Source organism: Dermacentor silvarum, chromosome 2 (assembly GCF_013339745.2).
Source record: "Dermacentor silvarum isolate Dsil-2018 chromosome 2, BIME_Dsil_1.4, whole genome shotgun sequence".
NCBI classification, from domain to species: domain Eukaryota; kingdom Metazoa; phylum Arthropoda; class Arachnida; order Ixodida; family Ixodidae; genus Dermacentor; species Dermacentor silvarum.
In genome coordinates, this window is record NC_051155.1 from 93,360,396 (window position 1) to 93,432,484 (window position 72,089).

Consider the following 72,089-nt stretch of genomic DNA (forward strand, 5'->3'; position numbering starts at 1 on the left):
TACTGATTCATCAATCTTTTCCACGTTATAATTTTAAATAACCCTTACTTTCATCTTGTTGGTGAGTTTTGACATTTCAGCGAATTCTATCTGATCTCTCCAGTTTGCTACTTTCATGCTTTGCCGTTTCTTTACTAGGTCCTTTGTTACTTGAGAGAGCTTACCTACTGGTTGCCTTGGTGCCTTACCTCCTACTTAAATTGCTGCTTCTGAAATCAGCTTAGATAGGTTTTATTTATTACACCTATGTCATATTCATCTTTCTGTTATAAAGCTGCATAATTGTTTGCCAGCACCAGCCTGAATTCGTCTGCTTTTACCCCTACTTCGTCTAGGTTGGCCTGTTTCGTCATGACTAAGTTTACTCTTTTTCTTTTCAAATTTAGGAAAATCCTAGACCTCACTAACCTAGTACGGGCACTGCACTTTACCCTACCTAACACTTCTACATCCTGCATTATGCTTGGATCTGCAGAGTATGAAACCTACTTCATTTCTTCTTTCTCCATTAGGACTTTTTCAAGTCCACTTCCTGTTAATGCGCTTCCTGAAGAATATATTCATTATTCGGAGTCTATTTCTTACCGCGAATTCTACCAACATCTCTCCTCTAGTGCATTCCTAGAATCGATGCGTAGTTGCCAATTGCTTGCTCAACAGCCTGCTTTTTCCCCACTTTTGCATTGAAATCGCCCATGACTACAGTATAACGAGTTTGCACCTTTCGCATTGCTAATTCAACATCTTCATCAAACTATTATATTTCATCATCATCATGACTGGAGGTTGGAGCGTAGGCTTGCGCTACCTTTATTCTATACCTCCTATTCAGCTTTATGACGACGATTGCTACCCTCTCATTTACTTTATTTATTTATTGCTGCAGAATTTATTTTATTTATTTTATTTTATTTGCATATGCTGCAGTGCAATATAGGGCTATAGCAAGAGTGGTGACATTATACATTACTATATGTTACACATTAAAAACACACACATATACACAAGAAAAATGGAAAAAGGAAGTCGCTTTACATCTTAGCGAGGTGCCAACCGGTGGTAGCTATAAAATCTTTTAGTGATAGTGAACGAATGTTGCCGGGTAGAGAATTACATAGCTCTATCATACGTGGAAAAATACTGTATTTGAATGTGTTAGTACGAACAAAGTAGGTGTTTTATTTAAGGCGATGGGAGTTACGAGCACAACTTCCGTTAGTAATGTGATACAGTTACAGTCAGAAATACCAGAGGTGCAGTTATTATTTGCATATAAATGGTTTAAGGCTTCGAAGCGATAACGTGAAAGTAATGGCTCTATGCTCAGAGATTGTTGAGGCTGTGTTGGTGAGAAACTGCGGCTGTAATTTTGGCAAATGAAACGAATAAATTTTCATTGAAGCTTATTGGGCGAAATTATTTCATTGTTTGTAGGGAAACCGAACAACAGATGCATATGCTAGAACAGGGCAAATTAACGTTTTATATAATAGCAGTTTAGTATCGCGAGAGGCCTTACATAAAGTGCGGGGCAAATAACCTAATTTTTAGGGCTTTCCCGTTTATATATTCGATGTGTTTAGACCAAGAAACATTTTGTGTTAGAATTATTCCCAAGTATTTATATTGAGCCACGGTTTAAGTGCTATGCCATTCAGAGACTAATCGAACGATAGGGGGCTTTGTCTATTGACAAAAGGCATCACAACTGTTTTCATACAGTTGATGTTCATTTGCCACGTTTTGCACCAAGCGCAGAAATACATAAAGGATTGTGCAAGACGGTGATGGTTATCAATGGAGTTAATAAATTTGTATATTACACAGCTATCTGCCTAAAATATTATTTTAGTTGAGGTGCTACGAGGTAAACCATTATTATATATTAGAAATAATAGAGGACCTAATGCGGATCCCTGAGGAATGCCTGACGTGTGGTCAACAGGAGTTGATTCCATTGAGTTACAATAACCAAATTGTGAGCGACAATGAAGAAAACTGGCTATCCAAGAAACGAGACAGGGATTATTGAATATAGCGTTTAGTGTTACCTAAAATTTAAAATGAATCACACAGTCAAAAGCTTTAGAGAAGTCAATAAGGATGGCATCCACTTGTTTACCTATATCTAGGTTACAAGCGACATCATGAACAACAGAGGTGGTTATAGCGCTAGAAGACACGGACGAGAACGAGAGTACAGGATGAGCGCTCGTCCTGTTCTCTCGTTCTCGTCCGTGTCTTCTAGCGCTATGACCACCTCTGATGTATCTAACCAACTAGCCCAAAAAGCCATACTTGTAGACATCATGAACAAAATCGACTAATGGCGTTACAGGGATATAGCCACGACGGAAACCATGCTGAATGTTCTTCATCAATGTTTCCCCCTACGTCCTTAGGGATTAGAAATCCTATACTGCATTCTCTCTTATCTGGAAGACTTCTGGAACAGAGGACGTGGCCGTTAGTCAGCACTCTATAAGCATGACCAGTTTATCTAACCTCACTAAGGCCAATAATATCCCAAGCAATGCCTGATAATTCCTCAAATACTGCTGCTAAGCTAGCCTCACTCGAGAGGGTTCGCATGTTAAATGTTGCCAGGTTCAGTTTCCAGTGGTGGCCTATCCGGATCCAGAGATTCTTGGCACCGTCTGCCGCGTCGCAGGTCTCACGACCGTCTTCGTCAGGTGCTCCACAGCCGCTGGGGACTGACGGCCGTGGGTTAAGTGCAGGGGTCATGAGTAAGGTAGCGGCCGAATACTGCACCAGGGAGGCCATTTCCTGTTCCGATGAAGGAATCTCCTTGTTGAAGCTTAATGGACTTGCCTAATTTGGTTTCACCCGGACTAGTAAGACCCAGTGGCGCTAGGAAATTTTTGCAGGTGTCAGACGCCACTCTAAGCATGAAAATGTAGTGGACTGGATAAGAATTCGAACTTACGACCTTCAGAATAGAGTCCCGGTGTATTGCCTCTGGTCCACGCCACCACTCATTGTGTAAATTATGGGTTAAATAAAAACTGCTACACCCTCGTTTTCGGCGCGTTAAGACGCGTTAAGACGCGTTATATGAAATACTTCAAAAGCGTAACCTCTTGCCTGACAGGGCTAAGAACAGCGGATATTTTTATTTTGAGCAAATATAGCCCAATGGGGGACACGTAACAAACATTTGAAGTGTGTATCTTAATTATGTACTTTGAAGATATTTACCCGATTATCGTTTCCACCCATATTTTATGCATTGACAATAGCATGTAGTTGCTTTATTCCCGGTCTCCTCGGTTGACTATGCGAAGAACAGTGTTTGTATTTCGTTAAAGTAGGAAACATGTGGTCAGGTACTAGTGTGAAATGTTTAGTCTGTGTAGATTACTGATAGCCTTTGCAGAAAGTTACTTATTCAAGCATTCCAGAGTGTCATACCCCCGTTATCTACAATGTTTCCGAAAATTAATAAAGTGAGCAGCAAAGGATACCAACTTCTGAATCATAGAAAATATGGGGAATGTTCATTGTACTGTGTGGCAAAATCTTTGTTTCTGCTCTGACAAATAAATATGGAACCCTGGCTCGGACGTTTTTCATGCGTAATAACGCGGAATGTACTTCCTTTCTCATGTGTCCTCGATAAACTATACAAGTCACCTCGTTAATATTCGCAGAAACTAAGGTAAATGTGCTAGGTGATGCGTACACAAAATTCAACTTGTGCGGGTTAACTACAGCCTCTAGCAATAAATTGTCTATGCAAGCGCTCCGGAGCTTTGAGTATGTTTCACCAGCAGAGCAACATTTGGCCATTTGTACTGGCTAAACTACAAGTGCCAGAAAAACGAACTTTGTTGCAAAGCCATAGCAAATTTGTATGCCAAGTTAAACCAATGTGCTATAACTACTGCCGTCTGTAAGAACATTGCCGTTAGTAAGTCCTCAAAAGTGCGACGCTGCCGTTGTCAGCTACGTTTTCTTTTGTCTGTAAAGAAATCTGCGTTAGAAAAAAAATATCATTTCCAGGAATGCTGGACATATTCTGTATTGCGTCGCGGAAATTTTAACCTTCCTGGCCTAAGTAGGAGCATTACAAATCATTACTGAACCCTCGTATTTTTTTTCTGTTTTTATGCGTGATAACGCGTATTTACTCTGGTGCGCTCAACTAATCAAACAACGCACCTTGCTGGTATTCGAAGAAATTTAGGGTGACGTGAAGGGTAATGTGTACGCAAAATTCAAATGGTGCGGGTAATTAGAGCTATCGCAATAAATTATGTATGCAAAAGCTCCGGAGCATTAGGGGTATGTTTTTCGGGCAGGGAAAAAGGTTGCCAGTTGCTCTGACGTACCTACATGTGCCAGCAAGAGCAAGCTCGACGAACTTAGTGAAAACTTTATTTCTAATTCTTGTGTTAGGTTAAACGTATCTGCAATTATTATTGTATTTGTATAACATTTCTTTACCTGCTCTGCGCCACGTCCATGTGTTTCCTGACGAGGAGCACGGTCTCGCACCTCTCTCAAAGCAACGAATTCCCGAACGCCGAGAGGCCTACGTATACAAGCACCCCCTCAACGATATCACGAAGCACCCGGAGTCACATCGGATCCCGTTCATGCGAGTGAGACGTCTCATGCACGATGGCAAGTGTGGAATCGTCGACCAAATCGTCGACCACATCGTCGACGTTCCGGCCGACGAGGAGAATACGGCTTTGCTCACTGCCCCGCAAGGTGTCACCACTTCCTCTGATGCTAACAACAACAGCAATGGCAGGAGGTAAATGAGAAGATGGAGGGCAGTGAAAGTGACTCGGCAGCAGGGCAGCATGAACTTGAAAACGCAAAACAAGAACATTCTCAGAAATACATGTACAGTTGGATTGTCGACTTTCCAAGATGCTTCAGCGGAAATGTTTTTTTTTTTTTCTTATTCCCGTAAAGCTAGAACAGCGGAAGTGCATGTTGCTGGGCCAATGCTTCTTGGCTTTTTGGGCTGTATAAAGTTTTGCAAGTACGGATGTTACGATGCTCATGTGACGCGTGCCTCTAGGTGAAGTGCTCGTGTGCCTGATCGCGTTACCTAGTATATGTATGATGTGCATGCTTATGTGCCTGTTCAGTGTAATTTGTATGTAGGGCATATTCGCATCTGAAAATAAGGATGCCGTGCGCATTCTTAGCATTCTCCAATAATCTGAAGACAACGCGCGTCTGGCTTCTGTAAGAACTGTGCACGCTGTCTATACCTTACAATAAACTTATCATTAGAATTCGCTGTAATATATCAGTGTCACGTTATTTCCAGTCTTTTACCTGTTTCTACGTAACCTGTTTCCCGTTTCTGCAGTAAGAAGCTGCAGACAAGCTCTCCTGGTAGGCCTTTTCACTTGTCCTATCAATAAACATTTGTGTGTACCTATGTTGTACTTATTGTTTCCGCTTTACAGAATGATATAAACATAGAAACGAGATCATTGTCTCACATGACGTTGGGCGGAAGACGATAATTTTTCGTTCGCAGGCTCATTCCACGGCCAGTATCGAACGAAGGGTCGGCTCCTGCTCCCAATAGGACCGCTTTTGCTTCCGAGGCGAAGTGTGCTCAACTTGTCGCGAACGGGTGACGACAGCACGATGGAAGCCCTGCAAATATAGATTAGCCGTTCGGTTTTATGGAACAGCGGTGGCATTCTTGCGAAAAAAAGGAAAACGAAGTCACAGTTTCGCCAGAAAGATGACGCATCGATTGCGATAGCATACTATTAGACAGCTGTAAGAAGTAAGAATAGCAGTTTAATTGGCTGTATGAACATTCGCTAACTAACTGAATTCCCAACCATGGTATCCCGCACGCACAGGCAAAAATAAACACATTTGACTCGATGACCACGGACGCTCGCTGTCAAAACGCTGGCGTGAGTAAGAGCGCTTGCAGCAGCGAGTGAATTGACCAATTAACCGCGTTGCCTCTCGTTTCAATGCGAACTAAGCGGCGAGAACACGAGGCTATCATCCCTCCTCACCCTTACACTCTGTGCCCATCCCTAGTCATATTCAAGATAGGGCCCATGCGGCCGCGCTCAGCCGTGCCACACGCCGCCGCCACCGGAGTAGAACCAACGCCTCCTTGATATCAGGACTGTGCAATATGGTTTATGGCGTCATGCAACTTGAACTGAAATTTTGTTGCGAAGCCAGGCGCGATGAAATCGATTTCGAACTGCATCTATAGCGAACAACACAAGACAAGGATAAAGTGATTTCGAGTAATGAAATCGGTTACTTCAAAATCACCATGGCTTACAAGGGAGCATCCCCATTAGATTCAATGGCAGTCGCGCAAGCTAGCATAACGTCATGGCTCTAAGTGCACAGGCTTTGTGCTATCTAGCAGGCGTTGGTCGACACCTCCTCCCCCCTCCCTCCAGCGCTTTGCCCGCCATGGAAGACGGCGCGCTTCCTTGCCGCATTCTTTCCTTGTGCGCACGAGATCGATCCACCATCCTCGGCTCACCCTCACACGCTTTCCCTCGGATCCACAGCATACGGAGGGCGGCCACGATGCTATCGTACTTGAACTTTATACGGAACGTCATGGCGGCGACAACGGCCGCAATGCGCCATGGAGTCTCCATATAATTGCTATAGCAATAAAACGCAGCTCCCCAGCATTGTGGTAATTTGCATTGATGCGAGGGATCTACCGCACACCGCTTGTGATGAAGTGTTGTAACGTATAAGTTTGTATGTATTTCACTCCCCCTGTGATGGGCTAGCTGGCGACTGAGGGACTCTCTGAGCACGCGCTTTTGTACAGCGCAGAACCTGTGCCACCTAATTCGGAGTGCCACACGTAAGGCCACTTCGAGTACAACACGTGACACCACGTGACACTCCAGCTCAATGATAACAATGAAAATGCCCCACGCAAGAGGACTGCGTTGAACTAGATGCATTACCTGCTCCGCATGAGAGAGAACGAGAGAGAGAACGCTCGATGCCGCACTCAAACACCGGCTTACCAATAGTTTTGTATAGAGGCGCGTCGCGGTAGCTGTGATTGGAGGAACGCCTGATGCCATCCGACGAGTACAAAGCACGATATATCAGAGTAGAGAAGAAGTCGGGAAGCACTCGTAAGCTCAAGGTGCCAGTGAAGTATAAGACGATTGGGTTGACCAATAGTGAGGTGACCATTATGCGCTGCCATAAAACATAGTACCTATATCCTCAAAAAAACGTTAAGTAGTCACTCGCTTTTAAACGAATCTCCCAACAGATACACCCGTTACTCTTGTCGCACTTGCCCAAACATTGGCGCTCAGGCGATATCTTGCGTGGTGGCTGCGCCTCAAGTTCGTCGGAGCGTCAGTTTGTTAACCTACTAAAACGTCAGCTACATAGCACTTAGGCCTGTGAGACAAATCGATGTATTTTATGATTTCACATCTCTTTGGGCACACAACAGACAGACAAGATGGGGTAACACAACTTCAACAAACTCAATTTCAATTTTTCAGAAAAAAAAAAGCCGTTCAAACACGCATTCGACCTATGCACCGCCAAATAGCCAGCGAGGTGCTGTGACTGCTGCGCCACGAGTAGTGAGCGCTTATTCCGGAGTATTTATCAGCGGTCGCGTAGTGCAGCTCAGCTAGGGACAAATAGGCTAAAGCTACCAGCGTCCGTAGTACCTAGGCACTTTCTCCACAGTTTTATCTCGCAACTCACGCATGCGCACAAGTGTCAGGCAAAACGCGGCCTGTACCTCGCGCGTCTGCGCCGTTGCCAAAACAGGAAGACTCAATAACGCCAGTAGCGTCATATGAAAAGCGACGTGCAGGCGTCGCTTAGAGTTGTTGTTGTTTATGCGATCGTTATAAAAACACTAACCTTGGCTGCTTATAAGCAAAAGCATCGGGAGGGAACGGAGATTGTACACCCAACCCTCGCTCGTCGCCCGCTTTCCTAAAGGATCTGGGGTGTAGCACGGGGCACAGAAGAAGAATAACGTGTTCGCAATGAACGTGCAGCTAGGCATGCCCTAGCTCTTTCTGGCCCTCACACAGCAAGTTCGAGTTACACAATGAGCGTCTGCTCAAACTCATCGAAAGAGTGAATGAGCTGGTCAAGACGCACAGTCAAAGAAAGGGTGCATGGACTTCATAGCCAGCTACCTGCAAAATCCTTCGCACAACTTGGACTCTATTCTACTAGAGGCCTACTGGTCGGCGCTCGACTCACTGGAATCTACGGAAAGGATTTTCCGATTGTCTGAAACCTTTCAAGATTATTTCTAGACAAGCTTTTTATAATGTCTCAATGTCGTTTAGACATCTAATATTGATAGATAAGGCAAACGCATTCTTTCAGTCAATACCAATCCTCTTTCTAGACCAGCTTGTTGAAAATATTTTGAAGACCTGTTCTACATGGTCTCACAAAAATAATTAAGCCGGACATTAGCCAGCGTATGCGACGTTTCGACATAGCGCGTCTTGTTCGCGTCTTCCTTAAGCCTTTTTTATCTTCTGGGATAAACGGTGTAAAAACGTTATGTATCTATTTTGTGCTAGATGGGACAATACGCATGGAGCCTATTTATTCTCAAATGCGTTAATTTTGTACTATAGAAACATACTCCCACTACAGTTACCCGCTACGGCGTGCCTCATATGATAATCATATCGTGGTTTTAGCACGTAAACCCAGAATTTCTTTTGCCGCGATCGCCACAGTAACGCTTCGTCATGCTAAGTGACAGCTATGATGAAGCTTTGAGTTTTGAGCCCCGTTTTCTGACAGCATCATCAGTGTTGCGTGCATTGAGATGTATCAGTTCACAGGCAAGGGCATTTACATTTATTATACACGAGTACAGGATAAAAAAATGCATATGCTCGTCTACCTGTCCAGTACTGGTTACGGCTTTTTCAGGAAACGGAAAAACCTAACTCGCAAGAATCAGTAAGCCACATCACAGGCAAATATTCCAGGTGAAGAGTCACTGATCTCTGCAAACGCACAAAGAATGTTGAAACGGGCTTGTTATAACTCAGAAAGTATCCCTGCTCGTGTCTTTCCACCTCATCAATATATGTGTGCGATCAAATCATAAGATGTGTCACAGGAAGATGACCACAGAATTAATTGACTACAAGTAGCCCAAGTTCCATCCACACATTCCTTGCGCCAAGAAGGGCGCCAGAAGAACACCCTATTGTTCGCCACATCAGTATATTTTGCTTTGCGAAGTAGCGGAGAAGAATAAAATAATGTAATTCTAACACAAACAAAAAGCTCTGTCCTTACAGTGAGCCCTGTTCGGAAAACTGAGCAGTCGCCGTGCCTTCCGTCGCAGATTGAGCCAAAACAAATGCAGTAAATAAAAAAAATTCCTTCGGAGCATTTCGAAGATTGGACAGGTGTTCCTTCACCTTGGCTTTGAAATTCTTCCGCAGCACGTGAATAAAGTGGCAATGCGCACGTTGAGATCGCGCGTGATATGCTTTCGACAGCCCCCTCCGCAGGCGCCTAGCGCTAGAGTGATGATGATGACGATAATTATAATTTAATGGCATCCCCTTTGAAACGGGGCAGTGACGAATAGTCACCCGGCCTGCTTTATTTACTCAGGTATGCCATACATGTTTTTTATCTATCATTTTTTATACATTTCATCAGTTTTTTTTTAGCTTTTTCCTCAAAATTTATCTTGTACAGCTACCTATGACTCCAAGAGATCAGATGAGGTCGTATGAATTTTTTCCCTGCCTTCTTTCCACCATTACTCTAAACGTCTCTTGCTTATATTGATTGCTGACCGGTTGATGTTTCCGTCCACTTTAAATCTAAGCGCTTATGGAGAGTGCACGTTACCTTCCGTTCACATCGGGTGAAGCCCTGGACTAGCGGCGCCACCTCGGAGCAGCCTAGTTCGCGCGGGGCATTGCATTTTTTTGCTGGAGAGCGTGCCGAGTTGGGCGGCCGGAGGGAAACCTGCCAACGCGCGCAATCTAGGAGGCCATGGATGGCAATAGGTAAGTGCATGACAGAGGGTGCCAGCGAGAAAGAGGCTCACATCCCTCCCTGTCTATGGCTAATTACACTCGTTTATTTAGTATACCCAGAGTTTCTGACTATTGCTACGTGTTCTCGGCATGCCGAGGTATCATTTAATACCATTGTCACGTTCACACGCCACCTGCAAGTCTAAACCGACCGTTCCTTCTTAGAAGTGGTTACAAGGTACCCAGATTCCAGACAGGCCAAATCCGTGTGAAGTCGGCTAAAAAGATTCAAAAAAGTTCCCTAATGCGAAATTTGAGTGCAGCTCTATGCATGTTTTCATTTCGCGATATATTGGCCGGCGCCGACAATCTCTACCTCGTGCGACACGTTGCAAATGGAGCGAATTGCGGCGCGATTGTCTCGCTAACCTGGAGATCGTGAGAGGCAGCGCGCGGGTGACGCGTGTGCGCGATTCACAGCAGCCGCCGCAGACAGACCTCGAAGACGACGCGCGCTAATCTGGCGCCATCTCGTAGCGATCGTCCCCGCACTACGCTTCTCACGCTTTCGCCATCCCCTCCTCCTCCGCCTACCGCCTCATTGTTCCACTGCACCCTCCTTGTCTACTTTCCTCCTCGCGTCCTTCATCCCTCGCTGCGCTCCGCGTTCGCTCGTTCATCCATCGATGTGATCGTTCGCTCGGTTATGCGCACGCCGGCGCGTAACCGAGCGGGCTCACAAGAGCCGCACTCTAAAACTGTAGAATTATTGTGAACTTGCTACCTCAAAATGAACGAACATAATTCACAAAGGGATGCTGCATCAGTCAACAGAGGTTGAATAGTTATTGTTAGTGTTCCTTTAAAGTATATACCATGCATCAAAATATATCATGCCGACATCACCTCTGCGAAATCACGGGTGAGGCAGCTCCTGAGCGCCTCCTTCCAAATCCCCCAGTGGAGCGGTTCACTTGGGATGTGCCGAGCTCCAGGATGGTGTTGTCATCCTCCGCAGCATTAGACGGGGCTGCCGAAGGAGATACCCTTCCGTTCGGCGACGAAGTGCCACTATGACCTTCTGCTGCACGACGTCCTCGATGAGCCATCAAGGCGCGAGCAAAGTAGCGGAATCGCGGGTCCTTCAAGGATATCGTGGGCCTACGTCGAGCAGCGGCAGCACGCGTCGTTGATGGTACTTTGGCGGTGGGCGTGGCGGCGACTTCGTTTTTCGCAGACCTGGGCTCGAGTGCCGCTGGTACTCCTGAAAACAAGAGACGAAGGTGCGCATGAGTCCGAATGGCTAACCCCGTCGCAAAATGGACAAGAATTTTTTGTCGGGCCGACAGAGATTATTGCCATGCGCTGGGGCCGTATTACTGTCTTCAGGAGTAACGTTTATGAGGAACTTCAGGCACGTGTGCTGTAGTCAAGGCCATCGGGATCTGTCAGCACGACGATGGTCTCTGTTATAAAGTAGAAGCGTTGTAGTTGCGCCAGCGCCACGTCGACAGTTCTTGTTTCGTCGCGAAACATCGTACATACCTGACAAAATTTTTTACCGCACCTATATGCGCTATCTGTTGTCGTTTTCAAAGGTAGTATAGATAAGATAATAATTAAGTGGCATAATTCCTTGTTGTAACTGAAGCGGAACAACAGAGGCGTAGCTCTTCAAGTCAATCTGAGAAGTACTTTAACCAAATCGCTTACGCAGATATTAGAATTCACATTCTTGCATGTTGCGTGCGGCATACGGTGCTATGTTATCCCGTAGCACTTTATTAAAACCTGCCGCAACAATACGCAAACCATTCTAGAAGATGCTGTCGTCGTGACAACACCACTGCGACGTTTCAAAACGAACTATTTGTTTTCAAAACGACGCACTGGGGAGTCCTTGCTGATTAACGCGGCACATGATATATGCATGATGGATACACCCGTCTCGTTTGTATAGCGCTGGTGAGATCCAGGGGCGGATACAGGTTTTTTCTGAGGGGGGGGTCAGCTTCTGTCAATGATGATGATGATAGTAGCCTTTCTTATTTACCGAAATTTACCGTTTTTCCTGACGATAAACCCGCGTTTTATACGGCTAAAGCAATACCTGTAGCCCTTCGTGGTGGCTCAGTCAGCTCAGGCGTTGAGCACGAGATCGCGGGATCAAATCCCGGCCGCGGCGGCCACTTTTCGATGGAGGCGAAATGCAAAAACGCCCGTGTTCTTGCGTTGTAGTGCAGGTTAAAGAACCCCAGGTGGTCAAAATTAATCCGGAGCCTTCCACTACGGCGTGCCTCATAATCAGAACTGGTTTTGGCACGTAAAACCCCAGAAAGAGGAAGAAGACCTGCAGCGAAGCCAGGTATCGGTTTCTCCGAGCTTATAGGAAAAGGACGTTACCCAATACAGCCATGTGCTTGGCGGCTGCGCCTGATAATACAGGGTATTCAAAACTAAGCTTTATGGTTTTCTTAAAGTTAGGCACTGGGAGGCACGCGAAGACCACCTGTGCAAATAAGTTATGTGACTAAGGGTGCACAAAGTGAGATGATAATTATCGCTGTGAGCAGCCCAATTAACTAAAATTAAACAATTATTTTTTGTTGACTGCAGTAAGTGGGTATGTTTGTATTGAAAACTTAGAGACAGTCGAGTTTCTACACAGTATCAGTCGGAAGAGTTATTCTAGCGTGTCCGTGCTCCGAGATATCAGACTCCAAATTTCAATTGTCGTACTGCGCAGAATAATCGAGAATTAAGACGCGACAATTGTCATGAATTCCAGTGAATGATTATGAAGCTCAGTGACCACTTCTGTGGAGGGATGGCGGTGCCATCTTCTCTCTTGAGTCGTGGTGGTGTGTTGACTAGATGAACGTTCTTGAATACCGGCGTAACGCTCCGCTCAAACGCAGCAACCACTACGCTGGTTGTTTACGATATGCGAATCACCGCGTATGAAGACTCACGACACCACCTACAAGAATAACGATGTGGCGTAGTAGGCGAGAGCGCGAGCCAGCGTCTTCATGTTTTGTTTCCCACGCGACGTCATCCTTTTACACAAGGCGCGCATCTGCTCCCGTTTTTAACCACGCGACGCCATCCTAGGCCCGCGCGCTGGCGTTGGCCGCTGACGTAACGCTCCCCCACTTCGCAGCCGCGGCTCCAGGCTTCGCCCCGCTCCGCGAGAACGCCCACTCAGATAAACAGATCCGGCGGGCTTGAGCCTCCTATGCTTAATGTACGACAATAAAACTGCGAAGTTACAATGAAAAACTTGTAGCGTACGAACGGTACTGTGCTGGTACTGGATATTGTCAACGTGTAACTGTGATCACAATGAGTGCTACAGTTAAAAAAAGTTGCCTATGCGTAGTTCTTAGTTTAGCTGTTAGTTGTATTATTTATATATGAACACTTCAGCAAGAGATCTCTTTCACTAAGCAGGTAGGTCGCGGAACCGATGACAGCCAATGAGGCAACCGTTGACACCCCAAGGGGAAACTAATCAGGCGCGAAGGCGCTCAAGCGGACCTCGGCGTGCTTGGCAAAAGGGACGTCCCCTCATTCATTCGACGCCACCGACGGGACGGGTAAGGCACGGCAGGCGCCAGGAGGTCCAAGGTGTTCGTAAGAAAAAAATAACTACGGCAACTTCGCGACACCACACTCCTACGGAACACAACTAAGCTTGTGAGCGAGCTAGCTTTACTTCCACATGGCTAATACCACGGGTACTGGCGAAAAATACTTTTGAAGAATGCTGGTGGCCATATTTTTTTTTTTTTTTTTGCGACAAGACCATCCCCCTGTCAGCGAGGGGGCGATGCAAAAATCTGAGGGGGGGGGTCAGGACATCCGGACATCCCCCCTGGATCCGCGCCTGGTGAGATCAACGATCTCGCAATGAACTAGACCGCTTAACAGCACTACTCACTATCAATCATTGCACCCGAGTTAAAGTCGCATTATCAGTTCAAGAATTCATTCAGTGCCAAACCCGTTGTAACACAAATTTCAGACAACAATTATGGCTAGAGAACTACATGCATCCCCCTTGTGCGTTACACTATATTTTTTTTTCAGTGCTGTAGGCGTCATGCCATACACTCAGCAGACAACGTAGTGTTCACTAGTCGCAACACAACGTCCATGTGTATTGCTCAAACCTATTGTAGGTCAAAACGTTGATGAGCATGACAACGTGCCGATATTCATTGCAACAATATTAACTACGTGTAGTGCATGACCGAGCACAACAAACGACCAGAACAATCGGTTCTCGCTGTACGCCTATTGTATCCCACACAGCGCAAAGTAAATGTGATCGATAACTTCTCAATGGTCCTTGAAAGTGCGACCATAAAAAATCGCTCGGCAAGCTCTTTTATCGAATTATCCATCTCGGTTGTCCTTTCTTTATTGCTGTTTGAAGCCAAACTCCCAAAGCGTCCTTCCTTATATATATATATATATATATATATATATATATATATATATATTGGTACTGGGACGTGCTCTTCCAAATGGTTCTAGCGTATACCATCATTGTGAAAATACGTTGAGGCAGCAGAAACTTAGGTAATCATTACGGATTCAAACTGTTGTATTGATACGATAGAAGCGTATGGTATTAAATTATCGTATCGCATATGCTTTTACGCCACTGTTTACATAAATGAGCAGTTTCCTGTCAAGCAAATTATTGCCACCTAGTGTCATATTTGAAAGATCTCACTTCCAATAATCCTGCTTTTGCTGCTACGCTATGAAATGCGCCAAAATGCACCGACTATATTTCCGCAGGTTCCCTTTCATTAATCTGCGTGGACAACTTTACGCAACGTTTGTCTCGCGTAGCATGTCGTATTGTACCAGGATATTAAGATTTCCCATCGTGCCTGCAACTGTTGCCATACCCACTGGTAGCCGAGCTTGGCCATCTCAGATCTACCTGCTCAGAGCAGACTTGGCTGCGTTATAGCCGCGAATCATGTAACTCACCGATGTTAATGTTATTTTCTTATTTACAAATGAGACACTGTTTCAACGCGCGTTAAGTATTCAGGAGTGAAAAGAAATCGCGTGCGGCCTTCTTCGCAAGCCACCATTGTGGTTTTAATGTCCCGCAACGTCGTATGGACGCCGCCGGTTGGTTGGCCGGTACGTTGTCATCCCGGAGCGAATGCATTCCCATTATTCCTCGAACGATATTCTTCTGTTTACATGCGCTGCGGAAATGCGCATTCTCCATCTCAAGCCACTGTTGTTTGGCGCATTTGATGCGATACGTCGTCCTAGCGAATTGCCTCGTTTGCACGAGTTGCGATAACCCTGACAGTTGATGCGATACGCTTCTGTCGCATTCATGCAAACGCAGCTGATAACATTTATGATGATAATATTTCAAACCTGCGTCGTCAAGAGAAGCTCGGCGAATAGGTGTACTTCCTCCAGACGGTGTGCTTGTGACCGTCGGTGGGCTGTCGGCAATGTTGGCTGACTGTCCCTCAGGTTCCGCCACCGCACCACCAGGAGACGTTGACAACGCGCCCGCTCGCACTGGCAAAGGTCCTCGTTTGGGCGAACTTTGTCCTTTCGGTGAAGTGCTGCCGGATTTTCTCCGCTTCGCTGGGCCTCGTAGAGGAGACTCGTCTGCTTTTAGCGGCGTCATTGCTTTGTTAAGTTTTATCGAAGGACCCAGGCGTCTTGGCGAAGCATTACCAGGTTTTGAAACACCAGCTTCGCTTTGTTTTGGTAAGGACGCAGCAGGTTTTGTGGACGTGTCTCCGCGCATTGGTGATGACTTACGTATCGGCGTGTCTCCTTTTCTTGGCGAAGCTCGACCGGAAGTATTTGCTCTCGAAGACGCGGGAAAGTCATTCGTAATCGGTTTCGCGGGTAGCTTCTCCTGCAAGTTTGCCGGCGGAACTACACGTTTCGGTGAATCAGTCCCTTTTTGCGAGCTTTGCTCGCCTACCTTACGCAGTTCGCCGTCTTGTTCCGGTGGTGAAATGACCGAAGTCGTAGGATAGTGTTGACTACTAGGTGAATCGCTGCCGCCACCTCTTGCAGACTTGGGGGATCCGGTACCTTTCGGAGATCCCCTCACCTTCTCTGGGCTCTTTTCGCCAGGTATCTTGCCCTTCAAGCGTTTTGGGAAGCTAGGACCAGAGCGTTCACCGTCCGCCATTACTCTGCTTCCTTGTTCTTTTTTTTTTATCCCTTCGGCACGTTGAGGTCGAAAGTGATGATGATAACCTAAGGAACTGCGGCACATACCTGCAATGTGGGAACGACGAAGAATCGGGCAGCGGGAAAAAAGTTTAAAGCGCCTTCAATGCAAATTGTATCGCTGAACCATTTAAAAAAAAGTCATGAATGCAGAGCAGTCAATCTTACATCACCCGAAGAAGGCAACGCTAATATGAATACTATTAAAGTATTTGTCACACATGCACGCAGTTGGCACCTGGCGGCGCACTCTTTGCACTCTCTCCAACCCCTTTATCCCCCACCCCAGTGTAGGGTAGCAAACCGGAAACTGACTTCTGGTTAACCTCCCTGCCTTTCCTCTCTCGCTTGCTCTCTCTCTCTCTCAGGTCGAAGGTGTAATATCCCAGGACGACAGCAGGGCCGCTTTTGCATGTGCGGTTCTTGGCAATAAATTTAGCGAGGATGGTTGGCCATTCGCCAGACATGTACCTACATATCGTAGTAACCTAGCGGGTCTTCCTGTTATCTTTATTGATTCATTTCCCTGGGTTTCATAAGCGATACTTAAAAGAAGGTACAACAAAAATAAATCACCGAAGACTCGGCACTTAATCGTAGCATATTAGATGCATGCTTCAATAAACTTCTAAACTGTGGTCAAGTCGCACTGTGTCTGTGGCTAAAAAGAACGGATCAAGAGAGAGAGAGAGAGGCAGAAAGGGAAGGAAAGGCAGGGAGGTTACCCAGTGTAAGTACCGGCTCGCTACCCTGTGCTGGGGAAAGGCGTAAAGAAAAGAAAAGGTGATAGAAAAACCAAATAAAATGTTAAAGTGAGAAAAATTCACACAATAATGCGATGCTACGCGCTGCAGCGCAATGCCCTTTTACCATTCGTCACTTTCGCCTATATTACGGCCGTGCAGCGCACAACTGGCTACTCGCCGTTTTACCTCGTTTATGGTCGCTCCGCTACTTCATTTCTGGGCGTTTCATTCTTCACCTCCAAGGCTAATTCATCTCCGTCATCATGCAAAGAGCACGTTTCCCGGCTCTACCATTGTCGCTAGCATGCTCGCGTGAACACAGAGGCTAGACAACAAGACCAGAAAACTCTTTACGACGAATGCCATCGCGTTGTATCTTTTCGATCTGGTGACGAGGTGCGACTCCTGACTCCTGTTCGCACCCCTGGTTCGTGCGAAAAATTCCAGCCGCGGTTCATCGCGCCGTACATAGTCCTTGAACAGACTTCGCCTGTCAACTATCGCCTGACTCCTCTCGACGCCTCAACAGACCACCGTTGCCGCAATACCGAAGTTGTCCACGTCTCCCGCATGAAGTTCTTCACGCCGCGTGCCTCGACACCTTGACAGGCGCTTTCACGTTAGTGTGGGCGTTTATTACGCACATCTTCCTCATCTGTATATTATCATCAGCATCGCATATATATGCTGCGCTGGTTCGCTGACGAGTTCCCAGACCTACTAAACGTTGTTGCAGCCGAGACGTCATAATATTTACAAAGTTTCGTTAAGGCTTGCGGTCCGCAAGAGCGTCAGCAGCGCTTTCATGAGGCGTAACGCGCTGGCGGTGCTATGGGCCGAGAATGTGCCGTAGTTCCAAGCTCGAGTCCCGCTCCAGGCGTAGTGCCACCTTCAAAAAGTGTCGCTTTGAGATGTAGCGGCAGCAGTGAAAAACACATCGTACGCATAGCATACTCTGCTGTGCGCATGTGGACCAAATTTTGGCACTCGTGCGCGTCACGTGGGGGTCGCAAGCGGAGCGCGAAGTCACTTTTTTCTCAAACGCTCTCTTTCCGACAGAGGCCTTCTCCTCACCCTTTTCGGTGCGGTCGGCGGCTGCCCCTGACGTCAGCGGGTACATTCCCTATAGAGCGTTGCCATTAGCTGATAGCTGACATCAATAAAAATTTTCGTAGGGCCCATCTCACAACGACCGTCGGTAACGCGTGAGCGTTGAATCCGCATCACGACACAATGCATTGCCATCGTCTAAACGAGGTATGTGTAATACCCCTGTCACACGGCGGTACGTGTAATGTCATTCGCAGCGAATGAGATTACGTGTTAATGCCATTTTTGTCGCTTCTACACGGGCATAATGAATGACATTCACAGCTAATGGCATTCGCCCATTGAATGAGTTTCCCGAACTCATTCACGCACGACTTGTGTAATCTCGACGACAGGGGCGTCGCAAAAAATCACAAAATCGATAAGTTGAAACGAAATGTAATATATTTTCAAATAACCATCCAATGTTTACTATTGTATTGCTAACAATAGAGTGAAAATATGCAAACAGGAAGCACGATTTGTGAGGTTTCGTTATCAAAGCAGCCTGCCGATAAACATTGCCATCATTTGCGAATGACATTTTCTTTAGCTGTGTAGACTGGGAACGCGAGACCGCAATGACATTCGGCATGAACGTCGTTCACTGCAAATGACAATACATGTGCCGTGTGACAGTAGTATTAGACGTGTACCGCAATGGGACTGATCTTTCGCGCTTCCCTAAGAGCGTTCGCCGGCATCTATTGACCGTTTTCGCGGAGCAGTTTGTTTTAGAGAAACGAGATGGCGCTCACGGCAGCGCGCCATTCGTCTCCTCGGCGACCGCGCACGAATACGAAACCATTAATGCTTCTACCTTGCTTCTGTGCGATCAGCTCTCGGAAATGCAACTGAGTTTTCGCTAACACACTGTGATCCAATCATGTTAGATTGAATCATGTGGATTGAAGACGTGTGCATAGTTGGCTGCAAAAATAGTGACTGGCATGTTAAGGAATGGAATGAATCTGTGTGGCCAAGTTCGCGGACCGCTGCTGCAACTGTCCGAACGTATTACTGGCACTTCGAGATGTACGGCTTTCCTCGAGGATACAGAAATTTGCTCATCCGCCAGCCTTGTATCGCTCACCTTCAAAGAAAGGGCTTCATACCCAGAACGTCGGCAAGAGTGAGTAGTACCACTCGTTAAATAATGACAAAGGGAGTAGCGCCGCTTCCTGTCATAGTAAGTTTCGTGCACGTTCACATCTGTCTCAAATGGCAGGAAAGCTTACGCCCACTCTATCGCCGACGTATCAAGAATAAGTGAATGGGCTCATACTTCAATATGTGTGCACTGTATACGCACAATAAATGACGGACTACACCGATGGCGCACGAATGGTCGAAGGCTGAATGTTTCGCGACGGTTCACAAGCGTAAGCGAGTTACTACCTGTAATATATATTTGCTACAAGGTATTAGAATGTAAAAAACAGCTACGTTTCAAGCTTCGTGCGCAGAAAGAACAAATCTATCGGAACTGAGCACACGCGCGAGCGATTAGGCGGAAAATAATCAGATAGTAGCCAGACCGAGGAACTTCAATGAGTCAGAAACTGACAAGCCACTGCATCAAAATATTTGCCGAATAAAGAACAAAGAGCAAAACACACTAATCCTGACTGAATTCATGAGCGGAACGTTTGGATAGCTTGATACATATGTAGACCCGCTTTTAGAACAAGCACCATATACGCTGCTTGCGCCGTTTGGGCATAGCTTAATCAGCTCCGAAAGCGCTTTTGCATGTTTTCTGAATCTCTGATCAAAGCTTCGTGTCATCCACCTAGTCACCGTTTACGATATCTTCGAAAACAGAGGTTTTCTAAGCCAGGCCGGCGTCATACACTTCCTTTGTAAACAAGGAGGCAACGAAGGCAGTTGAGGCAAGCAATGGACGCGTCACCACGTGATCAAACATGGCAGCGCCCACGAGGTCACCGCGAAAAGGGTCAGTAGCGCCGCCGCCGCGATGCCTGCGCCTGGCCTCCGACAGACCTGGCACGCCGGTGCACGTGAACGCTAAAAACGCCTCATGCGGCAGCCGTTCTTCTCTCGCGCGCTTCTTTCTCGACCCGGTGGGCCATCTGGTGGCAGTGCGGGGATGTCCGCACGGGGCCTCTGAAACGTCATCGACGAGAATAGTGGGGCTAGAGTAGTGGCGCGCCGACGCCTGCGAACGCTGATAAGTGCTTCCTTGCTCGCCGAACAATCCGCGGCACAGTACCCACTGGCCCAAGTTGGCGGGATGGTCATTTAAGAGCGACACATAACCCAGTGGATTCATGGCACAGCACGCAAAAGCGTTGGCTCTAAAAGATTTCATTAAAAAAGTTTTAACTTAGCTCGGCTATGCCAGGATATACGTAGCGTTAGCAAAGGTTCAGCTGATTATTCTTAGCTTTCCTGGTTGTCTCCTACGCTCAACCGCTAATTGCCAGGCAACTACTTCGGGATCCGATGAGTCAAGCTTCTCCGTTCTTCTGCGCTGTTGAGCAGCATTTGCGCTCTCCTTCGCCATGGCTATACCACACTGGCAAACGTCAGTCAGAAGCGCAGCGGCTCCAGCGCAGTGTCAGACGGCGACTGCACAGCGAGCGCGCGCCGGCGCCAGTGCGTCTACCACGGCTACGACGTCACTCCTCTGGAATGCGCAGACCGGCGGCGGTGAGTCGCGCGCGGCGGCGGCGGAGTGCGCGAGAGGTGCCGGCTCCGGTGTGGCCCATACCCAGCGCACTTCTGGCACAGCCTGCTAATGCGTCGGGTGGTTGTCCTTGAGGAACCGTTGTGACGTGGCCTGGATTCCATTCGCCATCAGGGAATCTTTTTCGTCATTGTATAGCGGCACATTCCCAGTTGCACATACCTAGTTACGCATGTTGGCATCAAAAACGTTCATTGAAGAGCGGCACGCAGATGATAGTACATAACCAGTGGCCTAATATTGTCACGTAGTAGTGAGGATGAGGAAAACAGCAGCAAAACCGTGAATGAAGAAGATGGATTTTATTGATAGGAAAGACAGAGAGGTCGACCTGAGCTAGTGTGCTCTATACTGCTACTCTGTACTGGGTGAAGAGGAAAGGGGAGTGAGAGTACTGGGATGGATGAAGATGATAACAGGAGCTTGTGCTTGTGTGCAAAAAACAAATATACCTGTAGTAAAGAAGCAACAAAATAACAAAGTTAGTCAGAGGGCGTAAAAAAGGCTTAAGACGCACCCCGTGGACCACTTCAGCTCGTGCGCGGCGCCGCTGTGCGAAATGAAGTCTGGCACGACCGCATAGTTAAGTGCGCCAATGCGTCGGAGGATCTTGTAGGGTCCGAAATAGAGCGTGGTAACAGTTTCTCATCAAATTCTCGTCAGCGTATCGGAGTCTAAACCCAAACACGGTCGCCGGGCTGGTACTCCACGTAGCGTCGTCGAAAATTGTAGTGTCGGCTGTCGGTCCTCTGCTGGTTCTTGATGCGCAGGCGGGCGAGCTGCCGGGCTTCTTCGGCGCGCTGCATATAGGCGGTGACGTCGACATTCTCTTCATCGGTGACGTGCGGCAGCACGGCGTCGAAAGTCGTCGTCCGGTTCCTGACGTAAACCTGCTTGAACGACGTGATCTGCGTTGTTTCTTGCATCGCCGTGTTGTAAGCGAAGATTACGTATAGCAGGATGGCATCCCACTTCTTGTGCTCGACGTCGACGTACATTGCAAGCATGTCGGCGAGGGTCTTGCTCAGTCCATTCGTCTGCAACCATTCGTCTGCAGGAGGTGGGCAGTTGTCCTCTTGTCTGACTGTATTGCAATATGGCTTGGGTGAGCTCTGCAGTGAAGGTCGTTCCTCTGTCCGTGATAAGGACTTCTGGGGCACCATGTCACAGCAGGAGGTTCTCGGCGAAGAATTTAGCAACTTTGACCACACTACCTTTAGGCAGAGCTTTCGTTTCGGCATAGCGGGGAAGGTAGGCAGTAGCTAAGACGAGCCGCTTGTTTCCAGATGTTACGTCGAAAAGGGCCCCAACAAATCCATCCCGATCTGCTAAAACGGTCGGCAAGAAGGCTCCATCGGCTGCAGAAATCCCGCCGGCCTTTTCGGTGGTGTCTTGCGTCGTTAGTGGCAGTCTCGACATGTCTTGACGTAACGGGCGACGTCGGCGGTCAGGTGCGGCCAGCGATACCTTTACTGTATTCTCGATAGCGTCCGGGAAAATCCGAGGTGCCCGGTGAGTGCCACACATGAGTTTTTGCCTGACTGCAACGCCACCTATATTTGTGAGCCAATACAAGCTTCGCTTGAAAAACGCGAATGACATTATCTGGCCTCAATGAGCTGTGCGGCATATTGAAGCCAGAGACTGACGTCCGTCGGATGCGCTTTATTGATGGAACTAAGAAGATAGCGCTAGCGCGAGTCTTCGCCTCCCGCGTTCTTTACCTCTTCTTTCTCTGCAGTTTTCAGCACACCCCCGCGGCCGCGTTGCACGTGTGTGCTTCCAGGAGGTAGAGACACTGCACGGGACGTCGGACCTGCTGATCGACAGTACTATTATGAAGGACCGCGCAATACCGTCTCGTCCTGGAAACGCCTTAAAGACAGGTCCCAACTTCCATGTTTGAGGCGGTGCGTTTATGTCCTCGACGACAACATTGCTGGTCTGTTAGTTTGAAGACAGCATCGGCTTGCTGTGTTGAGTAGAGCGTAGGAACAGGAAGTATCCCTTCTTCCTCTGTTTTCGAAGCCGCCAAAGACGCTTTCCCCGGTATCAGGCTTATCGATGTTAAGTTTCCCACCCTTGCTCGAAGCCGTCGAGATTTTGAAGTCGGGACTGCGGATCCGAGCAATGCCTTCGGTGGTGTTCCGTCTCCTCACTGCGGTGGTGGTATATAGAGTGGGGATGATTGATTCGTGGCAAATTTTGTGTCCCGCATTATGTTCGCGATGTAACTGGGAGAAATGTACGACTCATTGCAGAGATCAGCTTGAATTCGGCGACTGGTCCTTGAGGTCAGATGGGCACGCGTTGAGCTTTGACTGCTTTGGCCTTTCGGAAGACTGCATGCGTAGAGTGGCGGCTTGAGCACTGGCTTCCAGGGTGCCTTCGTCGACTGAGCCCTCTGTATGAATCGCGATTCATGTGATTTCGCTCTCTGCAGACGCTGTTTTTTTACTTTTCTCTCACAATCACTCGTCACTCGCCTGCTTTCGTTGAGCCTGCTTTCTTGCTCAGTGAAAACGCTGTTTCCAATGATGGTAATTTTCACCAAAGGCTGTTGTAGCTGTTTCTCACACCTTTGTAAGAGCTGTGACTGGGTTCGTCGAAGTTGTCTTCCCGGCGGTAGGAGGCTGGCTTCTGTCGGGGCTTTGACTGTCGGTGCCAGTTGAGTCTGGAAAAGAATGGAGATAAAACTGGGCGACTCCCTTGCTGGTTTGGCAAACGTCGTTGGCGTCTTCTCGGTGTCGGTAAATGCCTATTGCACCAAGTCGCCACCTCTCCGTCGAGTCAATTTTGTGTGCGCCTTGCCTCTTCTGTTGGCACGCAAGAGATAGGGCAGACGTGTTGGGTTTCGAAGCAGTTAAACCATTGGCGGGCCTTTATGGGTAAACGCCTTGCACTATCCAACCAAAGACCGTCTCAACTGTGCATAGGTCGGTGCTAAGGCGTTCTATTCTTCCGGTCACTACGCGTCAATAATAATCTGATCATATAAGGACACTAATTGTCGCTTCCACTGATGGCCCAGTCGATTCTCATCTGCGACAAGCATCTTGCGTTCATGCAACTGTCTGAAGAGATCTTGTCCGATGGCGGGAGTCTTCACGGTGCAGATTTCCGGCACTTCCAACGCGTCTACCGTGACGTTGCGGGAGTCAAACAGACTATGAAGTTTGAGCTTGACGTTTCGGCATCTGTAAGGGCGCGAACACATAGAAGTGCCAAACTTCAACCGAGAGAGGTCTTCTGTGCCAAGGGAAGGCAGGTCGAGCCTTTTTGACTGGTCGCGTCGAATGAACGTTCTCTGGATGCCAGTGTCAAGCAGTAATTGAACTAGCACAGCATCGTGGTTGTGGTGTCCGCACGCCCACACTGTGGCCGTTTGCATCAGGAGAGGTGCAGATGTAGAACTACTAGCTGCAGCACTTGTCACTGGTGGCTGGTCACTTTTCGTTCGGTCATGGTTGATAAGCGGATCACTGCTCTCGGCTAGACGGGCAGTTGCTGTCTTGTTTCTATATGGCGCAAAGTAGGGAAAGATGATGTTTCGAGCAGTGCTTGCACTTGAGCCACGTAGGTGTTGCGGCACTTTCGTGCGACGTGTCCCTCCCTTCCACATTTAAAACAGCTGTTCTTTCCAGTTAGTCGGCGTCTGATGTCGTGGGCTGGCAATGTGACGTGACAGTCCTTTATGGCATAGTCACGTTGATCGCACAGTACATAGCAGGGATGGTCGTTCGATGCAGATCCTGCGGTCAACTTAGCTAAGGCTGACGGTACCGGGGGGGGGGGGGGGGGGGGGGTAGACAAGGTTGGGATCGCGCGTGTCCCGCGGAGGAAATTTTCGGTAGGCACCTGGAACGGGAGGGTTGGCGCTCTTCTCTGCTCTCGACTTGGACCTGCAGGAACTTCATGACCTTTCGCACCTCCTCTTGCCGCAACCTCGGAGTAGCCGCGTCGTCGGCCTCAGTCTCCTTCATACGTTGACAGCAGAGAATGGCGATACCTTCGGGGAGCGATCGCATAAAGATGCGATGAAGTATGACCGCGTATTCTGACGCTGAAACCACGAGGCTGTCGAGGCAGCTTGTACGAAAGTTCACCTGTTCGTAGAGTTCCCGCAGCTGCGATACCTGAGAAGAGCGATCGATGGGAATGATGGCAAGCAAATTGTCAATGTGGTCAGTCAACAAGGGCGGTATGACGGCCGAATCTCTCTCGGAGCATTTTCACGCTACGGCGCAGTTCGCTTCCGCTATGCGCACACCTTCTATTGTACGCTTCGCAGTTCCAGTCAAGTACGATCTTGAATACGAAAACGTCTTGATGTCAGACAGGTCGCCGTTGTTATTGATAATGGCCTCGAAATGTTCCCAAAAGCCCTGCCGCTCGCGCAGTCCACCGGAGACAGCGGACTACTTGTAGTTTTTATAGGGAAAATCGTTGTATCTGTGCTCAGGAACTTGCTTGACTGGAAACACCTTGGGTGGTGGTTTCGCTCACAGCACTCTGGGTGGTGCTGTCTCCGGCCCTTACATGTAGCAGAATTCAGAAGGAAGCGGACATGGCTCACGGAGTTGCGGATCTTGTCGTGGTACTCCAGAGTTACGGTGGCTTCCACCTCATATTCGTCACCGTCATTCATGACGTCGGTAATATTGTCATTGTGCGCTGCTAGCACCGAGTCCTTGTCCTGCAGGTCATCCAAAATGACCTGCAGGCCGGATGGCGAAGGATGCTTGGCTTGTAGCGATTCGGTAGCAGACGAGGTGAGCCTTTTAGCAGCGGCTCGAAGTAGGCCTCTGCTGCGTCGCAGTCCATCCATCGTCGGTACAGGACGCCAGTTTTCTCCCGGGTTTTACACCAAAAGTTACACCGACGCCGTCGGATGCGGTTTATTGATAGAACTGCTAAGATGACGCTAGCGCGAACCTTCGCCTCCCGCGTTCTTTACCTCTTTTTTCTCTACAGTTTTCAACAGGCGCAACCCCGAAATCACAAAATTTAATAGCAGCGAATACGATCAATGTCCCTCTATTCTCGTATAGTTGGGGCCGCGAAATGATAGCGTCTTAAGAAAGTTCTATTTCGCGCACTCGCGCACCTCTTTAACGATGTTAATGGGGTAGCTCGCGTTCGCATAGAGCCTTGCGGTGCAAGGAACAGCCTTCTCGGGGGCCGCTCGGTCCTGCTGAAGACCCGCTCGCGTGATCAGGCTGCGTCCATCCTCGCGTGGTTGTCCAGGCGCCGTCCGCGGGCTGCGATGCGTTCTCCCCTTCCGGTGGCTGACACGCGAAGTGGACATCCTGCGCTGGAAGTCCCCAGAGCACATTCCAAACCAACAGCATTGTGGGCTTTGCATGCTTCAGCATGGTGCGACCGCAATCCTGTGCCCTCACCGACACGCCAAAGTGATGGCTCAGCATAGGTGGGTTCCACGATGCGAATTCGGCTTTCCATCCATGGAGTTTTCTTGTAACTTGGTTTACGCCAACGGCATCCGCACCCTTCTCGGCAAGATCACAGCGAGCATTGAATTACCACGCCTAGAATCGCTGTGCAAACTACGCCGCTTTCTGGGACTCTTGTATTATTACCGGCGTTTCGTACATCGATGTGCAGCCATCGTCCAAGACCTCTAGACGCTACTTCAGGCAACCAAGTCAACTTCATTTTCCCTTGCTTGGTCCGCCGCCGCCAACGACGCCTTCATTGATATCAAGGAGGCCCTCGCGTCAATTCCTCTTCTGGTGCACTCGCCGCACGAGGCCTACTCGAGTTTCCGGGCATATGCATCGGGATGCGCCATCGGTGGTCGGCTTCAGCAGTTCTTATGCGGCCAGACCACTCGGCTTTTGTCTCTAGAAAACGAACGCCAACGCAGCAACGGAACAGTGCATTTTGACGTGGACTGCAGGCCGACTACCTGACGGTGAAGCGCTTTCGGTATTTCCTCGAGGGACAGCCCTTCGTTATTATCACTGATCACAAGCCCCTAACTACAGCCTTCCTATTCGGCCGCACTACTTACATCCCACGTGAAAATCGTTAACTGACATTCCTGTCTGAGGTCACAACTAATATTCAGCACGTAAAAGGCGCAGACGCCATCCATTCCTGTCACACTCTCACTCGCAACTGCAAGCTTGGCAACGCTAACTTCGCGCTCCAGCAGCTTGCGGATTTACAAGAACGAGACGAATACCTACAGGCTCTCCTGTCATCGAATGTTTCGCATCTCCATCTGAAGAAAGTGCACTTTCCAGGCCCAGGCATACACATTTTCTGGGATGTAAATGTAGGTTCCGGCAGTCAACGTGCTTAGGTGCCTCCACCACTACGCCGACTTGTGTTCGACTAATTTCACTCGCTTTCACATCCCGGCGTTGGTGCATCACAACGCCTCGTTGCGGAGCGGTTCGTTTGGTCAGGAAAGAACAGTGACGTTCGCGATTGAGCACGCCCCTGTCTGGTTTGCCAGCAGTGCAACGTGTCACACACGGCTTTCACCCCGTTGCCAAAGTTCGCTGTTCCCAATGCACGTTTTTCACCCATCTATAGCAATATAGTAGCACCCTTGCCGCCATCCAAGGATGCGCCATCCAAGGGCTTCCATTATATTCTGACCATCGTAGATAAATTCACTTTGTGGCCTGAGGCGACGTCATTACAGGACATTACTGCAGAGACCCTCGCTTCGACCCTCGTTTCTACGTGGATTGCTCGTTTTGGCATTCCCACCGAAATAATCACCGACAGGGGCCGTAAATTTTAGTCCGAGATCTTCCGCCAGCTCCCGAGTCATCTCTGAACCCGCCATGTAAAGACCACGGCATACCATGCGCAAAGCAACGGCTTGGTAGAGCAGTTTCAGCTCCCAGTGAAGGCTGCCTTCATGGCCCAGGGCGTTCCTGATCAGTGGGTCACTACTGTACCCGTAGTTCTTCTAGGGTTCCACACAGCTATCAAAGATCTCTCCTGCACTCCTGCCCCTCTCCTGTATGGCATGTCACTGCGTCTGCCTGCTGCATTCATGTGCCCTACACCCCCGACCACGTCTAACCATCAGCAGTACGGCCAGTACTTAACCGATCGGTTCTCCAGCATTTGAGCAACACCGACCAGAGCTCGTCAATATTGAACGCCCCTTGTATTCCGTGATCTTCGAGACTCGGCTTATGCGATTCTACGGCTTGACTCCACTCGACGTTCCCTTCAGCCGCTGTACACGGGACCCCAACTCACCTTAGATCATAATGAGAAGACGCTCACAATCTCTGTTAATGGTGGCGACACTCGTGTCCAATGGCCCCATCAAGCCAACTTTCGTCAAAATACCTCTACCTGCATCGTCCTTCACCACCTCTTCTTTAGCCTGCCATCACATCATCACATGACATCACTTTATTTCGAACCTCACTAGGGGGTATCACATAAGGGGTGGGTTTACAATATAGCCAGAGAAGACATCACTAAGAAAGAAAATCAGTTACATCATTCAGAAAAGGTGATGGACAAGTGATCGCTGCGATTTGGTGGGAAAGGCCCTTCCATTCTGATGCGGCGCGCGGAAAAAATGGAGAGGAAACTTAACGGTACGAGCAGGTGTGGCGACACATGAAGTTCATGGCCAACGGCAATGGTATATATATATTCGTCAGATACGCCAAGACAGGTCACCCACAGTATAAGGTTACACCCAAGTATCTTAATGAGTTAACGGCTTGTTCGTCAACGCCAGAAATTGTGTACGGCAAATGAAGGTGGCTAGAGCGGCGCACGAAGGTTACAAATTTACATTTATTAGGATTAAGCTTCATTAGCCATTGGTTACACTAGTTTTAAGGCGTGGTTAAGACTAGTTTGCAAAGGTTCTTGGTCGAGGGCGTCATTGAGAGTGCGATAAATAACGCAATTGTCAGCAAACATACGCGGATGTTAGTTGATGCGTTTGAAGGCAATCGTTAATATAAATCAAGAACAAAATGGGCACAAGGTCGGATCCTTGTGGTACAACCGAGGTTACTGGGAGGAAATCAGAGGTTTTTCTATTAATAAGACCGGTTTGAGAGCAGTTAGACAGGAATGCCTTAAGAGGAAGAGCTCGATGCCGCATATTGCCTATGCCGATGCCGCCTATTCAAATACATGTAAAACGCCAAAACGCTTTTCTGAGAAAACCACTGGATTGATTTTAATGACATTTCTTGCATTTGAGAGAAAAAAAATTAAATTCTCGTGAATGTTGGAGGCGAATTTCGATTTAGGGCCTGAAACTGTAATGCAATTTTCCAAAATTTGTAAGTTCGAAAAAAATAGTAAAACGGAGTTGGCAAATTTGTAGCTCTGCTCCGAGAAAAGATATTGCAGTTCGGTAAAATGCATCGATTCGAGCATCCAAAGCGGACAAATTTGACATGCCAATTTATATATTACGTGAATTTGTTACATTGTTTACATAGATTTTGCAAAAGTTCTAATCAAACATTAGTGGTCTAATTGAGAGCCATGTATAATATATCAATTTTGTCCGCTTTAGGTGTACTATTAAGTGGGATATACATAATTGTGATGTCATTTTTCTTTGCTGAGTTACACAGTTGTACACGGGATGGTTTCGTTTCCTAAAAATTAGCGAATTTCGTCAATATTTATTAAAAAAATTGACGACCTGAATCAAGCATTCGCTACCTACTGCCACTAGATTTTAACGTTTTCTTTTAAATGCAACAAACCTCAACAAATTGTATGCGGTGTTTGCCGAGAAAAACGATTTCTCCTTTCCTATTTGTTAAGATAGGAAACCCAGAGATAAAGCTTTCTCTTAATCCATTCAAGAATTTAGAGATCTATGTTTAAGCGGCGAAGATTCAGCATTAGTCTCTGAGGTGCGATTTTGTCGAATGTCTTTGCAAAATGTAAGATAGCGTCTGTCTGACGCTATCGTCAAAGAAAGTGAAATCATGAAAGAAGGTGACCAGTTGGATTTCGCATGACAGGCCCTTGCAGAAACCATGCTGTGAAGGGTTAAATAACTGGATCGAGCCTAGGAAATTCATGACATGCGAGTAAATGACGTGTTCCATGACCTAGCAAGGAAGGCTAGTTAGGTAAATGGGATGTTAGTTCAATGGCGAGATTTTGTTACCGGCTTTGTAGATTGGAATGACCTTTCCCACTTTCCCGCTCTTGGGTAAGCTGGCAGTAGCAGGATACGGTGAGTATAATAAACATGGATACACATAAGAAAACATTTAGTTTTTTTGCAGGAACATTCAGGTAATATCATCGATACCAGATGATGAGGGCAGAGTAATATTTTCAATCTGAGGTGATATACCGCAGAGAATACAATAGATAGATAGATAGATAGATAGATAGATAGATAGATAGATAGATAGATAGATAGATAGATAGATAGATAGATAGATAGATAGATAGATAGATAGATAGATAGATAGATAGATAGATAGATAGATAGATAGATAGATAGATAGATAGATAGATAGATAGATAGATAGATAGATAGATAGATAGATGCTGACAACTCCACAGTTCGACAGTGAACTGTAGTAGCACCGCACTGCTTAAAATAGTCAATATCTAAAATTAAATTGTGGGCACACCAGAAAAGCATTACGAATCGGTAGTGAAATGTCACTCGCCAATATAATACGCCGAGAGTAAACACACCAACAGGACGCACTGGTTCGTAACCTACTCGAAAGAACATACCTGCTTCACTTTCCAATTCCAACATTTCAAGTAACATTGTAGCATTGTGTTCTCTCATAACAAATTCATTACTGAAATACTTGATGTTGTGTTCACCAAAGCCATTATGGATACCCCATCAGCAACTATGTGCACCTTTTTTCCGTCACGTAAGAACGGGAGGAGCTTGCAGCGAATTCGCTGTTGACAGCGAATTTCCAGCAACGTCACCCCTCCATCAGCCGTGTCTGCCTAGTCTTCCGGCAGTGGTGACGGGGAACGGCGTGACCGAGGCGCTGGCGGACAATGCAAAACTCCCGTCGGAGGCCGGTGAAGCATTCCTGAAGCTAGGTTGCCAGGAACTACTGCCCGATGTCGTGTGGGTCGGCCTAGGGCACTGGGGACACGTCACAGCGGCGAGGGCACACAGCTGGTCGCTCGTACCCTGATGACTGACGGCATCCGCAGAAGCGTGCGATGTGGCCTGGTGCATCACATAGCTATAACACGCACGGGAAGGCGGAGGTCGACGCACACGCAGCTCTTCGAAGTAGACAGGCATGTCGAAATACGGGGAATGGCTGACCTCGGTCTCCGCACGATAATGACTTGACGGTCGTCGATACTGCCCGGTGGAACGAGGGCGGGGTTGGTAGTCGAAGCTCGCCGACAATGGCTCCATTGCACGGAGAGGTTCCACGTAGTAGTCGACGTCCGCAGCATTCACCCATTGCCAGGTGGAAGTAGGACGTGGGAATGCGGTGTCCTGCGATGAGCGGGCACCCGCGAAACGTGGTGCGGATGAAGGCACTTCTTCGTATCGGAGCAGCTCCTCACGAACTATTTGGCGCATCGTTGATGCCAGGCACGACAACGAGCTCACGTCAATACTTGCCACCCTTGTCACGTTGACCAACCGTGGAAAATCGGTCGTTATTCGGTGCATCTTCAAGGTTTCGAAGGTGCGGCAAAGTCGTGTGACGTCGGACACCGAGTTCAAATTATCCTTGCCGATGAGAAAATTATAGACGTCTTCAGCAATCCCCTTCAGTAGATGGCCAACTTTGTGTTCTTCCGACATGCTTGGGTTCACCTGGTTACACAACCCCACGATACTTTCAATATAGGTGGCGCAAGTCTCACCAGCAAGTTGAGCCCTTTGGGCGAGAGTCAACTCGGCACGCTTTTCCTTGGCAGTTGTTTCGCCGAGGCGGCTTCTGAGTTCCTCAACGAAAGTGTTCCAGGTTGTCAGGGTGTCCTCGTGATTATCGTTCGACCCGAGTGCGGTATCAGTTAACGAGAATGCTACATTTTCAAGCTGGGCCTTCCAGTCCCATTTCTTGCTCCTGCTCACCCTTTCGTAATGGGTCAGCCATTCATTGACGTCTTCCCAAGCTTTTCCTTCATATGAGCTTGTGTGCAGTTGGCAAGGACCAGAGGATGACATCGTAGCGTCTGCGTCGTTGGACATGTCGGGAGGCAATGGTGGATGACCGGCAAGACGGCGACTACGGCGAAAACTTTATGGCAGAGGTTCCGTGGCCGGACGGGGTACCCAGCACCTCCACAGAAATGCTACAAGGCGAGAGGCGCTTATTTAGTAGGTTCGGCGTTAAAGCACGGCATGTGGCGCCACCGCCAGATCCAAAACACAGTTTTCGTCTTCCTTCTCTTCCACCGCTCCTTCTTCTCTGCTTCTTGTGCACAGATGCACTGTTACCATATTTAAAAGGTCGCTGCTGCAGTGGCTGACGTCAGCACCGCAAGAAGAAAATTTTGCCACTGCAAGAAAGATTATATGTGTAAGGAGCTCTCAGTCTGGGGTTCCACTGGCGGCTTTCATGAGGACTTTATCAATGTAGGCCGTCAGGTACTTTTCATTATTCCGTACATAGCTTAGAGGTGGGAAGCCACTCAGAGGAAGGTATGCCGACGTCAGAGAAACGACGCCGACAATATAGCGCGCCTGAACGGGAAAAAATATCATTAAGCCATCGCTGTCCCTTTGTGCAATCTAGGACAAAAGATAAGAGCAATGTTGTGGCCTGCGTGCATGTCCCATGTGCTTCCTGAACCTAAGCGCTTCAAAAATAACAAGGTGGTTAGCATTTCTTAACAACGAGAAGTAAACATGTAAATGAATATTTCTTAGCCCTGCTAGGCCGCGTTACACTATGCAGTCTGCATTATGAAGCTTCCTGGAGAGCAAATGAGAAAGCGAAGCCGCGTGGTTATACGATTCCTTGCACATGGAAGTGAAATTGGACCACCCCCGCTTCCCACTTAGAACGGCAAACTGTACTTAGTCGGCGACCTTGTTTAAGGATATCATATGCCTCTGCGCCGAACGACATCGGTTGATAAAGACGTCTGCCGCCCACAAGAAGAAGCACGCGTCCGCAAACACAAATATTCCCTCAGCCACATACTCAAGATACTCGAATTACTTCCCAAAAATTTTCCCGACCTTAGGCGCGTCAATTTATACATGATCTGATGTTTACCCGTACAAACACAAAAGAGCACTTGCAAAAGAACAAGCATGCACGTTGAAGAGCGCAGACACAAGTCTTTATACAGGGTGTCCCAGCTATCACACAGCACGATTTTACCCGCGTTCGCACCGAACGCGCGCGGCGTTGGTGACTGTTGCCGGTGCCTCTGGCGGCGGCTCGGAGGTTTTCGACGAGATCAGAACGGGACACTCGTCGAGCAGCGTCGGAAGTCTTTACCACCTCGCAACGTTTTTATTTAAATACGCATTTGGTGCCGCAACTAAACGTCGCCTCCCCTCCTTCCCTCCCGCCCCCCACGGCCTTTCGTGCGTCAGAAGAAGGCGCGTTTGCTCTACATATATGGTGATTGTAAAGGAGGAAAGAGACGCCTACTTCTGCAGCCCTTAAGGGAGCACGGCACAGAACGCGCGTTTGTTCTCCGCCGTGCGTTCACTCGCACATACAGCGTTCGGCGGCGCGCGGCGACGATTTCATTTCCATTGACGTCATACGGAACCTCACGGCGACGGCGACGGCGACGGCGACGCCGACGGCAGAAATCTGCTTTGGAGTGTCCATATAATTGCTATCGCAATAATAGGAACGGCGTTACGCGGAGCAAACCTAGTGCGTATTGTTTCCAGTACAGTGGAGTAGCCGCCAGTAATTTTTTCGTTGCTGAGATTTAATTAGGTAATTGTAATTAATTATCTAACTCCAGAAGTACTGTTTTAATTCTCAAAGTGTCAATGAGAAAGTTGTAGAGCAACATGAAAAACTCCCGATACAGCTTTCTGTTGCTCAATACGGGCTACATAAAAGTGTTTTTGTGAGCATGAAACAGACCGCTAATACAGGCAAAATGCCTCGAGCGGCCAGTCGCGCGGCAATTCTGCGTGTATTCGCTGGCTTCTTTCACACTCAGACAAACACATTTATGTAGCACGTATTGAGCAACAGAAAGCTGTATCGGGAGTTTTTTATGTTGCTCTACAACTTTCTGATTGACACTTTGATAATTAGGAAATTACTTCTCGACCTAAATAATTCATTATAATTACCTCATTAAATCTCAGTAACGAAAAAATTACTGGCGGCTACTCCACTGTACTGGAAACAATACGCACTAGGTTTGCTTCGGTAACGCCGTGTCACTTTTTTTAAATCGTGCTGCATGGTAGCTGGGACACCCTGTATATATATATTTATACCGGATGTCCCCCGTAAGTTGAGTCACACATTAAAAATATGCAAATGCCACGCAGCTGGACAGAACCAAGGTAATGTTGTTTGCCGTCCCTTCGAGACACTCATATTATTTTTTGCATTCCTCCTTCTTACAAAATTACCTTAATAATTTAATCAACTTATCAAATATGATAATTAGATTAAAAGTGTCCCTGATAAAAGTGTAGAGCAACATGTAAAACTCCCAATACAGCTTTCTCTTGCTCAATGCGTCAACATAAAAGTGTTCCAAGCATGACAGAAGCCCGCGAATACACGCAAAATACACGCAACAGACCTACCCAGCCCGCTGTCTACGGCCTCGCACTGCAGCTGAACTTGTATCGCCGCTTTCGTTCACAGCAAACGTTTGACAATGCGCATCGTTCACGACTGTACAATTGACGTACTGCTTTATTCTAGTGAACGTAACTTTTTTCTCTAAGAAAGATGATGTAGCTGACATTTGTATCGCCGTTGGCGGCTACGCATTGGAGCTTACAAGCCCTTGCCATGAGTTTGCGCTGATGATGAGCTTTGCGGCTGCGAATGCGCACGTCGCCAGAGCATTTCTTCAACGAGAAGTAAACATGTAAATGAATATTTCTTAGCCCTGGTAGGCCGCGTTACACTATGTAGTCTGCATTGTGAAGCTTCCTGGTGAGCAAATGAGAAAGCGAAACAGCGTGGTTATACGATTCCTTGCACATGGAAGTGAAATCGGGTCTTCGTTTGCCTATAGCCTATGAATTTGGACACCTCTGCGAAGCATTCCTATTCGCAGCAATATTTGAAACCGTCTTAGTTACAGTACACAGATGGCTACGGTGGCTGTTCTGAAGTGTACATGGCCGAGAGACTTTGATCACATCCTGCATTATTTGCAATTCATTCATTCTTTTTCCGAGGGAAGGAGCAGGGGGGGGCTTCATATGCACTCTGCGCCGCCTTTAATATATTGACTGTTGTCAATAGTGTTTGACAAAAGCAATTTTATTTTTATTATATTCCAGTTATGAATTTACTGACATGTCTCCTGGTTTCTTTTCTCATAAAATCAAATTTTGCTAAGATTCGCTATCCTTATTCTTCATTGTAAGTTGTGGGGTGGTGTAATTGAATATTTTGCCCTGAACAATTCTCGGTATCGATCTAGTGAGAAGCACAAGCAAACTGAGCTAAATTTCTCGCTCCCTTCAAGCGTTTTCAAACGCTCCTGGCTAGATTTGTTGGTCAGCTTGTATTCGGCGTACGTTACTCCGTTGATCTCCGCTACTTCAATTTGGCCTGAGTTCACAAAACTTTGGAAGTCTTTCATTATTTGTGTTCGTTTTTATTGATGTCATGCTACATTTTAGCAGCCGCGGCTGATAATCATGCATTTTTATTTGTTTTTTTTTTCAATCACCATTGGCTCGCCTTTTGCGCAATTTCTAAGTTTAGTGCAGCTTCGTCCCTCCTCGTAAAAAAATCGTCCCTAAAAGCTCGTTTCATAAATTGCAAGTACAGGGATTTCCAATTTGTTAGGACTGTAATTATGCCAACAAATGTGGCAGGGGTCATTGCAGACTCACAGTCTATGTATGTTAGGACTATGCATGTTAAAAGCCTGAAAGGCACCCACATACACGTGAAAGCTAACGTAGCAGAGCCGGGCCTTTTAGGTTTTTTGACGTAGACGTTCAACACAGTGATCAGTCTGGAATTATCACTGCTGTCCTACGTAGGCATAAGTATAATCCTTCAAGGTTGTTTGTTCTTGCTCTGGTAACTTCTTGAACAAAATTTGAATTACTCTATGTTACAAGCAGGGGCCATGCCGCCTCATCTAGCTGCGATGTACTAAACTGAACACCGCTGCAGTTGATCTAACTTAACTAGCTGCAACAGCTCTACAGCAGTTACTGTAACTAGTGACAAGAGAGTAAAATCAGTTCCACTGTAGCTACTCCCCCTGCTGCACGGTACAGCCAAGCGACTTTACAGCTGCTACTCTCTCTGCAAGTGGCTGAATGAGTACACCTACGCTACCCTTGCTAGAATACATACACTCTAGAGAGAGAGAGAGAGAGAGAGAAATACGTTTATTAAATCATAAAAATTGAAAATATTACATGAATGAAAAGGCAACCCCAGTGGTTCTTCCGGTGAGATGCCTAGATTAAGTTAATGGTTTCGCTTCTTATAAGGTAGGTGAGCAAGCTGTCATACATAGCTTTGCGGTGTTGAGGGATCCCTCTAGGAAGGATCCAGTCATTGAGTGTGGCGACTGAGCTCTGCAGCCCACCAAGGCAGATTCTTTGCAGTGAGGATATAGGCCAGGACATGTCCATAGCAAGTGGTGTGCTGTGGCTGGCGCACCCGTGGTGCAAATTCCGCAAGTGGGGTCAAGCGACTTTTCAATGTATTGGGCTTTGAACGCAGGCGTGACTGCCGTGCCGGCGCGTAGACGGCGTAGTGCCACGCGTTCCCGGCGTGAAAGCCCAGGAGGGAGGGGGTCAAGGCCTTCGGGCAGAAGCGCTTGTAGAGCAAGCTTTCTATGCTGTCGGAGCTGCAGGTGAGCATCGATAGCGTCGACATCTTCTGCCGATCGGGCTGTGACGGAAACGGCGCAAAGAGAATGGGGGGGTGGGTAAATTTGCTCCCCGTGCGAGCGCGTCCGCTCGCTCATTCCCTCCTGCGCCCATATGACTCGGCGTCCAATAAATGTGCAGCTCAGTTCCCTTGTGCCGCAGAAGTGTTGCTTCTTCGTGGATGGCGGTTGCCAGAGGGTGTGCGTCAATCTTGCTAAGTTCGCGTACGGCGTCTTGCGAATACGTGTAAATGTGTAGAGGGCGGTGATGCTCGAGGCGGCCATATCTGGCTGCCTGAGCACCCCCTAGAATCGCTTGTAGTTCTGCACCGGTCGTACTTAATTGTACACTCTAACTACACTGTACAAAAAGCTTCGTATATGAGATATGCAACCACTCCACCGACAGAGTAACCGTTAGAACTTTTTGACGCCTTTGAATTTTAGAGTGCGCGTTTCAAATGCATCCTCGCCGTAATTATTCCCTGTACGCGATGTGATGTGCTCTGGTCTCTACCTCATTTGGTAAATGGCGCTGCGGCTCACCAAAAGCCGGCAGCATTTGCAAGGCTACGGCCGCCTTTAGCTGGCGATGATGATGATGAGCATCTCTCATGGCTCGCATCCACTAAGGGGTATAGGCCATGAATCGAGCGGCAGGATGTAGCTAAAGGGAATTAGTATTTGAAAATGAGAAACGCACAGTAAAAGGAAACGCAATGTTGCAATACCTAGACTGCGATGCGAGCGAGCAGTCAGATTGACTGAAAGGTGAATGTCACAATCAAGCCGAGAGTTAATATTAGTAAAGAACTTGTAGAAACCAATTTAGGTGAAATGAATGCAGACGTGATATGTGGAATAAAGATACAATTATTAGCAGGGTAATCGTTTTGTTTCAGTTCAATAATCAAATACTCCGCAACAAGCATCTCGGTGACTATAGCATCGTGTCGACGCCCCAAATGATAATTACTGGTATACTTAATCCTTATCCAATTTTGCTGAGTGAAGCTTCGAGTAGTACCTTTTTTTGCTGTGAATATCGTCCGCATGATAAAAAGTGGTGTTCTACTGATTAGATTTCCTTATAATTGTGGCATAGAGGGTGCCTCGTCAGACCAGCTCTATGTAAATAAAAATGCAACTGCGCGACAGCGTAATCTGGTGTATGTAACTTCCAAGCGACGAGAAGGACACCACTGTTTATTTCAGCAAAAACGAGATGCTGAAAGTCTGGAGATGCCCTTAGCTAGCAGCGATACTCTCATGCTCTTTTTCATCCTCATCCTTCACTACAAGTCGAGGATGGTAAAATACATCCCATTTTAACGGAAGCGGAATTGTAAATTTGCGAATTACAATATGGGCCAGAATGGCATTAGTAAAAACTTAATTTGTCAATTTTCGTTAGTTAGTCGATTATGTATGTCAATTTTTCGTGCAAGTAATGCCCCGTCTACGAGTAGACTAGCTCATGAACTAGAATTGTGCTATCTGCCACAGGCAACCTTTAAGCATTTTTGAAAGAGTTCGCTGAACACGAAGCGATTCTGTATGGTGTCAACAGCCTCGTAGTATTGTAACAAATAAAGCAGGTAAGCACGAATAGTATTCCCCATTCATATTAATGCGTTATAATATTGGAGGAAACACCCAAATTTTCGTCAGGCTTCGAAACTTGGTCTTCGCTTCCTCATTCTCTATTGGAACAATCAATCAATCAGTCAATCGACATTCATTGTTTCTATAGATCTTATAGAACGTTAGAAGCAAGAGATGGCCAGGAGACAGCTGCAAGAGATCGAAGTCAAAGTTGCATTCATTTAAATTCTACTCCCCTCAACATCACTTTGCCAACAGCGCCCGAATCTTCCCTAATCCCGCAGAGCGGGCGGGTGCCGCAATTCCTCGGGTAGTCAACGTTTTTCTCTACGTGCCAGAAGTGCTCGGCTGGAAGAAACCTCCGGATAATTCACCGCTTTTCTGCAGATAATATTATACACTGTCTCTCTCGGAATAGGATACATGGAAAGGCATGTGCGAGATGCCAGCCCCATTAGAAAAACGTAATGCCATTAAAAAAAGGTAATGTGTGTAAGAAGCTCTTAGTCTGGGGTTCCAATGGTGGATTTCACCAGGACTTTATCAATGTAGGCAATCAGGTACTTTTCATCATTCCGTATATAGTTTAGCGGTGGGCAGCCACTCAGAGGACGGTATTCCAACGTCCGAGAAACGACGCGCACAAAATAACGCACCTGAAAGAGAAAAATTATCACTCAGCCATCGCTGTCCCTTTGTGCGATTTAGGATGAAAAGTAAGGGCAACGTTGTTGCCGGCGTACATGTCCCGTGTGCTTCCTGAACCTAAGCGCTTCAAAACGAAGAAAGTGGTAATTAGCATTTCTTATCAACGACAAGTAAACATGTAAAGGAATATTTCTTAGCCCTGCTAGTCTGCTTTACACTGTGCAGTCTGCATTATGTAGCTTCCTGGGGAGTGAGTGAGAAAGCGAAGCAGCGCGGTTAAACGAGTCCTTGCACAGGAATTGACATTGAACCACCCCCGCTTCCCGCTTGGAACGGCTAACTGTACTTAGTCGGTGGCCTTGTTTAATGATATCATATGCCTCTGCGCCGAACAACATCGAGTTGAGAGAGACGTCTGCCGCCCACAAGAAGGAGCACGCGTGCGCAAACACGCATATTCCCACAGCCGCATACTCAAGATACTCGAGTTACTTCCCGAAAATTTCCGCGACTTTAGGCGCGTCAATGTATACATGACCCCACGTTTACCCGTACCAACACAATAGAGTACTTGCAAAAGAACAAGTATAGACGTGGAAGAGCGCAGACACAAGACTATACTATATATTTTTACCCAGTGTCCCATGTAATTTGAGCCAAGCATTAAATATATGCAAATGCCATATAGCTGGACAGCACCAAGGTAACGTTGTTAGCCATCGCTTTGAGATACTCAGACTATTTCTTGCACTCCGCCTAATTACATAATCAGTCTTAATAAACTTTTCAAATATTATAATTAGATAAAAAAAGTCAATCAGAATATTGTAGAGCAACATGATAAACTCCCGATACCGCTTCCTCTTACTCAATACGTGCTATATAAAAGTGTTCCAAGCATGAGAGAAGCCCGCGAATACACGCAAAATACACGCAGCGGTCTTTCCCGGCCCGCTGTCAGCGGCCACGCACTGCAGCTGAACTTGTATTGCCGCTTTCGCTCACAGTAAACGTTTGACAATGTGCATCGTTCACAAATATACAATTTACGCACTGCTTTATTGTAGCGAACGCAACGTTTTCCTAGAAAAGATGCTGTAGCTGATATTTGTATCGGCGTAGGCGGACTACGCACTGGAGCTGACGCTCGCTGTAATCCTGCACATCCTGCAGGAGCTGACGCATTGAAGCAGGTTACCGACATAGTAACCTTTAGAACTTTTTGACGCCTTTGGTTTTTGGACCGCATGTTTCATATGCATTCTCGCCTTAAGTCTTCCTTGTAGGCGATCTGATATGCGCTCTAGTCTCTCCCTCATTTGGTAAGTGGCGCTGCGGCTCAGCAATTGCCTGCAGCGTTTGCAAGGCTACGCCCACCTTTAGCTGGTGATGATGATGATGAACCTCTGTCATGGCTCTCACCCACTAAGGAGGATAGGTGAAGAATCGAGCGGCATAAGGTAGCTAAAGGAAATGCGTATGTGTAAACGAGAAACGCAAAGTAAAAGAAAAAATTGGAGGACGCTTCGCCTTTAAGGCTACGTTCACACTTGGTCTCGAAGCAGGCGGAAGCGGCAAAAACTTCGAAAAAGCCGCTTCCGAGGTGTCTGCTCCTTCTGTTTATTCATTGTCCATTTCTAGGAAACAAGTAGGTAGAAGAATAAAAACAAAACAATTTCTTCTCCCACTTCCATGCCAGAGAATGGTTGGGCAGATTCCTCGTTGGCGCTCCGTAATTCTCCTCGCACGGGTGCGGTATGTAGCAGAAGTCGCGGGGTGCTTTTTTCGTTGCGGGGTGCTTTTCTCGTCACGACGATAGATTGTGAGCGTAGGTCTCACGTAGGACGCGCAGGCTTCGGCGAGCCCCAACACAAGGGCCAGCCCGGGTTTTAGCTTTGGTGTACTGGAGGCGTCGCCAATAATACGAAATGATGAAATGTTATTACAACCTGTAAATAAAAGCTATTAAAGAAATATAATCACGCCTAGGCACCAACCTGTGCCTCAGCGCTACCGTGACCGTGTGAGGAGATTTACGGAACGCCAACGAGGAATTTACCGAAGGTCGCAGATGACAAGCGAAGTTGCGCGAAACGATCACTTTTGATGACGGGTGGATCAATGAATGAACATACCGCTCGAAATGGTGCCGTACTGAGCGACACCACGCCGACAAACGTACGCAGAATAGATGGATGTGGGCGAAAGCGGCATCGGTGGCCGCGGCGGTAGCAAAACAAATGTGAACAACTTGGACATGCGCGGAAAAGATTTTCCGGCCGCTTTGGCCTTTCCGCCCGTTTACCGCTTCCCAAGTGTGAACGTAGCCTGTGGTACGGGATAGCGTTATCGGGTCTCGTTCGCATCGCATTTTTCTTTCAGTGGGCTTCACTGCAACACATAACGTGGGATAGCCAGCTTACAAAGACCAACCTTACACCGATCCCCTTAAAGTCGGCTTCACTTTTAAACAGAAATGCATTGCTGGGAAGACGTTTTTCCAGGGGCAATATAAGTCGTCTTATATTAAAATGTGAAGGCCCTAGCACCTTTTTTGTTATTTTAATAATTGTTTGCTATTGCCCCGACGCGCGCGCGTGTCCAAAACGCATTAGGCAGGCCAAGGCCCCATTTGACCTGCCGAGGATGCGAGCGCCATCTGGATAGCATTTTCACAAGTAAACTACCCGAGCGCGCCACTGTTGGTATGGTAGAAATGCTGGAAAAGGGGTTTGTGTTTGAGTTTCCTCGTAACAGAATTATGTTTTCTCGTACATTAAAATTACAGTCCGACGCCACCATGTCTGTAGGTTGTGCTTAAGTCGTACTTCACCATTTTTCTGACGGATTTTACTGTGAGAAATTCAATTTTTGTTCACCAAAATCTTGCACCAGGTGGTGGGCCGGCGCGGTCTGGGTGGTTCGGGATGATTTTCTCCGCCACGGACGCAGACATACACGCCGACGCCAGATTTTCTGCGACACGGGGCCTTAACGCTATCGCGTTCAAATAAAAAAGGTGATGTTGCAATAACTAGGCTACTATGCGAGCTAGCAGTCAGGCTGACTTAAAACTGAATGTTAAATGAGGTTACAATCAACGAGAGATTTCATAATAGCAAAAAATTTGGAGAAACTAATTTGGTTGAAATGAATGCAGATCTGATATGTAGAATAAAGATACAATATTTAGCAGCGTAATCCTTAGGTTTCAGCTAAATAATCAAATACTGCGCAACAAACGTATCTGGGACTATAGCGTACTGCCGTCGCCCCAAATGATAATTACTGGTATACTTAATCCTAATCCGATTTTGTAGAGTGGAGCTTCGAGTACCATCTTTTTTTTTGTGTGTGAATATCGTCTGCATGATAAAAAGTTGTGTTCTACTGATTAAATTTCCTTATAATTGTGGCATAAAGGGGACATCGTCAGACCAGCTGTGTAAAAAGTTCAATTTCGCGATGCGACAGCGTAATCTGGTGTATGTAACTTCCATTTGCGGAGAAGGACATCACTGTTTATTCCAGCAAAAAAGTCGCAGTTTCACCCGAAAGGCGAAACATCGATTGCGATATCAAATTAGCAGAAAGCCATACGAGGTAAGTATAATACTTTTATCGGCCGTGTCGACTAGTAAACGTTCGCTTCCTAACTTAATTAACAAGCATAGTGTCAGCACAGGTCAAGGACTGTAAGATACATTACGTTTTTCGCAAGCGGAATGGACGTCGTTACACAATCATTGAACGCTGTGCATTTGTAGCCTCGACTTTCTGGTCATTATATTCACGTTAGTTTACCTGGTCCATTTCCTACTGAAGAAAAAAAATTGGAGTAGCCAAGGAATTTCCGCTTCTGTCATTTCAAGCCTCCTATATTTAACAGAACAGGACAACATGCAATACAAGGCATGAGCAGCAGACACCTCTGCATTGTCATGTCCTGCCATGTTCCCCGCTCTAAGCACTCCAGTATCATGTACTACAGCCGACAAGAATTTCCCCATATCCCATTTTGGAAGATCAGAATTGCTTTAGGACAAAGAGTTAAGAAGCCCTATTGGACGGAAAAGACAAAAAAAAGTTATGCGTGGCTCTGCTATCGCAAACACCAGAGACCAGCGGAGCTGGGCAAGGCCTAGTAAAGTTGTGGCAAACCACACACTTAGTCTAGCTTTTGCTGGGCTTCCCCCATCTCCGCTGTTCTCTGGTGTTTGCGATAGCAGAACCCCGGATATTTTTTGACATGCCAGTGCAGATTGAGAATGCTAGGATTAGCAATCTCTCTTCTAGCAAAGCCACACTAATTCAGAAATCCAGTATGAGAAACCAAGTATTTTATTTTCGCATTCTGCTAAACTTGGTTTCAGCTTCCCTAGCTTTCGTTTCAGTCTTTCGGAAGCAACGAATTTCTAATTCTCTGGTCTAAACCTGCCAAGCCACCGCCAGAGGCATCGGCTGCAGTCACGGACACCAGGCGCGTTCGGCGCGAACGCGGGGAAACGCGGTCGGCGTCGGCAGCAGCTCTACGCGTCCCACTGCCACCTGCCTAGCACCTCCTCTCCACCTCGCATCCACTATGCTGCGCGATGCTATTTTTATACTCTGCTTCCACTCTCTCTCTCAGCTCTCTCTCCCCCAGCTCGCCGAAGCTGTGGACGACGAATGATCATTATAGCAATATTTTAGCAGCTCTGCTGTAAAAAGAAAAAAAACTACAATGGTCATTATCTGGCAAATTCTCTGGAAGCAATAAGCCGAGCAAGATACAAACCCAAGCAAATTAGTTGAGAGCTATACGGAGTTAGGATAGTAGTTTTATCAGTTGTATAAACTTCGACATGCAGCAGCACCAGCAACGCGCAGAGCTGTTGTCGACGCCGTCAGCGTTTTGCTCGCGTTCGCACCGAACGCGCGCGGCGTTGGTGACTGTTGCCGGTGCCTCTGGGGGCGGCTCGGAGGTTTTCGACGAGATCAGAATACATGGGACACTCGTCGAGCAGCGTCGGAAATCTTACCCACCTTCTCGCCTCGCAACGTTTTTATATAAATACGCATTTTGTGCCGCAGCTAAACATCGCCTCCCCTCTCTCCCTCCCATCCCCCCAAGGCCTTTCGCGCGACGGAAGAGGTCGCGTTTGCTCTCTATATATGGTGATTGTAAAGGAGGAAAGAGACGCTTAATTCTGCAGCCCTTCAGAGAGCACGGCGCAGAACGCGCGTTTGCTCTCCGACGTGCGTTCACTCCCCGTGAAAGCGTGCGTCCCTCGCGCCCTTTCACTCGCACATACAGCGTCCGGAGCGTGACGACGATTTCATCACCCTTGACGTCTTATAGAACCTCACGGCGACGACGACGCCGACGGCAGAAATCCGCTTTGGAGTGTCCATATAATTGCTATCGCAATAAAAATACAACCGAGCAATAAATATGCGGTATGCTGCAATTCTAAGGCAATTTTTCAAATCAAACGTAATCCGCCTTTTGCATGACCCTACAGCGCATGCGCAGAACCCTAGCGGCCAGAGTAACAAACAATTCGTACGGCGTCGTCGACGACCCGGCCTTGTACCCCGCAGTCGTGTTGGAGGCGCGAGCAATAACAAAATCGCAGTTGATAAAAAAAAAAACAACAAGAAGGTCCTGTCAGCGCGATGCCGTCAACATGTGCTGCTTATGGGTGTACTTCTCGAGGTGTGCCCGGCAGCAACATCCATTTCTTCCGCTTCCCATCGGTGAAACGTGATCGCCAGCGCCGTGAAGCATGGATCAGGGCTGTGAGGCGCCAAAATGAAGACGGCAGCCCCTGGGAGCCTTCAGGTTCGGCAAGGCTGTGTGAAAAACACTTCGTGAAAGGTGCGTATGCAAACGAACTACGAGCATTTTGCTTGCGACGTCGCTTATGCATTCGAGTAACTGATGCGGCGTCTGCTGCAAGTTATTTTCAGTGCGCGGCGGTGCGGCACTGCCAGTCTTGGCCGGCAGCTGTTGCTTTCGTGTATTAACAGTGATGAAGCTCGCACTACGGCTCTGAGCAGCACGACACAGCTGTGTACCTCTTCTGCTTCAAAGGGACAGTATACGACGGCAAAAAGAGCGAGCTATGGCTCACAAAGTGTCAACGCACGCGCGCTCCGACGAGCGCGCGCCCCAGCCGGGTCCGCGCGTCGTTCGGCATAACGCACTGTTGTTGATTACTTTGCCCATCAAATATATACCCGTAAATAATCCTTGTAAGTGTGCTTAACCTCGTTCATTCGCCGCTAGAATATACTGAATGCCAAAGAGTGCAAGGCCGGCGCGTGACTGACTTAACGGTTCATTTCTGCCGTTCAGCGAAGAAAAAAAAATCGCCCTTTATGCGGCAACGTGATTGCCGCGCATTGATTCATAACTCTTGCGGTGTTCGCATATTTCTGGTGAATGTGTACTGTGCACCCTTTGGCTAGTCGCAGTGATGCTACATTCACTGGGGTTATGTTTTGCAGGATCGCCATCCAACTCGCCCAGGCACCCTGATTACGTGCCTTCTCTGTTTGTTTACACCGATGAGTTCAAGAAAAAGGACGCTTTTCATCGCTATGTACGCACGGCAGCGCGTATGAAACAACACAGTGAGCACCGACGAGGTATGTCTTGCGGAGGCGAACGGAGCACGTTATCGTGGCATGCGCTTGCTTGCATGATAAGGAAATGCCAACTATTTGACTGCGGACGCACGAGTGACGCGTCTTCCTACCTAGCATTGGTACGGTATCCTTCTGTCACAGTATTATATGCATTCGTGCAGGCTTTTTCCGGAATGAATTTATCGACGCTTTGTAAGGTGTGGTAATGTGTAGCTCTTTGGCCACTAGTCCACACTCTGTCAATGTAGAAAGGTCGTGCGTCCTTGACAAGCCTTCATTTCTTATTGCTCTTAATTCCATTCACAATAATGACCTGCCTATTAGTCTTTCCGTAAGGTTATCTACGCAGAAATATAGGCATCTCAAACAAGACTATGAGTGCGATTCACTTGAGCTAGTAGTGCCCATTTTTAATTTATGCACTTGAATGATTTGTCTTTTTATAACTTTAGCTGTTTCAGAGAAGCAGGCAGACCTAAAACAGGACTCAATGGCAAATGAGACGTCTTCAAAGTGTGAGTAATCTTTCTGCAAAACTAGGCTACATTACTTTTATAGAAGAATACTAACGCAACACAAATGTGACATTATTTCCTCAGGTGATGAAGACTCTGTGGAGATGGAACAGACGGACATGTCAGATTCCGAGAGCACAGCAGGCAAGCACTTGTCATACATAAACCATCTAAAACGTTGCATGATGCACAATAGTCAATGACAGGGCTCAGTGACACCTGTCTGTGAAGGAATCAAGCTTGTAATTTATTTGCAGTGCTTCTTAACCGGGGCACTCTCACACACGGGTGGAGGGCAGCCAACAAGCAGGTTAGGTTATTTAAAAATTGTTGAAACCGAGAACGGGTGAAGAAACAGCCGAACATCATAGTGCTATAATTTGTATTGCTAATTTGTACAGGCCAGTGAGGTCCGCTCTTCGACCTTATACAAACTACCAGTTTATGCTGCACGCTACCTCTGTTGCCATGGCATTCAGACTGTTTGTGCGTGTGACGTATGAATGCAGCAAATTCAATGTTGCTGACTATTGGATGTACTTGTTCGTGCCTAGTGCAGTCTAAGGAAACTTTTTGGAGGATAAAGGCACGAAGGGCAGGTGCTTTACGCTTTTTTCTGGGAAAATCATCTCCTGCATGCTTGACTTGTCGCTGACTATTACTGTTTGTGATATTGAAAAGCATACATGACAGCCAACCTTGTTTATGTAGATGGAGACCCTAGAATGCCGACAAGGCGAACATATATAAACCTGCGATTCAAAATAGTAATTTCCAAAGCATGAATAACATTGCACTTATTCTAACCTGCCTTGCATTTGTTGCATGTACAGGCTTCACTACTTCATCACAGGAGTGTGAAGGTGTAGCTGCATTGCTGATGCGTCGCACTACTGCCACAGCTAAGGAGCAACTAGAGAATGTCAGCACAAGCAGTTTCAACGGCCTGCTAGCAGAACATACTGCAATGAAGAAGAGAATTCAAGAGCTCGAAGTCAGATGTAAAAGGCTGCAATCGAAAGCTTTTCTGTGGACACAATTCATAGTACCGCATTTAAATTTTACACTGGACTTACGAGCAAAGCGCAGTTTGATGCTTTGTATGGACACCTCGAAGCGAATGCCCAGAGAATGGCGTACTGGGTTCCCCAAAAGAATGAGCAGCAACAGCAAATTGAAAAAGACAGGCAGCTTTCAAAGCGAGAAGAACTGTTCATGGTTTTGTACAGGCTACGAACGGGAGTTTGTGCAAGGGAAGTAGCCAGGTTGTTTGGCATATCACAATCTAGCCTGAGCCGCATTTTCTGTAGCTGGATTAACTTTTTAGATAAGGAGCTGTATGCCTTAACACGGATGCCATCTTTAGCTGAAGTACAACGACACATGCCAGAGGCATTTTCAGATTTTCCTAACACGAGAGTGGTTCTGGACTGCACTGAGGTCAGAATTCAGAAGTCCTCAAAGTTAAAAGCACAAAGGCAAACTTTTTCAACCTACAAGCATTTTAATACCTTCAAGGCACTTGTAGGTGTCACACCTGATGGTTATGTATGCTTTGTTCCCGAGATATGGGGCGGTCACGTTAGTGACACCGAAATAGTGGAGAGAAGTGGCCTCTTAAAACGCTTGCAACCGGGTGATGGTGTAATGGTAGACAAAGGCTTTCGCTTGGACAGCATTTTCCCCCCAACCATTCAGATCTATATCCCACCCTTCAAGAAAGGAAACCAGCTTTCTGCAAGTGATGTAATTGCTACTCGAAAGATTGCTGGAGCTAGAATACATGTTGAAAGGGTTATAAGGCGCATCAAGGAATTCCATTTTTTAGATAGGCCAGTGCCTATCAACATGTTAGACATCGCCGGCAAGATATTTAGGACCTGTGCCCTACTGTCTAATTTGCAGCCACCGATTATTGCCGTGAATGAGCAGAGTTCTAGTTGAACGCCTTGCAATATGTGAAATAAATAAACAAACAAACAGGGCCCGAATGTGGTCGCCTTGTGTGTTGCCTTACTTGACTTACTGTCGGTAATTCCCACGCATTTTCTTGCCCCAGCTTAGTGCGGAACTGAATGCTGAATACTATACTTCATGGCATATAGTATGCTGTTTCTGTCAACAGGTGCGGCTGAGAGAGACTTGTAGTGACAAATACAGCAAGTCACATTATCCACATGTAAACATTGAAATAACATCAATAAATAAAAAAACGACCACACAAAGGTACCAAGCTCATTTATTGTCTTTATTAAATGCCTGCTTTCTCATGGCTCCTGTACTATCAATTTATAACACAACAGAGCAACATTCCCATCATCAACAGAGGAGCAGGGTAAAAACTAGGAAAGCTTGACCAGCCCTCTTATGGACACAGCAGGCGAAGCATAAAACATTAAAAAAATATCTTGACAAGTACAAGTGTCATGTCCAGTATACATTACACACAAGAGTAATCAATATACAGCAGGTGAAGCAACAAAAACATAGAAAATATGAAGGAGATAACACAAGAAAACATGTTGGAGCCAAATAATGAAACCGAAATTTCCTAAGAAACAGTCTTCGTCAAAAATAAGTTAGGAGCACTGTACATGAAGTTATCAAATATAGAACACACTTCATTTGACAAGGAAACACATAAGAAATTGCACTGGAACATACAAGTTTCATATTTGTAGTCAGTCAGGCTCGAATGGTAACTGGCATGAAAATTTTCTGTAGTTTCCTTACATTCATGCTCACCAGTACTCTTTCAAGTAATTGCTCAGCAGAATGAGAATGTAGTACTGATGTGATTGTTGCATAGTTCGTGCAGTAGCGTGTACTGTCCAGTACTACAGTTTACATGTGCTGTAATCTGTAGAAGGTTGTTCAACTACCGTATTTCTTGGACTAAAAGTGCTACCCCCTACTTTTCGCAAGTTCCGAAGAGAAAATTGGTTTTTAAGACATCTATTATAACTTAGCATGATGAAACGCTATTATGCACACTGGTACACTAACTGCAAAATGCCGTACTTGCCCTCATTTCAGGGCACCAAATTTCTGTAAACATAATTTTTATAAGCCGCATACTCCAGCAGAGAAAAACATAACTCTTTTTCGGTACAGAATGCCAGCATTTATTGCACTTTATATTGAAGACCTTGTCCTCTTAACGCAGTCAAACGATGCATTATGCAGTGTTCTTTTTGTATCCAATATATTTTTTTTCATTGTAAAGAGGGAGTCCTCTGCTTACTCTGCGAGTGAGCAGCTCTGGCACTATGCAATGTTTGAAGAAATGCAGCAACCCAGGCAGAATTTCTGTACACCAAAGAACTTCATCAAAGGGAGTCCTCTCCACATGTGTTGAGGCTGCTACACTTCCAGCATTTGTCCATACTACAAAATCACACCACTTCAAACCTGTGACACCCATCATACCTTGTATCTGATAATAATATGCATGATCTTTTTTCAATTCTATATTGTCACCAGATATTTTCAAACAGCACTTTGCAGAAGCTGCTGCTTCGACGACACCCTTGCCTTTGAAGGAGAATGGGCACTTCACCTCCAAAAGACCAGTGTCACTCCCTTCAAAGACAAGTCTGTCGGGGGAGGCAGCAATAAATGGGTGCTGGGGATGAACATGCAACCCAGTATATGCAGTAGTTAAATATCTGTCCCTGCATGCCATTATTTCTTCGTATGCTTTAACGGCATCGTCCTCATGAATCCTGCCATAACGCATGGCTTCGGTGCTCACTTGGCGAGGATACATTACGTCCCTTACGGCACCATCAGGCTTTCTGCACCGCAGCAACTTCTTAAACACTGATGCCGTGAGCCGTCCAATACGTTCCTGATGCCACTTCTTGTTCTCTGCCTGGCCCATTGTGCTTTCTAAAATGACTGCCCTGTCGTCGAGGCTCAGGGGCTGAATTGCTGCAAAAGCATAAGACAAAAAAGTGTGACCTAACTTGAGCAAATTGGTGATTAGCTGCAGGGAAGCAATACAACTAATGCTACTTGGTTTACACTTTCAGTCAATGCAAATATGGAAAAGGCTGCATTAAGAGAAAACACACTGACTAATCAGAACATTGGTGCATGTCTTGTTTCTTTTCATGTCTTGATCTATTATTCCACTTATGTACTTGCAATGAATGATTACCAACTAGCTCAGTTGTCAGTTAAACTCTCGTCAGTATTTTCTGTAACTTTCTAGCCTCATTGAGTTGCATCTAATCACTTAGGCAAGTGTAATATTTACAAATTGACAGTTGTGCTATTTACTTTACCATTAATACAGTAAGGGCTTATTTTTATGCAAGAGCTGTACGGCTGGTTTCACTCGGTCTGGAGTTTCAGCACGTGCTCCCTCTGCATGATTACTTCGCAGAATTGTAGTTCCATGTATTCCGATGAAATAACACTTGCTCAATAAAACTATGTGCCTGTGTAATTCAACATTATGGTGATGAATTTCTGTGTGTTCATTCTTACCATCAAATCTCTCTTGAATAATTCTCGAGTTTGTCATGCTCAGCAAATCTTCACTGTCGGCTATATATGGCTGGTTGCAGCATCCATCATTTATTACTTTTGCAGCGATGGTCTCTGTTGTGCTCTGAAATGAACCATAGAGAGAAAATGGGTAGTTTTCAATACGACAGCACATACTGCGTGTGTGGCCATCATGATGTTTGATGAAAGAGCAAAGGAGCTAACATGGTAGTATGCATGTGTTTCTGTGGTACCAGTGTCTGCACTGTGGATTATCTGGTGGGTTAACAACGCAGTGATAAGGGCTACGACTCAGTCATATATATGCTATATGCATGAGCTAGAAACTACGGCTGCCTTACGCAACATCTCACAAGAATTTGGTAAAAAGAGGCATCGTCAAGACATGTTCTACAATTACATTGGAGAAATTTCGCAATCACATTGTGGCTGATAAGCTTCAATGCACTGGTTGGTCACCTCAAAGCAGCAGGATACCTGCTTCTGTAGCAAAAGCAATGCACAGGAAAAGAACAAAAATTATAGCAGGCAAATAGAAATCAGGTGGAGAGGGAAGCTCACATACATGACCAGGTATCAGTAATACCCTCCATGCACCACGTTTTGCACTGATTAAGGAAGATGGGGCAGCATGTATGAGTACAAGTAGTTTTTCTGCTTCACACTAACTGTCCTGTCTTCATAGGTAAATCTGTCCTGTTATAAAATGCAAACACTAATGCATTGTCAGGCATTTAAACCATTACGTGAAATGCCGAAGGCAAGTAGTATACAGGATCCTTATTTCCTGTGTCAGCTGCTACAGAGGCTAGATGAGAAAGTGTTAAAGGGGGGACATGGGCAAATAACAAATTACCGCAGCGCAAGGGCAAATAATAAGCGCAATAATAAAAAAAGTTTTAAGTCATTCACAGCCATGCCCTTGTTTGACCTCTGTTTGCTGCACACCCTCGTTTGAACAAACATGATCACCGTGCATGTGAAACCATAAAAGCAGTCGAGATGGTACGAAAGGCACATCACATTTAAGCAAACCCTATATCAATTTATTGCGGAAAGAAGTGCTATTTCGAGTGCGCAGACATACAATGTCGATGAAAGCAGGTCGCTATCATTGGTATTTGCTCTGTGCCGCTGTTCTTGCTTATTTCATGGCTCTCGCTTTTCATTGTGCAATATGTATGCATTTCTGTTTTGTAATAAAAAGACTAAGTTGAAAATCAGTTTGTTGTCTGTTTTTTAGCTTCTCCTCCAAAGACACGGTGTCACATTTTTGAATGATGTTTAAGATATTACGTACTTCTTCTGCCGCCCTGGGCTTCTTTGCATAGCGGAGTAGAAGGCAGCTCGGAGATATTTCTTGCAAGTTGCTGATGAAGTTGGCAGGGTCAGCTGGCAACAGTCCAGGTGTGGGATCATAAACTCTCTTCCTGTTCCTGCTGCTCTCAAACAAAATTTCCGAAAGCGGCAAGCTTGGCTCTTGCTTTTTGGCTGAAAATACAGATTACAAGCACAAAAACAGCTTAAACACTCAAACTATCCCCAGCAACCTCTAGATTACCAACTACTGTTTGACGTAAGCAGTTAATAACCCTGCTGAAGGTATATTCGGCTAAGATATTGGCTATACCGTCATCTCTACTATAAAATAGGCAGCAACTTCACTGTGGGAAATCGGCAGACAGGGTAGATGAAGAGAGCATAACTGACTAAAAGGACTCCTATTTAAATTATTTTAGGCAGAGTTGCACACTTTGGAATACAGACAGGAGGGACGTCACTTAGCAGTATACAGCATTTTTCTTACCTTGAGGGGGCACAATCCATGCACAGGGGACATCCGTACATGTTGTGTCTTCTCCTTGTGGTGCCAGGTTGCAAGCTGTGAGCAGCAGGCCAACAACGTGCTGGCAGCTTCCACTGAGGCTGCAGGAATCATGGTAACAGTGTATATTATTAGTGCTGATCTGCAAGGCATTCAACATAGAGAAAGAGCTGGGCAACGTGCATCAGACAGCCTAGACATGCTTTTCAATAATGATTATTGGGCACAACTTTCCCCCGTTGTGATTGAATGTACTTGCTTACCACACATGCATGCAAGTATAGCCACGATAGCGTTGCGCATAAGAACTATGAGGTCTCGATAGTCTTGCATAAACCTTGCCAAACTTGACTGCAGTGAAAACAAGCTACAGGTCCTATGTAAAATGCTGCAGTAAACAGAGTGATTGAACACTGGCTTTAAAAAGTTCGTCTATAATCTCTCGTGTACCGCGCGGGTACTCGATTTTGCACAAGTGACACTGGCGACGCAAATGAGATCCTGACAGGAACGGCATGCCGCTTTACCTTGGCGCCGGCTGACCAAAAGTTGATGAATCGTACGCGACGTGCATGCCAGCAAACACTACGTAGCTGACACGGCTCTAGCCACGAGATACGCGTGCCGAACACCCCGAAGTATGTAAGTGCACAGCGATTTTTCGAAACGCGACATAGGAGAACACGGCTTGTCGGCGCTTTCTTGCGCTGCCGGTGCGCGCTGGGGACACATAGCCGAGGCATCAGGGCATACGATGAAATCAAGACCCTTTGACGTGCGTTGTGACTGCATTTGGCCCCCCAACGATCACCTGGCGTTCACCAGTGCCGCGAAAAGTGCCTGCAGCCACATGCTCCGAGTATCGCGTTCTAATCGCTGCGCACTGCCATTCAGCGAGCCCACGTACGCGCTCTAAAAACAGTAGACCTCCAAAGCTTGGCCTGGCGACGACACAAAACGGTAAAACCAGAGAGCCAGTACGTATACACATGCGAGATGTCATGATAAACAAAACTTGTACTCACCCGGCTGGGCAGAGACAGTGGCCTGCCAGTATGTCGCCCGTTCCTTTCTCTATGACCGCATGTACGATGTAGTAGCCGCCTTTCATTGACGGTAGGCATATACTTCGGAGAAGTCCATACGGGGATGTGGAACACAAGTTATTAAACATGATGTTGCGCACATAACCCTCTTCGGTGAATTTCTTCCCTTTCGCAGTTTGTCTTGCGAACCTCGATCCACATGCCGCCAAGAAAGCACTCAGCTGATTGTCGCTTGGCATCTTGATCCCGTTTGGGCTTTTCGTCCACCCGTTCGCTACGGCAAAGAAGCCGCCGGGTATGTACGTACTCCCAGGTTCCATTCCCAAACACGAACGCAGAAACTACCGATTGTAGAGCGCAGACTTACGTAAATATATGTGCCGCAACACGCGTCGTTGCCAGTCTACGCCATACTACCAGTAGCAGCGGCGGCCACCCGATGCCGTACTTATCGTTTCTTGCGGTGTCCGCGTGAGGGCGCCACACAGACATGCAAAAGGCGGATTGCAATGCCAGAAATATTAGCGTCCGATATGCGTCGGAGCTAATATCCACAAACCTTCCCGTCTTGTTGCTGACAAAGGGCATCGTACAAGTTTTCAATGGCTACCAGACCACTGCGGCATTCTAAACCACCTTACCAATGACGCTGCGTCGTGTGCCTTGTCTGGAGCAGTGGCACTCGATATATTGCTGTCAACAGTGGGCGCTGTCATTTTGCGCGTAACAGTATCCTGCGGCTGGCTGTAATACTACACAAGACTCTAAACGACGCTTAAACACTCGAGTCTCATAATTTCGATTCAAGTTACCGGAAAACCTTTCACAGTGTGGCTCGACACTACTTTGTCGGCTGTGTATTGAATTAGCCTTCACTGCCTTACGAGTGGAATGACTAATTCACCCATATGCATCACAGCAGGTGAGCGGAGACCAATCCAGCAGCTCCTTTTTCCATGGATGCCATTTTTGCGAACAACGACAGATTTATCCTTTGTCACTTGAGCTGAACGAACGACTGACCTTGTGCGGAAACTAAAGTCCTAGGGTACCTTGCCTCCTCATCAGCCCGGAACACCCCATGTCCGCTTATGCGTATTTGAAGGCAAGAGACTTGTGTGCCTGACTGTAGACGCGCTGCTCTTTTTCTGATTCAGCTGAACTAGTTCCTCTCTCTCTTTCACTTTACGATTAAACTCCTCACCTGCAACGCAGCCAACAAGTCTAGTTAGCGCTTCTAGTCAAATAATTCCTGCAGGATCTATAGGGTGTTCATATTTAAGTGCTATGGAATTTTTAAAAATCGCCTGTGGAAGTTAGCATAATTCTTATCGTTGAGTGGGGTTATTCGAAGAGGCGGACATTAGTAGCACGAGAAATCGAAACACATATTCAACTAATTAACGAAAATTGTGTAATGAACATCTTAGTTAATTACTTTACGACACAAATCGCAATTTACGAATTGTAGCCGGTGAGTTTGCAAGACGCATCCACTTCAAATGAATTTGCAGATGACACCAGTTTCGAAATACTATCTCCCAAAGTGTGGGACGAGATACATGTGCGTCCCAGTTACTTTTGTGCTTCAATGTATAAAACAGCATTTTTGTAAAAAAAGTAAGTCGAACAACAGTGCATTTGTACGGCGAGTTTCATGGCGCATATCTCCAAACTGATGTCATTCTGGAAATTCATTCCAAATGGACACGCCTGACATCTCACCGGCTAGAATCCGTAAATTGCAATATGTGTCGTAAAATAATTAACTAAGAAGTCAATTAGTGATTTTTTGTTAAATAGTTGAATGTGTGTTTCAATTTCTCGTGATAGTGATGTCCGCCTCATCGAATGACCCAGCTCAATAATAAGAATTATGCTACCTGCCACAGCCGATTTCTAAAAACTCCGTAAAGCTTAAAAATGAACACCCTGTATAGTGCATAACAGTAGATATCTGACATAGATAAAAAATTTGGATGTTTCACCGGAAGGCCGAGGCATTGACGGATATAGCAAGGTTGGCGCTGCGCTTGAACTGCTCGAACGGTGTTCTACCTACACCCGGGTGCGACATGATGGGGCAGAAGGAGCGTCACCTCGCGGCTACCAGGCATCTCACGTTTTCGCACCTCGAGTCTTCGTATAACTGCTATCGCCAATAAAAGAAACAAACCTCTTTTCATCAATGTATTTGCAATGCCACGGCGCTATAACGTAAAGCTATTCCAATATGTCTCGTACTTCATTCTCGTCATTGGCGCTCCGCAAATGGTCAAAAATGTTTCGGGGCCGGCTCACTGTATCTGTCTCTCACGCAAAGTACAAAGACCGTGAGAATTGACCACGTCACAGTGACATGTACGCACAAAACATGCATTATATACTGGCAAAGAAAACAATATCTTTATGCGAAATTGCCGGAAGCTTTCCCCTTCCGAAAGGAACCGAAGATGGCTGCCCGCCAATCGCTCCTGCTCTGGTTGTTCGGAGCACCCGGCGAGAACAGATTTCTTTGCGCATAACAAAAAAGAAGTTCAAATCGGAATATCACGCGACAATCAGAGTACAGTCTGAGTGACACACCACTCCCTTGTTTAGCCAGTGGACGAATTAAGGCTATTAGGGCTAGTATACTGACTTTCAATAAGTTGAATATAGAAAAACAGGCCGATACCTGCCATTTCTATTGATGTCAAGCGGTGGCGGTGGCAGCGGCAACAAATTAAACGATACTAGCACCAACGACTACCACAACAAGAACAAGAGCAGCAACAACTTCTAGCAGTTTGTGGTTAACACCACACATGAGTCACTCCAAGCAACAAAACGTTTACTGTCGAAGACTCTGAAATGGATAAGGAACACGCAGCTGTTTTAGAGGGACCAAACACTGGATTTAGACTTTATGTAAGTTTATTGGAAGGTGACATCTTCAGCTACCAATAAACACTTTCTCTCTCTCTCTCTCTCTCTCTCTCTCTCTCAGGATTAACCATGTAGAAAGGGCACACTTGACGAAAGTTTTGTGCAAGGAGAGAGCTGAGTTGAACAATAAGAAATCGCGCTTAATTTTATAGTGCTATTTATCCAATAAAGAGAGAGAGAGAGAAATACGTTTATTCAGTCATAAAAAAATAGAAATTCTGCATGATCAAAACATATATCCAATAAAGAAATATCGCGTGGTTAACGGGTGCTCTGCGAAACCGTACCAGCTATTTCTGAGATACGACCTAGGGCGATTTGGCGCTGCCACGGGAATCATATCAGTGTATAGGTTTTTGTACTGTTTGACATGGCCTTGTTGGGAAAGTGCCGTGCAAGTCCTTCTATTACCTTTAATTTAACTACATTGCATGGTAGCTTCGCATTTTTATTGCGATAGCAATTATATGGACACTTCTACCGGATTTCTGCCGTCGCCGTCGCCGTGAGGTTCCCTATAGATAAAATCTTCGCAGCGCGCCGTATGCCCGAGCGGAAGCGTGCGGGGACGCGCGCTTTCACGGAGAGCGAACGCACTCAATCACCCAGGCGCAAGCAAGGAAGCGGGAAGCCAGCGCCGGAGGGAGCGCGGATGGGGGGGGGGGGGGGGGCGCACTTCTACGCTGCCAACAACCGCGCTCGTCGCTCGTCCGCACCATCTCTTATCTCCACAAGGCTCTGACCTTCATGCGCCGTGCATTCGCCGCTCAGTTTCCGTTGAAGCGATAGACCGCACGTACCTTCGCCCGCTGCTGCGGCGTATATATGCGTTTGCTGCCAGCGTTTTGACAGTCGTTGTCTGCAGTCATTCAGTGTGATCTATTCATGTTTGTTTGTGCGCGCTCACACTACGCTTGTTCAATCAGTTAGTAATAGTCGGGCCACATTTTCCAACGCACGCTACACATGCAATGCTGCCCGGGTCGGCAGGGCAGCGCTACAGGTGTGTCCCTTCGCACGCGCTGCCCACGGGAAGCGCTTCTCATCAACACCACCGTTTCACACGCGCCTCCTCATGGTCATCGAGTCTCTCTTCATGTCGGTCTACTTACGCCGCAGCACACCTGCTTACTTAATCAGCTCATGTTTACTACAATTCATATTGCTACCAAAGCCGCTCACCTTACTTCGTATGACATTGCTGTGTTGCTATCGCATTCATTGCTTCGCCCTTAGGGCGAAACTGTGACATTTTTTACTTAGAGCTTTAATGAGTGATCTTCACAATTACCTGCCGAAATTTTAATCGATAAATAAATCACTACATCTTGGAGCAAGCAGCTTCACAAACATGGATAACGTTTTGCGAGGAACTCTAGCCATGTGTAATTTTTGTTCTAATGTTTCTTTTATTTTATGTACATTTGTATTCATACCTTTAATGGTCAGTAATTATACGACGAGCTTAAAGAACAGTGCCGACATATACACCATAATGTAGCTCAAGTTTTCCACAGAGTTAAATTTTGTATCGCATTTCGTTCTCTGTGGACACGGAAAAACATGTGCATCACATTTGTATAACGTTTATATAACGCCTTTCAGCGGTGCAATAATTATTATCTGCAAAAGACGCAATTACTCGACGCATTTTAAGTTTTGCATATACGTCCGCCCTACTTCCATCAGATATGACGTCGGTGCCATTCTCCGTTCTTCGAGCGGCACCATTGACAAAGACTCTACTCGTTGTGTAAAACACTCGCATATGTGATATGCCAAGTGCGCTAACGCCGTGAGCGGAATGGTTTAGCCATCAGCAGACGATGACACGCGCAGCGGTTGCTCGAGTGCTCCAAAGCAGTACCTCGAAGACGATGACAACGAGGTTGGCGCGAGTCATGAGAGATGCGATCGTGCTCTGGCGTTCGGAAGCGTTCTCTGTAGCTCCTGTCTCTTGGCCAGGTTTTGGGTGATATTAGGCTTTACTAATCTTATTTATTGAGGTATCACTTACTCTAACATCAGCTTCATCCTAGGCTAATGTCCAAGAACTCCCCCGGCGGGGGTTTTTCCCCTTGGACGGCCTCTACTCCAAAGGATGAATTACCTCTAGATTTGTTCATCCCCAGGGGTGTCAGCAGCATCCCGGTGGCTCTGGTTCCTTCAAATGGAGGCTATATACGTCTGACCAACCCCCAGGTGATCCAGAAAGCTCTGCAGGATCCTACATCTTCATACCAGACCATCACGGAAGTGAGGCAGTTCGGCCGCGGAGGTATCGTGTGTCGATCGCCAGACCAGACCTGTGTCGCGGATTTGCTTAAGTGTTCATCTTTCGCATCATTACCCGTGAGTGCCTACATCCCTGCTCACCTCGCCTGCACTAAGGGAATAGTCAGAGGTGTCGATGCTGATCTTTCTCCCGCTGAAACACTAGAGAGGTTGTCTGGGACTGGAGAGATTGCTGTTTACCGATGCAATGGAGTGGTAGGCAATAAGCGGGTTCCAACAGAATCGGTGATTGCAACTTTTGCTGGAACTTCCTGCCCATCAGAACTAAAGGTGTGGCCCCTTGTGTTCAGAGTTGAACCCTGGCATCGCGTCCGCTTCAATGCCGTAATTGCTGGCGGTACGGCCATAGTATGGCAGGGTGTAAGTTGTAAGACAACGTTGTTGCGCATGTGGGGAAGAACACGCTCAAAGTGATTGTAGTGCCCAAGAAGAGCTATGTTGTCTCTGTGATGGAAATCAACCAGCCGATTATTTTAACTGTTCTGTTAGGGCTCAAGAATTACAAGTGATTGAAATAATAGACCGACGACGCTGCTCTAGGATGGAGGCAATAAACATTGTGAAAGAAAAGGTATCTGACTATGCGGGGATTATAGGCAGACAAAATCTTACCGCTGACCTATCACTTACTGCAACTATAGAGGCCGCTGTGGAAAAGGCAGTTACCAAAGCTATGGAACGGTTGGCAATGAGCCTTGGTGAATGTATCTCACGGGCCATCTCTAGTCATTTGTCTCATTTCATGCAAACTACCTGCCCAACTCCTGTGACAACGCAAACAGTTGATCCTGAGCACCAAGCTAGTCATAAAAGCTCAGATACCATTCCTTCCAATGATGATATTGAACCTTCGACTTCCTCTTCCACGGGCCCTACAACTGGTGATCTCATTAACACAGATTTGGAAATGACAGAGGTGGAACAAAATTCTCGAGCATATAAAAGAACCATGTATTCTATCAATGAAGACTCTTCCCACGGTCCTCACTCAAAAGCTAATAAAAGTCAGTGCAGTGCTGTCACTAAAGCAAAGCATTCTACAGAAGGCAGTTTCGGCTGCTGCACTTTCCAAAACATAGGATCGCTAAAAGTGCTTCAGTGGAACTGCCGCTCTTTATATTCTGCTTCAGTAGATTTATCTTGTCTAACTTCTCAACTTAATCCTGATTTAATTATGTTACAAGAAACGTGGCTAAATTCTGCGAAATCTTTTCAAATAAAATTCTACAGATCATTTCGTTTAGACCGTCCTACAAGAGGTGGCGGATTAATTACACATTTCATCTATAATTTGCCATAAGGCTAAAATTTCATTTCAAGTTTCTACTCCAGAGTGTGAAATCCTAGCGATAGAGCTAGTTCTTCCTGGATGTTGTCCCTTCACCGTAGTTAATGCATATTTTCCATCTGGCGTACAGGACATTAGCACACTGGATAGTGTTATTAACTCTTGTGGACGTGAAATTCTAATCGCAGGTGATTTCAATTCTCACCATATCTCATGGAGTTTAAGAACAGATTTGTGCGGCACCCGATTATGGAACTGGTGGTTGGACAATCGGCTGACGTGTGTTAACTCCGGATCTATTACGTTTGTGCGAGGTCGATCTTACTGTTCAATAGATCTTACATTCTGTGGCCCGAGTCTTTCCGTAACTTCTTGGTCGACTGTTGAGTGTTCGACAAGCAGTGATCACCTTCCAATAGTATTTGAAGTTGCCCGTCCTGTAACATTCATGAGTGACCAGGTTCGAACTTTTATAAACTATGACATTTTTTTAAAATGCTTACGAAATGTCCTTTCATCTCTGTCTGATGCGACGACAGAACAAAAAACCACGATTATCTGTTCCGCTTTGGAAAACTCTCGAAAAAAGGCTCAATTTGAGATTAGATTGAATAAAAGAAATTATTACAGCCCTTGGTGGAATGAAGAATGCACCCGAGACTACAGAAAGAGAAAAGCTGGTTGGAAAAAATTATTACATAACCAGAGTCCGCAAAATTGGAGTGACTATAAATTTTTTCGAGCAGTCTTTAAACATACAGTTTCTAAAGCCAAAGATGAATTCGACTGTAAGCATTTTGATTTCCTGTCTAACAATTAAAATAAGCGCGGATTGTTCCGATTTCTCCGCAGTAGAAAAGTTCCTCCATGTCAAATTAATATTGACTCTATAATCTTAAGTAGCGATGAAATAAAACAATCGCTAGAAGAAATTGCGAAGGGATTAGAGATTAGATTTTCTTCCGTATTGCCAAGTTGTTCTCGCTTACGAAGGGCATCAGATGATTTTACAGAAATATCTATGTTGGAATTGGCTGAAATTGTGGAGCGGCTTCCAGATTCAGCTCCCGGCGTGGGTGGGGTAACATCTGCTATGATCAGAATCTTATTTAAGGAAGCTTCTAATGACCTTTTAGCTGTTGTAAATTACTCAATTCGGTTTTCATGGATTCCGTCTGCGTGGAAAATCGCTAAAATCATCCCAATTCTTAAAAATCATGGGGAAGGATATACAATAGATAATATTAGACCAATTGCCCTAACTTCAAATTTGGTTAAATTAATCGAAAGAATTCTATATGCCCGTATGATTAAATTTATACAGAACAAAGACTTGCTTAGCCCCTGCCAAATTGGATTCCGACCATCATGTTCCATTTGGCATGCTCACGTGGACTTAGAAAGTAGACTAAAATTAGCACGGTGACAGAGGCAAATAGGTGCTCTCGTGACGTTAGACATTTCCAAAGCATACGACAGCGTAGAACACTTAATCGTATTAGATATATTGCGAAGTCTAGAGATTCTCAATTATTTTTCAAACTGGATTGATGAATTTTTAAACGGAAGAACATTTTACTGCTCTCTAAGAGGCTTTTCCTCGAGTATTTATAATCAATCACGTGGTGTTCCTCAAGGAGCTGTCACTTCACCATTACTTTTTAACATTCTGATGTGTTCCATTCCTCTTCATCAAGATGTACAAACATACGTATACGCAGATGACATTGCTTTCTTCGCATCAGACAGTGATATCCACTCTCTATATTATCGACTACAGAACTACCTCTATGCCATGGAAAACTGGTTAAACAAAATTCGCCTTTCATTTAACGTTAGAAAATGCTCGATATTGGTTTTCCCTCTTAACAATCCCGTTAACATATCGCTATCTTATCGCCTCGAGACTATACCTCAAGTGGAGTCTGTGAAATATTTAGGTGTAGTATATGACGGTTCCCTCAGCTGGCTCGGCCATATTGACCATATAGTTGAAAAAGGAGTAAGAGCCGTTGGTATGCTTCGTAAGCTGTGCAACAGTCGGTCCGGAATGCGGAGAGATGCACTTTTAATGATATATAAAATGTATATGCGGCCCATTTTAGAATTTGGATGTGTATTATTTTCTGGTGCGCCAGCTTATATATTACGTCCCCTTGTTCTGCTTGAGCGCGAAGCCCTACGACTGTGTTGTGGATTACCCAAATGTGTTGCCAATAACATACTACACCAAGAAGTCAGGTTGCCCTCAATATTGTGTAGATTTCGTTTACTGAAGGTGCAAACAGTCTTAAAATTGTATGAATCCCCTATTACAAGATTAGAATACATATTCATTTCCCAGCCTGCACTATTCTTCGGAATACACTGGCCTCGTTTTCATACACCCCAGGTGGTCTTCGTACAAACATTAATCAATCCCTTAAATGTACGTATCTGGGAGGTGCCGCCTATTTGTGATGTGTGAGAGAACCTACAAATCATATTTGATGACATCTACCCAAACAACGCAAAACTCCTTTCTTATAGTATATTAAACGGCCTATTACAAGACCATTTATTAAGTTTATCAATAAGTACGGTCATTGCGACAGACGCCTCACAGTGTGAAGAAAAATCTGGAATTGGCATTTTCTCTCCTGCTCTAGATTGGTCATTCGCAATCAGGATTCCGGACTTCTTTTCCGTATTTCTGGCTGAATTTCTAGCTGTAGTTCTAGCCCTACGGAAACTAAATTCATCAATATCGGCGGTAGTAATAATAACAGATTCTTTATCTTTATGTTCCTCGCTCACAGCAAATAGTGTCACTAACCTTTTACGTACATTTCATTTTCTAGTGCCTGCCCACATAAATTTAATTAGATTGCTTTGGGTGCCTGGACATAAAAAATTAGTCATGGGCGAAATGGCTGACAGTCTCGCGAGAGCGGCCCTCAGTGGCCCTGTATTACGATTACTTCCTACAATAGCTTACCTAACGACTAGTAGATTCAGGAGATATTCAATTATTCAAGACTTCTTGAACCCAGCTGTAGCTAATTTCTCAGAATATCGACACCTCCTATTCCCTTGGCCCAAAAATTCCTTTGACACCAGAAAAACTGAAGTCATCTTTACCCGTTTACGTTGTCGGGTACCAATATTAAACTTCTATCGCCACAGGGCTGGTTTGGTGCCCTCCCTTCTGTGCCCATTCTGTGGAGAAGATGAAACAATAGATCATTTTTTCATATTCTGCCGCCGTTTTCTTCTTTAAGGAAAAATATTCTAGAATCAAAATTTACACAGCTTGGTTTAAGCTTTTCTATTCTAAACATCCTTTCTTTAGGAGCCTTCTCTCTTGGAAAGTGCCACAGGGATATTTGCTCAGCCGTGGAGGAATTTATAAGTGCTTCAAATAGATTTTCTTGAATTCTTAAATATTTTATTTTTGTTCATTTTCTCCAGTTAGCTTTACCGATTTTAGTATTAAAAAAGATTGCCTAATTCCATCCAAATCTTGGCCAATCCCCCGCAGTGGGTATGCGCCATCAGATAAGGCATACCATACCATCATGAGAGATGAAAGCGTGAAACGCTCAGCTAATGAAGTCATTGGACTTGGTACCTAGCGTCGAGACCTCTGCCGTGCCAAGACTACTTGTCCATGTTGCCTACGTCAATACCGGGCTTCCTCATGCATCGTGGGGTCCCTGGTGTTCGTCTGGAGGTGACCGGTGCCTGTCTTGCACCGCTGCTCCACTCCGAGCGCTGCCTCCGTCGCCCCCTGTACTGTTTGTGGAGCTGCCCCAAGCCCATGGCGGTACACCCTATTCCCAACCCTTCCTTTTCCACGTGGGAGGCCGCTCTTCGGGCCACTTGCTCGGATGACCAGCTCTGGCTGGTGGACCGGGCCTGCCTAGAGATGTCGGCGAGGGGGCTCCCGGACATATAGGGGCCAACCACATTTAAATAGATGAAATAAAGTTTTATCCATCCATCCATCCCCGTGTAGTCCAGCTCGCAGCTCCAGTGCCGCTCATAAATTGTAGGCCCCTTCTAAGTTTGATCTTTTCTCTGTAGACTTTTCTTGCTCGTTTTATTAGTTTGTAGTTTCGATTTCTCATTGTGATGTGTTTTCCTAAATGAATGGCTTGTAGCGTGGTAACGAACAAATTCGTCACTTTATCTGCTGAGGCGCATGAGTGACAATCAATCAGTCAATCAACATTCATTGTTTCGATAGATTTTATAGAACATCTGAAGCAAGAGATGGCCAGGAGACAGCAGCAACAGATGGAAGTCAACGTTAGATTTATTTAAAATTTACTACCCTTAACATCACTTAGCCTATACAGCGCCGGAGTCCTTCCTAATCCCGCAGAGCGGGCGGGTGCCGCAACTCCTCAGGTAGTCAACGTCATTATTTACGTGCCAGGAATGCTCGGGTGGAAAAAAAAAACCTCCGGAGAATCCACCGCTTTTGCGCAGATAATATTATACACTGTTTCTCAGGGATTAGGATTCGTGGAAAGGCATATGCAAAGTTTCAACACCAGAATCAGAAATATTTGCCATTAAAGAAAGGTAATCTGTGTAAGCAGCTCTCAGTCTTGGGTTCCATTGGCGGCTTTAGTCAGGACTTTGTAGATGCAGGCCGCCAGGTAATCTTCATCATTCCGTATATAGTTTACCGGTGGGCAGCCAGTCAGAGTGGCGTATGCCGACATCAGAGAAACGACGCCGACAAAATAGCGTGCATGAACGGGAAAAATATCATCAAGCCATCGCTGTACCTTTGTGCGGCCTAGGACAAAACATCAGAGCGATGTTGTGGCCGACGTACACGTCCCGTCTGCTTCCTCACACTGCAGCCTGCATTATGTAGCTTCCTGGGGAGTGAGTGAGAAAGCGAAGCAGCGTGTCTATACGAGTCCTTGCACAGGAAGTGAAATTGGACCACCCCCGCTTCTCGCTTGGAGCGGCTAACTGTACTTAGTCGGTGGCCTTGTTGAATGGTATCATATGCCTCTGCGCCGAACGACATCGGCTGAGAAAAAGGTCTGCCACCCACAAGAAGAAGCACGCGTGCGCAAACACGCATATTCCCACAGCCACATACTCAAGACACTCGAATTACTTCCCGAAAATTTACCCGACTTTTGGCGCGTTAATGTATACATGATCTCATGTTTACCCGTACAAACGCAAAAGAGCGCTTGCAAACAACCAAGTATACACGTTGAACAGCGCAGACACAAGTCTATATATACATAATATTGACACAAGGTGCCGTCAAATCTCGTGCGCCAGCCGTCTCCTGCGCCCGTCCAGTTGTTTGCGGCTGCGTGCGAAAGATACTAGCAGTGAAGCGGCCAACGCGTGCTCACAAGTCACGTGCGATTGGAGCAAGGTGTCATAAGCGCGGGGCACGAGGAAAAGAACAAGACGTGTTAAACTCTTGCGAGAAGACTGTGTACGTTGGAGCGAGACTCGCTTAGCTGTTTGTCGGGCACAAGTTCCCCCAACGTAAACTAATTAAAGTACCTCAATTCAAATGTGCGTTACAATTCTGGTGGAGGTTCTGGGTATGATTTCAAGCCCATTAGACTTGAGAAAGCAGCCTGGAACCACGGCAACTCAGACCCAATGAACTCACTCCTGTTCACCAACGCAGCAGTCATCGCCTACGTGGTGAGCCCCCCGAGTTCCTTCCGTTGCCGGATTCTATCGGAGCGTCAACAGCTGCTAACAGAAACGCTACCGAAATGACAACACAAGTCACGCCGACTCGCATCATAGTGAGGCTATCGATGACACCAGAGCCTTTTCATGGCGACACATTTGAAGACGCAGAGGACTGGCTAGAACGCTTTGAGCGCGTCGCGGAGTTCAACAGATGGAACGGAGAGCGCAAGCTGCGAAATGTTTACTTCCCGTTAGAGGACAGCGCACGAACGTGGTTTGAAAACCACGAAGCGACACTTGTGCCGTGGGATGCTTTCTGACGGGAGTTGCTTGCCACTTACCCGAGTACGGACCGCAGGGAGAGGGCCGAAGTTGCCCTACAAGCAAGAAACCAGCGCAACAATGAAACTTTGCCATGTATGTAGAAGACATGTCCCGTCTGTTCCGCCGAGCTGATCCGAACATGAGCGAGCACAAGAAGCTTCGCCATCTAATGCGAGGCGTAAAACAGGAACTGTTCGCAGGGTTGGTTTTCGGAGCCCGCCACGCACGGTCGCTGAGTTTCGTTCGGAGGCGACTACAATAGAAAGAACGTTGCAACAGCGATCAAGGATGTACAACCGGGAAATGAACGTCACCTCTGTAGACGCAGTTCCAGCAGTCTTCGGAAACAGCGTGGAGGTCATACGGGAGCTAGTGCGATCTGTTAATTGTGCGAGAAGAGCTTCAGAGACTACGGCTTGACCATAACGCTCAAACGCCCTCTTCGCTGGCAGACGTGGTTCGAGAAGTCAGACAGGTGGTCCGGGAACCACAGGTCAGTGCACAGCCCCAAGCGCCATTACTGCGCCAGCCGAGCGTCTCATATGCCGATGTGCTGCGGAAAACTCCCGGGCGTGCTGACGTCGCAACCACTACCTCTATGAACAACCCGATGCCTCAAAATACGCTGCCGCCACCCGAGAAAAGATTTAGGAAGGCTGATATGTGACGCACTCCTGACGGAATACCTCTTTGCTACCACTGTGGTGAAGCTGGCCACCTCTACCGAATGTGCCACTATCGCCAAGTAGGACTCCGTGGTTTTCCGGTAAACGCACCTTGCCCTCGAAATGGTGAGCGTCCATTTGAAATCGATGAGTGCCTGTCAACTCATCAAAGCTCCCCGTACACCTCTCAGCAACACCAACCTCGATCAACAGCACCGTTGACGTACCGGTCACCGAGCCCCCGTCCGTCACCAAGCTCCCCAGACGCCGTTCGCAAAGCCCGCGTCGGGAAAACTACAGTCAGCGACCTGGGGAGGTAATGCCGCTGCCGACACACAAACAGAAGAACCTCCGTCGACGACTCCGAACGACGACGAGGGACTCAGAAACCAGTGCCGCAAGAGCGACGTCGCTTCCGATTTACGTGTGTTTGTCGACGGTTATGAAGCGAATGCTTTAGTAGATACAGGTGCAGATTACTCGATAATAAGTAGTGAGCTTGCTAAGAGACTGAAGAAAGTTCCGATTCCTTGGAAAGGGCCACAAGTGCGCACTGCGGGAGGACACCTCATCGACCCGACGGGCAAGTGCTTGGCTAGAATAGGAATATGAAGCTTCACCTGCGTCGCTAGCTTCATTGTGCTTTGCGAGTGCTCAAGAGACTTCATTATTGGCATAGACTTCCTGCAGGCTTTGCGCCGTAATTAACTTGCGGTAATCATGTGTTTCCTTTTCAACGAGGCAAGCTGTCGCAACATTTAACACTGAAGAAAAATTCGATGCCCTCAGCATTGCTGACGACGACGTGATGGTTCCTCCGAGATACAGCGTAGCTGTCGCCGTAAGGAGCAACGCGTTCAGTGACTGCGAAGGGATTGCAGAAAGCAACACCAGACTCTTACTCGAAAAGGGGATCTGCATGGCAACAGGCCTTGTACAGCTGCGTGGCAGATATGCTAACGTTTTCTTCACTAATTTTGGAAATGAGGTGCACCATGTCATGAAGGGAACCATTATTGCTAGCCTTAATAGCTTCCTCGAAGTTACAGACCTAAGCATTCCCGAGATTGCACCATCGAATTCCCAAGATGTGGATTCCGTCCTTGCGTCCATCGAAATCGAAGCAGACCTATTGCCCAGACAGAAGAAACAAATAGAGAACCTGGTAAGAGAATTTACCGAATGCTTTTCAATGCCTCCAAAGTCCCAGGTACATCTATCGCCAAACATCGGATAATTGTCAATGAATCAGTGAGGCCTATTTGCCAGCATCCCTACCGAGTGTCGCCAAAAGAAAGAGAAGCCATCGAAGGTCAAGTTAAGGAAATGCGCAAAGGCGACATAATTCAGCCGTCGGCAAGTGCATGGCGCACCTGTGGTACTTGTAAATAAAAAAAGGACCAGACCTTGCACTTCTGCATTGGTTACCGGAAGCGGAACGCCATCACAAAGCGGGATGTTTACCCGCTTCCAAGAATCGATGACACTCTCGATAGACTACGAGATGCAAAATTCTTTTCCTCCCTGGTCCTCAAAAATAGGTACTGGCAGATAGAAGTGGACGAACAAGATCGCGAAAAGAGGGCATTTGTGACGCCAGACGGAGTATCTGAGTTCAAAGTACTTCCGTTCGGTCTTTGTTCCGCACCGGCCACATTTCAGCTGATGATGGACACTGTGCTCATCGGTACGAAATGGCGAACCTGTCTCGTTTATCTTGACGATGTTGTGGTTTTTTCTGCTACCTTCGAGCAGCATGTAGAACGACGATAAAACCACAGAAATGCCATTTCGGCTTTCACGAGCTCCTTTTTCTTGGCCATGTCGTCAGTTCAGAGGGCATTCACCCATACCCTGAGAAGACTGCGGCAGTTCAAAAATTCCCAAAACCAACCGACATAAATGCCGTTAGGCAATCTTTAGGACTATACGCCTACTCCAGACGCTTCGTCCACATTTTTTCAAAGATTGCCAAACCACTAACGCGGCTAACAAAAGAAGACATGCCTTTCGTCTGGTCGAGTGAACTGGAGTCTGCCTTCAATGAACTACGAACGCGTCTTCAGAATAATTCAGTTCTTGGGCATTTCGACGAGGAAACCGAAGCTGATATCCACACAGACGCAAGCAATCTGGGCATCGGGGCCGTCCTCATTCAGTGGCAAAATGGAGAGGAACGAGTCATTGCGTATGCTATAGTCGAACTCTTTCGAAGCAACTTATGTAACAGCGCAAAAAATACCAAGGAAGAGATGACGATAGAGACAGAATGAAAAGAGCGCTGTGTTTGTCTCTATTGAACTCTGTCTCTATCATCGTCCCTTCCTTTATTTTTTGCGCTCTTACTTAAGTTGCAATGAACCAACTAGCCCAGCAAGCCGCCATTCTGCAATTCTTTCGAAGGCTGAGGTGAACTACTCAGCGACAGAAAAACAATTCCTCGCGGTGAGACGGGTCATCAGCAAGTTCAGACCATACTTATATGGCAGGCCATTTCGAGCTATCAGCAACCATCATTCGTTGTGCTGGATGGTGAATCTCAGAGACCCATCTGGACTGCTTGCAAGATGGAGCCTGCCGCTGCAGGAATACGATATAATGGTCGCATATAAGTCCCATCACAAGCACAGTGATGCTGATTGCTTGTCACGTGCACCGATGAATCCATAGAATCTACACATGCTGAAGATGTACAGGATTATCCGTTCCAAGGAGCTGTGGCATCAACGCAAATGGCGCAGCATCAGCGGTCTGTGGCGGAGTTACGTCTGCTCATTGATCACCTAGAAGGACACCCTGTCGACGTTCCACGAGCTTTTGTCCCCAGCTTGTAGTCGTTCGTTTTGAGGAATAACGCCCTGCGCAAGAAGAAGAAATAAACTTTATTGAAAGAGCCGGCAGTTTGGTTTTAGTGGCCTCAGGTGTCGGCTCGTAGTCCTTGGACTCGGGCGGCATCTTGGGCTTCCCGGACGGCCCAGGGCTGGTTGCAGCTCCGAACTTTTCAGGGCCGCCTCCCAGCGGCGGCAACGCCGACGGAGAAGGTCCCCGGCGGCCCCCGCAGCCAGGGCGACGGCGGGAATGAGCGAGTTCGAGGCTTCCTTTAATCTGGTAACGCCTGCCGTTATGGGCGCTTCGCGAACGGCGGCGGTTTCGGTACCGTTGCGTCGGCACATTCCCAGAGCATGTGTCGTAGCGTTGCTCTGTGTCCGCGCGCTTTACACGCATCAGTCGTGTATAAGGTCGGGTAACAGTGGCGTAAGAGGGCCGGGCTAGGGTAACTGTGTTTGCAGTAAGCGTAAGTTTACGGCCTCTTTCCTGTTTAATGTAACATGCGGCGGCGGGAATTTACGTCTTTTGAGTCTGCAATGTTAGGTTAGGTCTCTGAACGTGGTCAGGCGATCGCACCACAGCCATTGTGATTGTTGTTGTTGCTGCGTGTCGGTCGTAGTGGCTCGATCCGGCAGATCCGACGCTCTGCACTCGGGGGCGGAGGCGGCGGCCACGTAATCTCCCACGGCTCGGCGAGTGAGACCTCGAAGCGCGGCGTGGGCCGCCTCGTTGCCCGCGAGCGGGACGGGACGTTGGTGTGGGCCGGGGTCCAGAGGAGGAAGACCGTAGAATTTTGTGGTTGCGAGGGCGACGTCGAGTCCCCGTCCTCACAAATTTGGAGCATGCGGGCGGCTTCCCGCTAGACGCGGCCACGCGCGAAGCTTCGGACTGCCGCTCGTGAGTCGCTGATCACGATCGCAGCGTTCCGCACCGTGGCGAGTGCTAGGGCTATCGCGGCTTCTTCTGCCGCCTTCATGTGTCCCGTGGTTACCGTGGCACTCGCGAGGCGTTTGCCCGTGCGGTCTACAACCGCGATCGCGTGTGCGCGTCTTCCTTCACCATATCACGCGGCGTCTACGTACACCGTCTCGTTACTGTTACCAAAATTTGGCCAATACCGTGCGAAGGTTCTGCTCACTCCTGAGTGTCCTACTGATAGGTCATCATGCTACCTGCAAATGAGACCTCCGAAAATGACCATGATATCAGCGACTTCACACAAAGAGCTGAACAGCACGGCAACTGGCGCGACAAAGCATTCAACACCAACAGCAAACCGACGCAAATCGGTATAACTTACGACGAAGAGAAATTATGAACATAGTGCTGAGACATTTCTGCTCGTCATAGCTTCAAAGTTACGACCCCAGACATTGGAAGCGTGCCACGATGACCCATTAGCAAGGAACGTAGGAGTGAGCAGAACCTTCGCACGCATCCGCATGAAGCATTACTGGCCAAAGTTATTGAATTCTGTGCAATAGTTTGTGAGAACCTACCAGGATTGGCAAAGACGCAAAACGCCACCATTGAAGCCAGCAGGTCTGCTACAACCCATACCGCCACCGGAAACTCCATTCGCACAAGTTGGAATGGACTTACTTGGCCCCTTTCCTACATCGTCGTCAGGAAAGCGATGGATCGTAGTTGCGACTGACTACCTAACTCGATATGCCGAGAGAGGGTCTCTTGTTAAGGGAATGGCCATTGAAGTAGCTGAATTTTTTGTCACTAATATAGTACTATGGCATGCCCCTCTTAAAGTTCTCATCACGCACTCTAAGAAGAAAAGGAGGAAATGGGGTATTGAGGTTACTCCTTTAGGGGAGGAACTCATCTGCCACAACCATTCCTCCCTTTAGGGGGTAAATGAGAGGGGATGAACTGTTACTCCCCATGCAGAGGCCTAACAGTTGCTCTTTTCTGATGCTCCTCAAGGGAGTAACGGTTATTCTTTCCGATGCTCCTCGAAGATGGAATTAATGAAATTAGCCATTTCGCTAATAAAAAAAATTACTGGGCGAAAAAAAAACGCACCCGTTTTTTTTACGTAGGATTCGAACGTAGGATTCGAACTCACGTCCTCTCACTTACAAGTCGGGTACCCTAACCACTTCACCATGGCAGCTCGGTTGACAAATCAGGTTACCTAGTCGAGGTTAACCAGCTTAACGCAGGTGCGGCAATAACAGAAGAGACTCGGCATTTGGTGTATGCTATGCCGGGAGAGTCTAACGTTGCGCATACTTACAAATCTAAGCGACTGCATAAAGAAAGCTGCCCGATTATTCTTACGGTGATTTAAACTGAGACATTACGTGATCTTCGTGTAGCGAGCGCAAACGGGGCACGCAAGACGACAGAGGACAACTTCTCTATCGCTTAGCGTGCCCCTTTTGAGCTACACATCGCTTCAGTTAAGTTTATAATCTCCTTGGAACGAAAGGAACTCCTTAAGTACTACTGGCCAAGAAAATCTGGCAATCCATTT

General features: G+C 46.8%; 1 protein-coding gene and 1 long non-coding RNA gene across 2 annotated transcripts; one reads left to right on the top strand and one right to left on the bottom strand.

The window, feature by feature from the left end:
* Positions 1-44,648: 44,648 nt before the first annotated feature.
* LOC125943093 (THAP domain-containing protein 1-like) lies at positions 44,649-46,416 on the top strand. The gene is made up of 4 exons (XM_049661465.1): positions 44,649-44,925; positions 45,558-45,698; positions 46,151-46,213; positions 46,298-46,416. The coding sequence occupies exons 1-4, from the start codon at positions 44,724-44,726 to the stop codon at positions 46,414-46,416; spliced, it is 525 nt and encodes a 174-aa protein (XP_049517422.1). The 5' UTR covers positions 44,649-44,723.
* Positions 46,417-49,336: 2,920 nt separating this feature from the next.
* On the bottom strand, positions 49,337-52,191 carry LOC125943094 (uncharacterized). The gene is made up of 3 exons (XR_007465547.1): positions 52,029-52,191; positions 50,708-50,831; positions 49,337-50,146 (listed from the first exon to the last, which is right to left on the bottom strand). It is a non-coding gene; the product is annotated as an uncharacterized LOC125943094 (long non-coding RNA).
* Between the last annotated feature and the right edge of the window lie 19,898 nt (positions 52,192-72,089).

Excerpts from the sequence above, each read along its gene's own strand:
- LOC125943093 (XM_049661465.1), top strand. The coding sequence starts at position 44,724 with ATGCCGTCAACATGTGCTGCTTATGGGTGTACTTCTCGAGGTGTGCCC. Across the intron at positions 44,926-45,557 it reads TGAAAAACACTTCGTGAAAG|GATCGCCATCCAACTCGCCC; the intron begins GTGCGTATGCAA and ends TATGTTTTGCAG. Across the intron at positions 46,214-46,297 it reads AAATGAGACGTCTTCAAAGT|GTGATGAAGACTCTGTGGAG; the intron begins GTGAGTAATCTT and ends TTATTTCCTCAG.